Source organism: Haemaphysalis longicornis, unplaced genomic scaffold (assembly GCF_048455015.1).
Source record: "Haemaphysalis longicornis isolate Haplotype H1 unplaced genomic scaffold, Haemaphysalis longicornis Haplotype H1 scaffold_2, whole genome shotgun sequence".
Lineage (NCBI taxonomy): Eukaryota > Metazoa > Arthropoda > Arachnida > Ixodida > Ixodidae > Haemaphysalis > Haemaphysalis longicornis.
The window spans coordinates 74,587,792-74,659,880 of NW_027526295.1; the positions used below are offsets into that span (position 1 = coordinate 74,587,792).

Here is a 72,089-nt window from a genome sequence, read left to right on the forward strand (position 1 = left end):
TAAAAATACGTGCAATAGTTTGTTTGGTAGACGGTATGTTCTACATATTTGTCACAAAAAATCAGATTTGTAGAGTTTGTTTGAAGCGAGAAAAAACTTTTTGAATATTGGTTCTTCGCGTTTGTTGTACGTTGCCTCCGATGGCTCCTTCCCTACCAACTACACTGACACCACTGTTCACAATGGGCACGCCACGGGCCCTGCGGCTCTAAGAGGAATACTGCCCTATGCCAAGCGCTTTTGTAGCCATGTCGAGGAATGAATGGTGTCACTTTTATTCCCGCATCAAAGCAGAAGATCACTGCGGACGGAACGCTTAGGGTGAACGGCCAGAACTGTTCTTTAACTACACAACTAAGACAAATAAATACATATGTTGTCATTTTTAGGCTCGTTCTGTTACCTCCAGTACGGGGGCATCTTCTCATGAGCAGAAGGCATCTAATTCCACTTCTGTCCTTAGTGATCCCGTACGTGCAATGTTTCTATCAGTAGTCCTTGTGTAATTCATAAAATTGGCGCGCTGTAGCAGTTTAAAGTCCTAAAATTGTGTAGGGCTGTGACGACACTTCTCAGTTCCTGAATAAACGGGAACTAAAAAGAAAGCGAAGCTAAAGTTGTCATTTAGGAATCCTTCTTTCATAGCAGACGATAACGAATTATTGTTGTCTTCTGACACAGCAGACGATCGCGAATTTTTATCGTGCGTGGACTTAGCGGCCTACGAAAGTAATGTTACTTTTCTGGCGTCTCTGAAAAGAGGAAATGACAGAACACTGCAAAAAAGTTTGCTTGTTATTTAGTACGGCACTTTTTAGTGCCTGTTTTCTAAAGGTGACGCGAAAAGTATCGTGTGCTTGGGTAGAAACGTATTTAGAAGTTCCTGCTATATAGAGCCAAGCGCAGCCTAGACTACAAATACCTACCGCGGAAATAGTAAAGGCGTACGAGTGCGAGACATTGCTATCGCTGCATATGCCCCGGCAACACACTTCGTGAGTTCCTGAAATCTAGATGTCCGTTGCGGATAAGCCTATAGTTGAAATTGGCGCAGAGTGAAATGGTGTTTTAGCCGCCGCTGCAAGTCGCGGAAGCCTTTACACTGATAGTAGAGTGAACTAGAAGTATACAGTGGTTCAAACGTGCCCCAAAATGTCAGGCAAAAAAAGGGTCGAATCGATTATGCGCGCTGCGAACGTTACCCCTCCGTCGTAGCGCAGCGGGTACAGTACTGGGCTCCTACGCAAAAGACCGGGGTGCAAATTCCTACCTGTGTATTTTCTTCTGTGTGCAATACGTTTCTATCGCACTGTATTGTCGCTGTGCCCTAAATCATTGGGCTGATTTATGTTGCACGAGTGTTAGTGAAAGATATTCTGTTACTATGAATTCGCGATGAGTCGCAGAAAAATTAAGGGAACAATCTGAACTTCTCGAGAATCTTTGAACAAATGTTTCAATAAATGTTATTTTAACAAATATTGCCAGCTGTTCACGAATTCCTTATTGAACGATGTAAACAAATCTCGCGAGAGATTTGTTTACATTAAGCGTTTACATTTGTTCACATTAAGCGCTTACAAATTTAGGCACTGCGGATAGTATCACAGCATTTACACAGAAACTTGTCACCGACGGGGGGAAGTAGGGATGGGGGAGACTGATAAAACTTCATTGCCACCTCCTCGTATAAGACCGGACTTCTTGTGCATGCTGCCTGTGCTTCCTGCATTTTTACCTTTATAGCAATAACTAAGCAGTAATGGCTATGCCTGCGCCGAGGCTTCCCTAAAATATATGTGTTGGTCCATGTCTGTAGTTGAAAGAGGAGCCAATTCACGGCCTATGTGTTGAGTGTTTTTATAAGGACCCGAATAAAAGGCTTAAATTGCCAGAGATCCAAACAGTATCGCACGCTTCTGCAGCTTACGCGAGAAAAGCTGCAACTAAGAAATGAACAACAAATTCTGGTATTTATTCATCATTGCTTTAAACAACTTTGGGTAGAATGTTTTTGAATGTCGTCATTAAATTAAATGGAACAGGTCTTCTTACGTCGTAACGTTAGTATGTGTTGTGCTTCAGCGCGATACAGCCACGAACTTGTCCTCTGCTAGGGACGACCGCTTCCTTGCCAACACAGACGACACATTCCCAGTGTAGAATCTTCTGAAGCGTTGATACACAGCCCCATCGCCATCGACAGCCATTGGCCTTCGGCTGCGAACCATCTTGACAAACTGAGGCCAGTCTCCCTTGACTGGCATCATCATCATCATGAATCGCACTTCACGAGCGCACGCATTGCTTCTTTTTCTGCTCCTTACCGCTCGACGTTCCATTAAAAGACAGACCTCCATGGTCGCTTCTCTCCCCCCTTGACGGTCGATTCTCGTTCTTGGGGGTCGACGGATCCCACAACTTGGTGCCGAAACCCGGGAACTCGTGTCTGCCAGGCCGCCACCGACAAGCAGGACCGACAGCCTTTCTTCGACGGCTTTGTCTTGAGAGACCGGCGGACCTACCTCCAAGGATGACTTCGATCGAGAGGAAGCTGCGGCGACGAACGGCCCTTCGAGACAAGCTTCCAGCCGCCTTGATCGAGATAAACGACGGCCTCCGAAGTGGCACTCTGACCACGGCGATGGACGCAGCGGTATCCTTGGAGAGGATCCAGGCGATGTATCGACCCATCCTGAAGCTGGACGTGGACATTTTGGGGGACATCACGGACGAAATGGTCACCGAAGAGACTTCAAACACGACATCGTTTAGTGACAAGGTGGTGAAGATAATGGCGGAGCTTCGCTACAGATCCCGAGACCAGCAGGCTGGTGAGTCTCTTGTTTTGCCTCCTGGAACGATATCATCCCATAGCGAGCCCGCAACCCCTAGACCAAAGCTACCAACAATAGAACTCACGAAGTTTGACGGAGACCGACATAATTGGACCAGATTCTGGAGTCAGTTTGAGCACGCCGTGCACAACAATCCGGAACTGCGAGCAACGGAAAAATTCCATTATTTGACCAACCTAGTCACCGGTTCGGCCGCTTCAGCAATAACTGGGCTTCCCATGACAGAGCAGTCCTACAACGACGCAATAGAAATACTCCTGAAGCGGTTCGGCGATCAGTCCCGGATTGCGCAAGACCACCTGCAAGCGCTGATTGATGTTTCACCTGTTTCGTTCTCAGCTGACGTAACTCAACTACGGAAGCTGTACGACGACGTGCAGATTCACTGCAGAAGCTTGAAAGCCTTAGGAACGAACCCAGAGACATATTGCTCCATGCTACGTCAGATACTTCTAAGGACGCTCCCTCCAGACATGGCCCTGAGGTACCATCAGCATTACAAGAAGTCCTCTGCTGCCTTGACATTTGAGACGCAGCATGAACAACAATCGACAGACCATAAGAAAAGCTTTGACGCCCTGATGAACTTTCTTGAACACGAACTGGAGTGCCTCGAGGCAATCATTCCGAACCCGTCTCAGAAAACAAATTTGAAGGCGACTGGCAAGCAAGAACAGCAATCCGCAACAGGACGTTTTGAGCACCGACCTTCTGCAGCGGCACTGTATGGGGTAGCTAATGAGACGGAGAAGTGCCTCTTTTGCTCCGGACCGCACGATACAGGATCTTGTTCGGATAAGAGTATCCCAATGGAGCAAAAGAAATCACTCCTCACAAAATACGGACGTTGCTTCCGTTGTTCGAGTCCAGGACACATTGCTCGATACTGCCGGAAGCAAATTGCTTGCCCGCGTTGCAAACGACGCCACGTTCTCTCCATGTGCTACGCAGACACGGATAATTCTGAAAAGGGAAAAGTTACTTCAGCCGCCATACAACTCTTCTCTGTACAAGCAGGCAGCGTGGTACTACTTCAAACGCTGATCATCCAGGCTTCTGGCTCCTGTAGTACCGAAAGGTGCAGAGTTGTCCTAGATGGGGGAAGCCAGCGTAGCTTCATCACTACAGAACTCTCTAGGAAGTTGGGGTGCGAATTCATCGAAGAAGTATTGACTGTAGGGGTCTTCGGAGGAAAAGAAACTAGCGAAACTCTCAGGAGAGTTCGAGTCCGCTTACATGACCCTACCGGAAAAACAACACTCAGCGTGGAAGCACTGGAGGTGAAGTCCATTTGTAACCAGATGATTCCTGTTCCCGACGAACGAATCATAAACGCTTTACAGTCACACTCCATCGACACGACAGCCGTGCTGTGCGGCTCAGAAAGTGACAAGGGCATAGCGATTCTGATCGGTTCTGACTTCTATTGGGACATCGTGACAGGGAACATCAAAACAGTTGGACCTTGCATGAAAGCCGTTGAGACACGACTGGGCTGGACCGTTCAAGGGCCTGTTCCGACTCCAACAAAAATAGTACACTGCAAGAACGTCGTGGTTTTGCACGCAAGCCCGTCTGATGTCACGTCCGCTCTCAAACAATTCTGGGAACTAGAGACCATTGGCATAAAAGATCCGACAAACACTTCAACTCAAGATCAGGTCTTAGAAGACTTCGAGAAAAACATACGACTCGTAGACGGCAGATACGAAGTTGCTCTTCCTTGGAAACAGGAAGTCGATCTACCGGACAACTTCGACGTAGCGGAACGAAGGCTCAGTCATTTGATGAGGAAGCTATCATTGAGCCCAGCAAGCGTAGAGGCATATGATAAAGCCATTCGACAATACATCGTGGATGGAACCGGAGAAAAAGCTCCTACGACAACTCCCAACGATGGCCGCTACGTTTATTATCTACCACATCGAGCCGTCATACGCGAGGACCGCCTTACGACGAAGATTCGCATCGTTTTTGATGCATCTTCACACGCCAGAGGAGTGAGGTCGTTGAATGAAAACTTGGAAGTCGGACCAAATCTAAACTCGGACATTGTCGCTCTCCTTTTGAGGTTCCGGCAGTTCAAGATTGGCATGACTGCTGACGTTGAAAAGGCCTTCCTCCAGATCACCTTGAAAGAACAAGACCGCGACTCCCTACGCTTTCTTTGGTTTGAAAGCTGCCCACAGCTCGGTCAACCGCTTCCACGTCGAGAGGTTTGGAGGATGTCGAGAGTGCCGTTTGGTGCAACTTCAAGTCCATTTTTGTTGATGGCAACGTTACGACACCATTTTGGGTTGCATCAAAGTCGCTACCCCCGCACAACGGGGCTTCTCATGAGATCTATGTACATGGACGACTTGGTTTTTGGAGCTCATTCGGAAGTGGAAGCAAAACTCCTATATCAAGAGACCTTGGAGATCTTCAAGGCTGCTTCCATGAACATCAGAAAGTGGATTACGAATAACCCTACCGTAGCTGCAGTATTTCAAGATGGCTCTTCCCAGGAACAAACAGCGTATCCCCTGCCATCTCCTAAAGAATCGAAGGTGCTCGGTCTACGATGGGATACAGTGAAAGACTGTTTTGGATTCAACCTTCAGGCGACCTTGAAACCACACGACAGCCCAACGACAAAACGGCTTACTCTTCGAGCCATTGCCCAAATTTTCGACCCTCTCGGATTTCTAAGCCCGTTCGTTGTCACAGCCAAGATCCTACTTCAAGACCTGTGGAAGCGAAACCTTGGTTGGGACGATGAGCTTCCGCAAGATCTACTTCGAGTTTGGGAGCAATGGTGCGAAGATTTGTGCGCCTTCAGTGGACTTGCAGTTCCACGCTTCCTTGGTCATGGCATGTGTGGATGCATTACGAAAGCGAACTTGCACATATTCTCGGATGCAAGTCCTCGGGCCTACGGGGTAGCAGCTTACTTATGCCTGGAATTTGACGACGACTTGAAGTGTACGCGATTGCTCTTGGCGAAAAACCGAGTCGCGGCGATAAAGGAAGTGACGCTAGCTCAGCTAGAACTGACAGCTGCATCCCTGGCTGCACGGATGAGCCGCTACAGCATGGAAAACATGGACCTGAACATCGCTGAGACACACCTTTGGACGGACTCGTTGATCACCCTATGTTGGGTTCGCAAGGAAGCTGCTACGTGGAAGACGTTCGTAAGGAATCGGGTACAAGAAATCAGAAGACTCTCCACAGCAAATCAGTGGCATTACTGCCCAGGAACCGAGAACCCGGCCGACCTCCTAACAAGAGGAATAGGAGCGCGGCCGCTGATACAATCCAGGTCATGGTGGGAAGGACCTGCATGGATTTCCTTTTCTCATCACTGGCCCTTACAACCGGCTAGTTTTGACGCGCAACCAGAAGCAGCAACGGAAGAGGCAAAGCCACAAACCCTCACACTGCAGATATCCAGCTCAAATCCGATAGACATCGCCAGATTCAGCTCGCTGTTACGACTACATCGAGTAGTCGCCTGGGTGTATCGATACATTCACAACCTGAGGAATGAAGATGGTATCGTTGGGCACTTAACTAGCGATGAAATTCAGAAGGCAGAGGATAACTGCATCCGGACTGTACAGGGTTCCGCATTTCGTAACGAAATAAGTTGCATTCGGAAGGGACAGCCTCTGTCGAACACATTGCTCAAGGCCTTCCGTTTGTTTCTTGACCAGCGCGCTATTTTACGCGTTCAAAGTAAGATAGCCGCTAGTGAGGAAGGCTATGATGTCAAGAACCCTGTCCTTATCCCTTACGACGCTCATTATGCGAAGCTGCTGGTCCGACACGCACATTTAAGACTTGGACACGCTGGTTTACGCGACACACTAGTTCAGCTTCGAGAGAAGTACTGGATCCTCCGAGGTCGGCAACTTGTGAAAAAAATGCTCAACAAGTGTACTACCTGCAAGCGGTTTCAAGCAAGACCGTCCAAGCAAGAGGAGGCACCACTTCCTCGAGACCGCGTTGCCACCACGGACCCGTTTCTCACGTGCGGGATAGATTTCGCAGGACCACTTTTTCTCAAGACTGACTCCTCAGCGAGCCGTGCCTATATTGTCATTTTCTCGTGCGCCACCACAAGAGCTGTTCATCTCGAATTGGTCTCTGACATGAGTGCTGACAGCTTTGTTAGAGCCCTCCGTCGTTTTGTATCGCGTCATGGGTTATGCAAGACGGTATACACAGACAACGCACGAACTTTCAAGAGGACATCGAGAGAACTTGGCACCTTATGGAGAACAATAAGGGACGCCGACGTACAAGCGTACTTAGCAGCGTCATCCATTGCCTGGAAATTCATGGTGGAGGGAGCTCCATGGTGGGGTGGGTTTTATGAACGGCTGGTGCGCTCCATCAAGTCGACGTTGAAGAAAATACTGGGACGACGACTAGTTGACACCGAAGAACTCTCCACGATCATTACTGAGGTTGAGGCGATCGTCAACTCCCGCCTTCTGACTTTCGTGTTGAGCGGTATATCAGAGCCTACCCCTCTATCACCAGCGTGCTTTCTCGTCGGAAGAAGGCTCACTGCGCTACCTCCGTCGGATGACCTAATTAGCGAGTCGACTTCGACGAGCCTGAAGACAATGTGGGAGAAAAGAGAGCGGATGCTGGATGAATTCTGGATGCGCTGGAAAAAAGAATACCTGAATGAACTGCGTTTACAAAGCAAGACATGTAATGGGTCAGCAGATCGCATAAAGCCCGGGACAGTTGTTCTGCTCGAAGACCCCAACAAGCCCAGACTTCTTTGGAGCCTCGCTCGCATCGAACAGATTCAGCCAGGTCGCGATCAAAAAGTGCGCTCGTGCACCATTCGCCTTCCAAGTGGACTCGTGACAAGGCGGCCCGTCCAGAGTCTTTACCCTTTGGAAGCAGACTGACCTCCCAATTTTGGTGGCCGGGAAGATGTAGAATCTTCTGAAGCGTTGATACACAGCCCCATCGCCATCGACAGCCATTGGCCTTCGGCTGCGAACCATCTTCACAAACTGAGGCCAGTCTCCCTTGACTGGCATCATCATCATCATGAATCGCACTTCACGAGCGCACGCATTGCTTCTTTTTCTGCTCCTTACCGCTCGACGTTCCATTAAAAGACAGACCTCCATGGTCGCTTCTCTCCCCCCTTGACGGTCGATTCTCGTCCTTGGGGGTCGACGGATCCCACACCCAGCAATGACAAAAAAAACGTACACAATATTTGTTCGTATGGCTAAATTATTTGATGTAACAAGCAGGAGATTTCTCTAAATGAATAACAAAGGTTACCCCAGCTTCCCCAGCTGTACTCGCTGATGATCGTCTGGTTCCACACGAAATTTGCGGCTACTGAAGCAGTGATCATGGCCGTGTGTTCGTTTTGTTGTAGTTCGCTGTAGTGCAGGATTCATTTACCGCGTTTCCAACTGACCCACTACCATCTAGCAAGACAAGCTTCTTATTTCCCCCTAGATTAAAAGAAAGGCTGTTTTTGAGGGCTCTTACCGTGTACGTTGAATGCCTATGGCTACCTCAGACAAGCGGACTGATATACGTAGCTCGAGATCACACCTGGGTCGCTAGTTCATACGATAGACGCATATCATTAACTCCTTAAAACGTTTATGGGTCATTCCACGCTAAATATCCCAGGTGTGGCGCTCGACCCTCTCAGTTCTTTTTGATAAAGTTGTACTTGATTACCTCGTTCCCTAAAAGCACTGGTTGTAATTTGGGTCACGAAAAAAAATTTTCTTCCTGGCAATAAGCTTTTAAAGATGCGGTACCAGAGAAAACTGCACGAAATTTGTAAATTTATTTAAAACATTATAGATAAAATGGAAAGGTGAAATCTGGTTATGGCACGTGTGTTTTCTGGTCTCAGTGGTAATTTCAAATTAAATGCCATTAAAACGTATTTACCCTCGTTTTTGTGCTGGTGGAATAACGCCAAAATGGTGCTTTTTGAACTATTTTTAAAGGTATCTTCCGCAACATGGCGAAAGCTGAAAATTTTTATCCAGCGATACTTTTCGGTGTACTTTGGTCTAACATTTTTGTAGAGCAGTCAAGTAAAGCAGGTTATGAAAAATAAATTCTAAATTTTGCAAAAACGCACTCTTTCCGCACATTCGGACGCAAATTTCGTGCTGTAGCAATCCTGGCAAAAATAGGCGCAATAGTTCGCATGGTAGACGGTACGTTCTACTTTATCTTCGCAAAAAATCAGAATTGTAAATTTTGTTTGAAGGGAGAAAAATTTTTTGAAGATTGGTTCACACGGGTTTGTTGTACGTTGCCTCCTATGGCTGCTTCCCTACCGACTACACCGACACCGCTGTTCACATTTGGCACGCCGTGGGCTCTCCGGCTGTAAACGGAATACTGATCTTTATCAAGCGCTGTTGCAGCCGTGTCGAGGAAAGAATGGTGTCACTTTTATTCCCGCATCAAAGCAGAAGATCACCGTGTGCGGAACAATTAGTGTGAACGGCCACAACTGTTTATTAACCATAAAACGAAGAGAAAGAAATAGATAAGTTGCCATTCTTAGGCGCGTTCTTCTAGCTTCAGTACGGCGGCATCTTCTCATGAGCAGAAGGCACCTAATTACACTTTTGTCCTTAGTGAATCCGTACGTGCAATGTTTCTATCAGTAGTTGTAGTGTAATTCATAAAATTGGCGCACTGCAGCAGTTTAAAGTACTATAATTATGTACGGCTGTAACGACACTTTTCAGTTCCTGAGGAAACCGGAGCAACAATGAAAAAGAAAGCGAAGCGCAAGTTGTCGTTCAGGAACCCTTGATTCATATCAGACAAGAATGAATTTTTATCGTCTTCTGACACAGCAGACCATCACGAATTTGTCGTGCTGACATAGCGGACATAATAAAGTAATGCTACTTTATTGGCGTCTCTGAAAAGAGAAATTACAAAATATTGGAAGAAAGTTTGTTTTTTATTTAGTACGGCACTCTATAGTGACGTTTTCTGACGGTGATGCCATTCTGCTCGGGTAGGCCCTTATTTCAAAAGTTTCTGCAGTATAGCGCGAAGCGCAGCCTAGACTACAAATACCTACCGCGCCAATACCAAAGGCGTGTGAGTGCACAAGATTTCTATCGCTGCATATGACCGGGAAACACACTTCGTGAGTTTTGAAATATAAATGCACATTGGCGATAAGCCTGTAGTTGAAATTGACGCAAAGTGAAATGGAGTTTTAGCCACCACTACAGGTCGCGGAAGCCTATACACCGGTAGTGTGAACAGGCTTGATAAAATGGATGGCTCTGCATCTTCTCAGACTCAAGATGAAGGTACAGTTATGCGTTTTGACGACCTCGTCATTTTTGCAAACAGTGAACGAAAGCATGGGTGGTGCGGGAAGAAACTAAAACGTTCGAAATAGCAGCCTATGACACGCGTTCTAGGTTAGCTTCGTATACCACCGCTGCTGCGCTCACTGCGGGTGCATGGTCGTGGTAATAACGCTTTTTATCGCGCTTCAACCTGGAAAACAAACCTGATTTGACAGTTAAGTATGATAACAGCCTAAACGACGAAATACGAGAACATGAAGCTACGCGGTGACCTAAAAAACGTAGAAAAATTTAAATGTCCAAACAATGAAAGGCACACAGTTACCAAGTGGTAAATGGGCAGTGGACGTCAGACGATTATTTCATTCTTTCTGCCGTAGGGTTGGCCTTGGGTGGAGATATCTAGGCAGGGCGGCTGTTCCACCGTTGTGTTCTACCAGTCTTTGAAAACACTGATCGCGATGAAACAGAGATACGGCCTATTTATTTTCAGAAAAGCCCCCTTCTTGTTTTCTCGGTCGAAGCGGCTGCCACCGGACCTGGTACTGCAAGCGCCAGCGTGTTACTGATGTACTGGACTTAAGTGACACAGGGCGGCGCCTCCTCGCTTTACCTTCGAAGCGTGAACTACATGGGGACGCCAAAGTGTGCGAACATCATCTGCACCTCTACCTTAAAAAGTACACATCAAATATTGCTTCCAAACTGTGTTCAAATGCACTGCATCAGCATGTCAAAAAACCGCCGAGGAACAACAATTTTTACGTTGGCCGTAGTGAATGCATGTTCGTCTTTGGGCCTCGTTCCAGGAGAGGGAATATGTGAAGACTGCAGGAGGCCTCTCTACCTGTCGTCAGGAAACGCCTATGCACCGCCATCTGAGGAGAGTAATGCCCTTTCTGAAGAGCAGCTTGCGTTTCAAGCCACGAGCCTCCAAGCAATTAATAGTGCCCTTGTCGATCTCGGAGAAAGCCCCATGCGGGCAAAAAAAAAAGCGAAAAAACGACAGATACCTTACGCTCAAACCAGACTTCAGAGACTTCAAAAGAAAGAAGGGAAAGACATAAGCGTATCACTAGGCCTGGATGAGCCGTCAACATATGGGCGGCAAACGAATGAACACTTTGAACTTTGTGATTATGTTGTTCTGATGAATGAGGTAAAACGCAAGTTCAACGATGAAAACAACCGAGATAAGAGAATTTAGTTCCTAACCTTGGCTCCGCATTCTTGGTCCCACGAGAAAATCATGACGTTTTTTGGCGCGTCGGAGCGGGAGGTGCGTGAAGCAGTGAAGGTAAAAGCGGCTGAAGGCATTTTAGGAACGCGACCAAAAAGAGGAGTCCGCGTGATCAGTGAAGCCATCAAGTCATCGATAATTCAGTTTTTCGAGGATGACTCGGTCTCCTACTGCCTGCCTGGAAGGAACGGCGTTCTGAACGGTCGCCAAAAACGCCTTCTGCTGATGAACCTGAAAGAAATGCACCACGAGTGGAAACGAACATAGAACCTTAAATGCGGTTTTTTGACATTTGCCAGTTTGCGCCCTGCCCACTGTGTTGTGGCTGGCGCCAGTGGGACACACACCGTGTGTGTATGTGCGTGGAACAGAACTTTAAGCTAATGCTGCATGCTAGTGTCCTTAGCCGCACGCCGGAAGAGCTATTGAGAACAAGGGTGTGTGATCTTGATAGGGAGAAATGCATCTTTGGGAGGTGTGGCGATTCCCCTGGGAACACGTACGCCGAGACACTTCTCCGAAGCCTCGATGTTTTTCGCAGTGAGCACAGTGAAGTCCGAGTCCAACAGTGGATTGCTGGTATTCACTGCAATTTGCAATGTTTTGTTAAAACAACACAGGAATTTTGTGAAAAATTTTCGTCCATGCTCAGTGAACTGAAGGTAAACCATTTTATTAGTAAGCAGCAAGCTCAACACTTGCGAGCGCTGAAGGCAAACCTGAGCAAAATAGAGGCAGTCGCAGTCATGGACTTTGCGGAGAATTACAGCTTTGTAATCAACATGGACCTTAGTCTTATCACTGGGTGAACACGCAAGCTAGCATACATCCAATAGTCGTGTACTACCCCTCAGAAAATACCGAAGGTCCGTCTGTGATGTCTTTCGCTGTCATTTCTGACTGCTTGGAGCACGATAGCGCAGCAGTGTGAGTGTTGGAACTTTCATGGAAAACGAAGAAGCTCACACCCAGCTCAGCAGGCACTCATACGTAGAGGACGAAGACGACCAAGCGAGGCGACGAGATGGCTGCTTTGAGAACGGTTCCCTGTGCATAATGTAAATATATTGCCCTTTCCCAGACGACGGCCTCCTCCCTTGCATTCCTGGACGTTTTCCACATGGTGCCGAAACCCGTGACGTCAAGCGACACGACGAGGTGAGCCATGCAGCCCTGCTCGACGCCTCCTGTCTCGACGCCTCCTCCTCGCTTCGGAGGAAGCGAGGCGGAGGCGTCGAGACAGCGGAACTGGCTCCCGATTGCCCAGAACAGCCTTCTAGAATTTAATAGGAAGCTTATTGCCGAAGTAACGCCTTCTCTAGAGCACAACAAAGACGTGGAGGCCGCAGTTTCGATAGCAAGGCTCCAGCACAGGGCGGACCGGCTTGCTGCAATCAGCGAGAAGCTGGATGCCCTTGCATGCGGAACCAGTGTCAATGGCCAACACGACCACGCTCTAGATTCCGTCAGAGAAGCATACAAAAATATTTGTTACCTGGAAAAAAGACTTTACCGACGAGAAGCCCTCGCCCCTCTGGAGCGACATCTCGCAAAAGAGGACAGAAGGCAACACCTGCCGCATTATGAATCCAGTCCTACAAGCGAGAGTAACGAGCCTGAGGAGGAAACCGAAACCTGCAGGAAGCCAACGGCTTCGACGACATCGATGGGCAACCCGCCGCGGTGGCTCAGTGGCTAAGGCGTTGCGCTGCTGAGCACGAGGTCGCGGGTTCGATTCCCGGCCGCGGCGGCCGCTTTTCTGATGGAGGCGAAAAGCAAAAATGCCCGTGTGTACGAGATTTCGGCGCACGTTAAAGATCCCCAGGTGGTCAAAATTAATCCGGAGCCCTCCACTACGGCGCGCCTCATCGCCTGCGTTGCGTCGGCGCGTTTAACCCTACCATCAATCTACATCGATGGGCATTTCGGTAATCGCTCATGAACCACAAGAACCATCAAGCATACTTGCATCCCCAGCCCCAACCATAACATGTGCCTCTATTAATGACGACTCGGCCGAGACGACACCACAAACAACGGTGCATCCCTCGCTCAGAAATGAAGACGCCGTAATACTGGATACACCAGACCAGCCACCGAAGGATAGCCAGAATCAATTCAAATCATCGCAATCCACGTCCACCACATCCGTGCCCGAAGAGAAAACTGTGGACGACGAACCGGCTGACGAAGGCATTACCGGTGAAGCCTACGCGCCTGAAGTGCTTGAGACCTGCCTTGCGGATACAAAAAATGTACGTGCAGACTGTATCCAGGAGTATTTGCTGAAGACGGAAGAAGTGAATCCAGATACTGGTGGGCTACCGCCAAAAGTGCAAGGAACTACACAGGACAATAAGGAGTCATCACTGAGACAGAAGCGCGACTATGTTCCGAATTTGTGTCTGCGACAAGAGTGCGTTAACGGAGTGGGACTTACGACGAAAATATTAGTGCAGCGGCTACAACCACATGATATCCGTGCTGCAAGGAACGAACTGTTTCAACGTGCTGCCCGCAAAGACTCTGATTCCGTGATGACCGTGCACCTGTATGTCGACTTCGCCACTGCTGCAGACTACGCATCCCCTTTTCAAGGAAATAGGCCAGATGACAACTCTGTCGTCGGCATGATCACATGTACGACTAAGCAGGCCACCAGACGTGTTCTAAGAGTGAAGAAACCTGGACAGCGTGGTCTTGAGAAGGTTCACACAGAACAACAAATCTACGTTCACGGTTTCAACCGGAGCATCGGGTGCAAAGGCAAGATGTCATGGAAACTACATCCCCAGTCTTTGCCCATTCTAAACTGCAAAGGAAGATGCGACTGCGACCAGTCGCCTGACACAGATATCAAAAGAAAACATAGGACAAAAGTGAGAAAAAAGGCAAAGTCACAAAGAGAAGGCCGAAGATAAGAAAAAAATGAACCTGAGGCACCGGCTGGACATGAATGGACGAAACACCACTGCAAGGACTCGGACAGTACCTTCATCGATTTGTCTTATCCCGCATACACGTACGCTTGGGGGGCGGGAAGATGTTGGAACTTTCATGGAAGACGAAGAAGCTCGCACCCAGCTCAGCAGGCACTCAGACGTGGAGGACGAAGACGACCAAGCGAGGCGACGAGATGGCTCCTTTGAGAACGGTTACATTGCCTTTTCCCAGACGACGTCTCCACCCTTACGTTCCTGGACGTTTTCCACAGTCAGCATTTCAGCATGAACTCATGAACTGATGAAGAACGAAATGCCTGAACTAAAAGAGATCCACTACTTCTCAGTCGGGGCCTCTTCCCAATACAAAAACAAAAAAAAGTTTTGAACTTGTGCCATCACGAAAGTGACTACCAGATTCAAGCCAACTGGAATTTTTTTGCGACATCCCACGGCAAGAGCGCGTGCTACGGAATAGGCGGGACAGTTAAGCGCCTCGCACGAAAACTAAGCCTTCAAATGCCTTTTCAGGACCAATTTCAGACCCTGGAAGATCTGTTTAGTTGGGCAAGAGAGAACATCAAGGGTGGGCGCATAATATGGGTGCCAAAAGCAGTGGTCAGTGAAAAAAGAGCCCATTTGGCATCTAGGTTTTGAACGGCCAAGGCTATCAAGGGGACGAGAAGCCTGCACTGCTGCAAGCCCATTTCGCTTTTCACGATGCTCTTTCGGTCACATCGTCCTCAGAAAGGAAGGAGTTGAACGTTACGAAGCGCAACTAAGATATGAAGCCCGTCTCTACCAAGCTCCCACGCACTGCTGTCTTTTAAACTTGTAACGTTGGTCACTTGACGTATTTGACGAGGGAAGACGCCGAGGGCTTGCCAATTAGCTCGATGTGATAAGCCACCCCTACGCATTGTTGCACGGGCCAAATTCTTGTTTTGATTAGGAGAAGACAGCGCGGTTTACACAGGGAAGAGTACTTGACACACACGAGCGCTGAACCAACAGTTTTAATGAAAAAAAAGGCACACCTATATATACGCACAGTAGTCACGCTTATCTGGGTTTTTATACACGGCGCATGCGCAGAAAGTCCAATTCTTTTGTAGTAAGGGCTAGTGACGGTGAAATAACGCATGCTCGCCCAAGCCTGTGGAATAATTCAGCTTCAATAATCTCCCGTGTGATACGGTCTGAGCGTTTCTTTACGACAGCAGTTCTATCAAGGAATGGCACACATCCGCACGTGTGGCAGTGCTGCGCTAAATATCCATCGAACACGTTTTTTTCTTTTCGAGTGCGTTGTTTACCTTAGTTGCATGTTCCCTTAACCTGTCGTTCAGACATCTTCCGGTTTGCCCTAAGTAAAATCTGTTGCAGCGGAGTGGAATTTTGTAAACGACCCCTTCCACGCATTCAACATATGCCTTCCTGTGCTTCGCTTTGCAGTGCCTTCCCCGCACGGCCTCTGGGTCGCTCAATCTGCACAGCTTCAACAGCTTGTTTGGGGCGGAGAAAACGACCTTCACATTTGAGCGCTGGGCCATTTTCCTCAAGTTATGGGAAAGTTGGTGCATGTAGGGGATCACCGCAACCTTCTGCCTGCCCTCCATTGGATCAGCACGAGGCTGAGTTTTCCCACGCAGTCCTCCGAGTAACCCCTCTGCAACGGAGGTGAGCACCGGCGCCGGGTAGCCAGCGCCCTCCAGGCGTTCCACCTGGCCGTAGAAGCTGGCGGCAGTAAGGTGCGGACATGACTTTTCAAGGGCATTCTTGAAGCACAGAGTGACTATTCCCCTTTTTACAATCTTAGAATGGGCGGAGTTGTATAGTAGAAGGGGTTTCTTGGCGCGCGGTTCATAGCACCAGCACTTGTTTTGAATTACGCATAAATTCTTCCCACAGGCGACAATATTATCTATGCTACTCGTTGCTATCTGGATCAGTATTCCACATCGAAACGTATCCAGGCCGTCCGGAACCAAACCGGCCTGATCTTTTACTCGTACGGAAGAAAATGAACGGTGCAAAAAGCGCAATTGGGAATTCGCTCGTTTTGTCTGGACCAAGTAACCCTACGGTACATTGTCGGAAGAACTTCTGCAATGAGGCCTTTGCGTCAAGTCCAAGCGGTAGACACAAGAGGTTCTTTTAAACTCCCAAGGGGACGAGAAATTCCTCCGGTTCTCCGGGAAGGACAATCTACGCCTTCAAACCAAGACTGTGCCTTCGCATATACCCATTACGAATGTGGAATCACCATGGATACAGTAGCTTCACCGGAACATTCACTCACTATTTCGACACGCCGTTTATCTAGTGCTGATTAGCAAATCTATCGTATGAGGAAATGGACGCATCTGTTTGCGAGGATACGCGATAAAGAAAGTGTACGTGAGAGTGAGATGACTATCTGGCACCAGAGCTGGGCGTTGAACGAAAAACGTCGGGAACGATCTGCCTTCCTTAGCCGTAACCCAGTATTGGCGGTGAGCTCGACCACGGGCGGCGCTGCGAAGCGCGCCTCCGTGACGTCAGCTTAGGGATCCTCGCATATGTCGTCTGCTTCATTCGGGCTCGCTCTCCCCGCTATTTCTTTGCGCTCAGTTGACGTCTGATGCCTGTGCGCACCAGATTTTGCGAGTGCGCAACTTTTTATCATAACAACAGACTTAAAATCACATAAACTAGCTCAGGGCGTGAGTTTAAGTATACTTTTGGATACCGCTACGGAAGAAACATTGCCGGCGTCACCCCATTCCTTGCGAAGCCGGTCCTATGCGGAGCGGGAAGAGTCGGAGCTAGGCGTCAGCTTCTGTATTGAGCAATCTTTCTAACAAAGAAAACAGCCAGGTGCTAGTAACCGACAGCAACGAAAATACAAGACCAAAACAAATTCCAGGCCTTTGGGGCTGTCGGCTTTGGCAGAAGGCATTGCGATTCCCGGTAATCATATGTAAGGTAGAACAGTTTTTGCAACCTTGCCGAACGCTCGAAAATGTTGCATCACATCACTTTACGTTGTCATGGCATTAAAGTATGCCGACATGCCCGATGGCACGCAAAAAATGTAAATTGAGTTCCAAATAACCTTCTGTAAGTACAGGAGTGTGCTGGCTTTATACCAGGTTTCCAACCAATATGGAGGTTCATTGATCAAAACAAGTCACGTCTACGGTAAAGATGCAGTGACACTATGCTTGTTCAGACCTGGGGGGCTATTTTTTGCATTTCCTGCAGCCATATCTTCCCAATATTCAGATATGCGTTATAGGAAAACTGCACTCAAGAGAATATGGAAGATGAGGAGGGGGAGGAGGGGGAAACATTAACTTTAAAATCTAGCTGATTAGTGGGCTGGGTCATCAGTCCAGGACAAGAGAGTAAGAGTAATCCTCTTCAATCCATCGGACGTCATCCCGAGTAGACCATGATTTATTTTTTACACCTGGAAGCGTTGGAAAACGATAAAGAGCAGCTAGGAAATATTTATCGGTTTCGATTACAGTAATATATGCACGTATGCTATTTATTGTGTTTGTTAGCGTGTATATCAACCCTTCAACACCGTAATCATGTCATAATTGGTCGGGTTGAGAGTCAGTTCGTTGTGATAACGATGGTTACGAGAGAAATTCAGAGCACAAAAGCTGCCTTCGAGTACTCTGGACAACATTGCCTGGGGCGCGATCGCAGTGGCGTAGCACAAACCTTCTCTTTGTATTTGCATGTGAATACGCAACGCACGCTGCGGATATGCATCTTCTTGCACGCATTCATAACGAAATCCAATTTGTGAAAAAGGGAATGTATGCCATACAGCCTTAAGAAAATATACACACAATATTCGTGAGCCTACCACACATTCCCAAACGTGCTAATAAGACATTTGTGATGGTGCAGAAAAACTAGTGCGTTGGGAACAGAAGAAAAAAAAACATTTATCTGATACTAGTCAACAACAATGAAAGAAATAGAAGACGGCCGTTTTATTTCCTGCTGTGCGATGCACGTGTATACGGAGGGACCCGCCGCTGGGCGCATAGCATTAGACTCTTGAGTTTTCATAAGAGCATCTCAAAAACAATTCAGGGAAGCCTATGCATTTCGAACACTTATCGAGGAGCTCTGAGCGCTGAACCCCGCGAATAAGCAAGGAAGGACGAGTTATAAACGATCTTCTGACCGAGGCTCTCAAGAAGGTTGTTCTCTCTCTCTTCAAGTGTTGCAAACTTGTGGGGGATACAGACTGGAGTTATTCATATGTGTCAGAAGCTGGCAAAAGTAACTGGATTACTAGAAACACGCTTTTTGATGCCCGAAAGCATCAAAGCGGGCGATTTATAGCGCAGGCACTGCTGCCCCTCACAAGCGGAGTGTAGCAGACGACAGCGGCCCGAGTCCCTAAGCTGACGTCAGAGCCAGGGGGCGCCATTCAAACATCTCATCGCCAATACCTTGTATCTTGCAGCGGCTTCGGCCATCTTGACTGCTGTGGGTCTGAGCACAAGTGCCTAACACGTTTTGTGCTTTATAATTGCATTTTTTCAGTATATTGACATCTGCATTGCAATTATTGTCGGTTGTATTTTTTGTGGTGACCATGGCAGTACCCAATCGCGTTATCTAGGTCTCCTCTGGCAGAGTGGAAGGACAAATAAATATCTGGAGAGTACCAGTTCAAAAAATTTTTCCTAGCTTCAAACAAAAGTTACAATCCTCATTTTTTTGCGAAAATAAAGTAGAACATACCTTATACCGAGCGAACTATTGCGCGTATTTTTACTAGGATTGCTACAGCACGAAAGTCGCGTCCGAATGTGCAAAAACAGTGCGTTTTTGCAGAATTTAGAAACCTGCTTTACTTGACTGCTCTACAAAAAAGGTTAGACCAGAGTACATCGAAAAGTCTCGCTGGATAAAAAAGTTTAGTTTTCTCCTTGTTGCAAAAGATATTATTAAAACTTGTTATAAAAGCACCATTTTAACTTTATTGCGCCAGCAAAAACGAGGGTAAATTATGTTTTGATTGCATTCAATTTGAAATGACCATTGAGACCAGAAAACGCACGTACCATAACCAGATTTTCAGCTGTTCATTTTATCTAGAATGATTTAAATAAATTTACAAATTTGGCACAGTTTTCTCGGGAACCGCATCTTTAAAGGGTATTTGCCTGGAAGAAAAATTGTTTGCGCGCACCAAATTACAACCAGAGCTTTTAGGGAACGAGGTAATCAAGTACAATTTTTTTTCAAAGAGATCTGAGAAGTTCGAGCAACACACCTGGGACGTTTGGCGTGGAATGACCCTTATACGAAACTACTATTAAAACCTTTTTCTACATATCGCTTCCCTCAGTCGGGTTCGGTTGCGCTCACAGTCACAGTAACTCGGCGCCGCTAAGTAAAGTAAGTTTTCGGTAAGCCTGCACGAATCGAGAACTTTTTCTTTGTAGCTCCCAGTGGCTACAGTTGCCTTTTTTCAAGAGCTACTTTTATTAGAATTCACAAAATGTTTCTAGTGTTATTGTGCTGTGTCCGGGGGTCACCTTTGTACTATTCTAGATGTTTACATAGGCTAGTTTGGTGACGTTAGAGGCTCACCCTAATGAAGCACATACAGAAAGCAATGGCAGATGCTTGTTTGCCAGAAATGCCGCCATCGTTAAAGTATTTGTTGTTCTATTTAAATGTATATCATGACCTTTGTTCGTGCTTGACATGCGGGAATTCAGCTTTGTTACGCCTTTAAAAACATTATTTTAACGGTTGTGCAACTCTTGAAAACGCTGGTTACATGGGCATCTTAATCACGATTAGTGCGATCGCCCCTGATAATGAAATATATCGCTTACCCCCGAAAACCTAAGCGAGACGGGACGCCTGACGAGTTATTTATTTATTTACTTGTTTGTTTGTTTGTTTGTTGCAGTCATCCAGGTACGACGAATTTAAATAGAGGGGTCGTAAGCAAAGTGCAGGTACGCAAAGTACAGGCACTTACGATTTATGCAATGATCTCGCGTTTTGTTGAGGAATGTTTAGTTTGCTAATTGTAGGAAATGAAGCCATGTGCGTGAGAGCACGGCTAAACCACCGTAAAGTAGTATCGGGCTCTAAGAAAAAGCGAGATTTGCTTTCTCTGCTAGGGTTCACCTTAGGACAGCCTGCAGTAATGGATTGTAAAACCGAATCCCCGCAAGGCAAATATTTTTGTGAATAATCAATACTTTTTGAACACAAAAAACAGAAAAAATTCTTATGATTGATTACTACAAAACCCGATCAGAGGCGTGGAAACCTACTGACACACTTTTATTTGTATAGTTTAACTACTTGCAGGCCGGATTTTGTTGCGTCTCTGTGGGCATTACTTAGGCAAACGGAAGCATATTACTGTACCTTCATAGTGCCTTTTTTGGCCAGTTGATTGCACTTTCTATCACGCACTCCGTGATATCTCAGACCGGAAGAGATATAGTGCAAAAATATTGTTAAATGCCATAAATAAGGGCGCGTTACAAAGGTCACCGCGGAATTCAGTAAGAGTGATAAACGTAATTTTTATCGGTCGTTTCTAGAAAGCCAGGAAGCACGCATAAACTTCGCCAACATGCATCCTGTCTACTAATAATCGCACCTATTCGCAGACTGTTTTTCGTGCAATTTTTTGTTAACTGCAAAGAGGTTTTTAACAGGTTGTTTAGAAGTGTAATATTTCATACGCATGAGTAATTTTTATTATAATTTTCAGGCTATGAAGAGAAAGAAGACACAGACAACGTGCAGTGTTCCCGACTGCAGCACAAATTACAAGAGGCAGCAAGATGGGTTCAAGTACTCTCTGTTTCAAGTGCCTAGGAGATCTTTGCTTCGACAGCAGTGGCAAGAGCGTCTTCCTATGAAAGGCGGAGCACTGCTCGAAACAAGTTCAGTTTGTGAGCTACATTTTGCCCGTAAGGATGTGATGCGGGATTGTGTTCATACTGTTTGTGGAGGAGAAGTTGGAATTCCACGTGATCGACAACCACTTGCTGAAGGTGCCCTGCCTCTGGCCAGCTCACAAGACCAACAGCGGTCCTCATGCATTCAGCGTGGGCGACAAGGCGCAGTTCAAGTTCCAGCGCTCGGTGCCCCTTGTTGAGAGAGCGACGGCAGCCCGCAAATGAATTGCTATTCTATGAAAATAAAAACTAGCGAAGAAAGCACTTATGATGCACATAACCCACCAAAAACATTAAGAACAAACGCCGAAGGCTTCGCAATGTGTCCTAATTTTCATCAAGAACTACCAGAGGAAGATCGCGAGACATGCTCGCGGGGAAGTGCGGAACAACTGCAGAGCCTCAAGAAACCAGACAACAGGAACTGGGCGGTGTTGGTGGTCCCTAACGCTGACGGCGTAGTTTACGTTACATCAAGACTGCGAGTAGAGCCTTTTGATTTATATGACGATAAGGCTGTTTTCTTCCAAAGCACAAACCAAGGAATATCGTCACGCACATACGTAAACGGACAGCTACAAGCAGAAAAGACTGAATTGTCTTTTGCGGACGCGGAAGCTGAGCTTCAGCGAGCAGAGTCACCAGCGCTGTGTCGAGGAGCTATGCTCAAAAAAAGACATGCAGGCCACCTAGGCTAGGCTGCCTAAGAAGCTGGCTGCGTCACTGCGCTGCCACAAGCAAGTCTTCTACAGTAACAGCTGCACAAACTGCATTTCTGAAGAAGGTACGTACTTGATGCATTGCCTGAGCGCTGTGCTAAATCACATTGCGGAAATTTACAATAACACATAGAATATTGCTCTGAGCTGGTACCCTTGGTAATCCCGTACACACGGCCGGGACGTTCTCAAAAAAAGCTGCCCAGAAAACAAGGGCACAAAATAAGCAGACAGAGAGCTGGGACGACCTCCAATGAAACCCTTGTTACAATGAGCTTCCAGGCCCGGAGTGGTGAGTCCAAGCGGACTAAGCAGCGTCGGCTAAGGGTCCGCGAAAGTAACTGCGAGGAGAAGCTGTTCTGAACCAGGACGAGATTTTTTCAGCGGCGAAATTTTCGGGAAAATCTGCAGCTTTTCTTTGTAGCCATACGGTTGCATTTCAGGTGAATGACATTTTGTTTCGCTGACTCTGAGAATTGCGAACGCAGACTTTTTACAAATACGTTGAGGACCAAAGTGGAGGGCTTAGATTTCGCAACCACGCAGCAGGTTTCGTAAAATCATTTTCGGGTGAGGCAGGGTATGGCTAAATGTACGAAATGTGAAAGAGAGAAAGAGAAGTCTCTCTATCAAAAAACAAAAAGTTTTGCCGGCGTTTAACATCTTATTCATCCTGCTCTGCTGAAGTCTGGAGATGAAAAAAAAAGAGACCGAGAAGGAGCTAAGGAAAAAACTAGCGTGGGTGTAACGTACGATGGTGGAGTATTTTTTTTTGAACTAGCGTCACGAAATTCAAAATTTCAAAATGAGGCCCATGCCATCCTTTAGAACAAGCCTTGGCGCTGCCGCGATGTAAAGTCCATGGTCCTAGATAACTTTTAGTGGTACAAATTCGATGCGCTCACTTTCCGGAAACAAGTGCGATCTTAGTTTTATGTAGCCACGTATTATAACGTATGTTCAACTATTTCTACAGAAGAACAGTTGTCTGTTATAGACGAGTGTTTTTCCCTCTGTGGAAAATAACCAGGTGGTGGGAAGCAAATCCGAACATACTTTTCACCGCGCAGTGTGAAATGCTGATGTGAGTCACATCAGGGTGCCTCACGCCGGTACTATTACTACCAAGGGTACGTGACGGTGGAGGAAGAATGGCCACCCCGTTAGCATCTGCATGCCACGACACCGTTTTTTGGTTGTTTGTGTCGAAGGGCTACACTGTTTTGATTAAGGGAGTAGTGACACGAATTTTTTGTGATAAGTTTTTTTTCGCTTATGGGTGCCTACTAGCCCACTAATCATAAGATGGCCCATAAGACGGTCAATCGCAGCGTACATAATTATTTACAGCCTCGTTTATTTGTGTCGCTTTGAGTTTTGGCTGAACGAACACCAAGGCGGCCGCCACGACAGGAGCCGCTCGTGACGTCACCGTTCTCGTGGCAACACTGCCTCTGTGGACGCGCGCGCTCACGCTCGCTCGCGCGCCCAGACTGGCCGTGGTCTCCACCGTTGGTCTCCACCATCTGAACGCGCCGGGCAGCATGACGTCAGTCCCAAACCTCTAACGGGATACACACGGCGGAGATGCGTGCATCAACCGCAGCCAGCGCGTTGGCCACGTCAGGGGAACCCTCACGGCGCCAGTTCGGGGCCAGGAGTAGTAGATGGCGTCAGGCTGATGCCGACTACGAAAGGGTGTTCTTTGCGCGCTTTCTGATGCATGGAAAGATTCAAAACGGAGCTAAAATATGGTATACTGCATGATTACTGCTTAAACTTGCTGGAATGTATTTCTAGCCGTTTACACAGTTACCCCAGCTTTGATAGTCCGTGCCAGTACTCCTTTGAAAAGAACAAACATCCCTATCATATAATTTTGTAGAAGCTCTGGTGATACCGTTTCCTGTCTTTTTTGTGTAGGGGCAACTTGCTCATCATGCTTGAAGGCAAGAACTCAGCTCATCCGGCGAAAATACAAACTGAAGCTTGGAGACGCTGCTAAGCGGCGAAAAGCGAGCCTGCACAAAAAGAACCTCCGGCAGAGCAACCAGCGTCTCAAGACACAATTATGGGTCACCAAACACCAACTGATGGAGATGAAAAAAGCCAACCGGAATATTAAGGAACAGGCGTTTGAAAAACGCATCGAGGCGCTCCAGCCGAAGCAGCAGAAAGCCGCATTGTATTTTTTTCGCGCATCAAAGAGGAAAGGAATGAGGGGGATGGACTTCACGCGGGATGTGATTCTGGAGTGCCTATTTATGAACATGAAAACTCCGGAGCTCTACAACTACATCAGAAAAAACAAGATCCTTGTGCTGCCTTGCAAAAACACGCTAAGAAAATATTTGAGCGCATACAAAACTGGATTCAGCTTTTGCACAAAAGTTCTCGCAGGATTGAAACAGCGCACAAGGAACATGGATATTTTAAAGCGCCATGGTGATATACTCGTGGACGAAACCAAGCTATCGGAACACCTTTCAGTGACCACGTCAGCCCGCATAGATGGTCTTGTTGATTTAAGCCCATTTACGACCGAAAAAGAACGAACACTACCCTGCGATCACGGAATGCTCATAATGTTCTCGCCATTCGTCGGAAAATGGACAGAAATCCTGGAAGTCATTGCGACACACAGAAATGTTAAAGGAGACCTTCTTGCGAAAATCCTAATTGAAGCAGTCATTCTCGCCGAAGATGCCGGTCTTTTCGTACGCTTCATCACCTGCGATGGAGCCATGTGCAATCGCAATATGTGGCAGGAGCTAGGAATCGAGGCAACCGCCCAGCACATCAAATCCCGCATTCACCACTCAAAAGATCGCACGCGCTCCCTGCACTTCATCTCGGACTTTCCTCACCTTATCATATGTGTGCGGAACAACCTTCTCTTCCACAATTTCGAGATACCAGATGGAGAGGTGAGTTTTTTTTATGATCCACAGTGCATGCATAAGCATTCAATCAATCATAAAGAGGTACCGTCTGCTGCCTTCCTCGGTCTAAATTTTTGAGTTCACCTGGAGAGGTGGAGCTACACATAGACAGAGGTAAAAATTACTACGTTTCCTGTTCGAGACACAAAATATTAAGAAGGCATCAATGAGGAGTGCACATTACCAACTGAAATAAGCTTTTAGACAAGGTTCAGGTACGGCGAAGCACACAGAGGTTTATACTGCAAAACACTGCCGTGCACCCCAAGTGCTTCCGCGTGGTGCTTTCTTGCGGTGCAGTAGAAGTAACAGCTACCTCTTCCGCAAGTCACGCCCTGGGGGTTAAAAAGAAGGTCCCCTTCACCCCGAGTAGTCCGAGTGGCGCTGGCTACCACCCCCAAGCACAGGAAACAAAAAAAACTTAACATAAATACCCCAGAAAGTGGAGGGGAAAATTGCCCCGCCGGTAGCGTAGCGGTTATCGCACCAGACCGGTATTCTGGAGGTGGTGGGTTCGGATCCCACCTGGCGGGCATTTTTTCTCGCAATGCATGTAGCGAATCAGAAAAATAGGAAATGAGGGGCTCGGTGAAATATGACAGTAAATAAGGGTTGGCAGTCAAGAAAACATCGGAAAGCAAAGGGGAGGTTGTGGTGGGTCATAGAAACAGGTGAATTGTTTGAGTCAGAAACAAAAGTGGTGAAAAAATGCCCGCCGGGTTGAACTTGGGTAGAAATATTTAGGCAGGGCGGCCTAAATCACTGTGTTCTACTAGTATTTGAAAGCAGCGCTCATGATTAAACAGATATACTACCTTTTTATTTGCAGGAAAGCCTCATGTTTATTTCCTCGGTCCAAGTGGCTGCCATCAGACCTGGTACTGCAGACACCAGCGTCCTACTGATGTACAGGACTAAAGTGGCACAGATCGTCGCCTCGTCGCTTTGAATTCGAAGCGTGAACTATATGGGGACGCTAAAGTATACGAACATCATCTACACCTCTGCCTTAAAAAGTGCACGTCAAATGCTGTTTCGAAATGGTGTTGAAATCTTCTTCCCATGTCAAAAACCACAATGGAACAACAATAGTTACATTGGTCTTAGTGGACGCCTGTTCTTCTGTGGACCTCGTGAACACTTCAGGAGACTTCTCTACTATTCGTCGCGAAACGCCCATGCATCGCCATTTGAGGAGGGTAATGCCCGTTATGATGAGCAGCTTGCGTTTCAAGCAACGAGCTTCGAAGCAATGAATGGTGCCCTTCTCGCTTTCTGAGAAAGGCCCATGTAGGCAAAGCAAGTGAAAAAACGACGGATAGCTTACGCTCAAACCAAACTTCGGAGTCTTCAAAGGAAAGCAGCAAAAGCAATGGGTGTATCTCTAGGCCTGGATTAGCCGTGAACATATAGCCAGCAAACGAATGAAGCCTTTGAACTCTCCGATTATGTCGTTCTGGTGAATGAGGTAAAACGCAAGTTGAACGCCTAAAACAATTGAGAGGAGAGAATTCAGTTCCCAACCTTGGCGCCGCATTCTTGGTCCGGCGAGAAAATCATGACGTTTTTTTGCGCGTCGGAGCGGAAGGGGCGTGAAGCAGTGAAAGTGAAATCGGGTGAAGGCACTTTAAGAACGCGGCCAAAAGAAGGCCGCGTGATCAACGAAGCATCAAGTCATCAATAATTCTATTTCTGAGGATGAGTCAGTCTTCTACTGCCTGCCTGGAAGGAAGGACGTTCTGAACGGCCGCCAAAAACGCCTTTTGCTGATGAACCTCAAAGAAATGCACCACGAGTGGAAACGAATATGCAATCTAAGGTGCGGCTTTTCGACATTTGCCAGTTTGCGTTCCCCCCACTGGGTTCTGGCTGGCGCCAGTGGCACACACACCGTTTGTGTGTGCATGGAGCACCAGAAATTTTAGCTGATGCTGCATGCTAGTGGCCTTAGTCACAAGCGAGAAGAGCTGTTGGGAACAACGGTGTGTGATCTCGATAGTGCGAAGTGCATCTTTGGGAAGTGTGGCGATTTCCCGGGGACTATGTACGCCGAGACACTTCACCGAAGCCTCGATGTTTTTGCGCAGTGAGCAAAGCGAACTCCGAGTGCAACAGTAGATTGCTGGTATTCGCTGCACACTGCAATGTCCACCATTTGATTAATAAGCAGCAAGCTCAACACTTGCGAGCGCTGAAGGCAAACCTCAGCAAAGAAGGAGGCAATAGCAGTGATTGACTTTGTGGAGAATTATAGCTTTCTATTTGAAGATGCACCTAAATGAACTGAAGGTCCACCATTTTATTAATAAGCAGCAAGCTGAACACTTGCGAGCGCTGAAGGCAAACCTCAGCAAAAAAGGAGGTCAATAGCAGTGGTTGACTTTGTGGAGAATTATAGCTGTCTATTTGAAGGTGCACCCCAGTCTTATCAGTGGGAGAACACGCAAGCCACCATACATCCAGTAGTCGTGTACTACGCTCAGAATACACCGAAGGTCTGTCTGTAATGTCTTTGCTATCATTACTGACTGCTTGGAGCACGATACCGCATCAGTGTCAGCATTTCTGCTCGAGCTGATTGAATGTTTGTAGAAAGAATCGCCTGAACTAAGAGCGATTCGCAACGTTAGACAGAGCCTCTTCACAGTACAAAAACAACAAAAAAAATCAACTCGTGCCACCACGAAAGTGACTAACAGATGCAGGCCTACTGGAACTTTTTTGCGACATCCCACGGCAAGAGTGCGCGCGACGGGATTGACGGGACACTTAACCACCTCGCAGGAAGAGCAAGCCTTCAAAGGCCTTTTGAGGACAAAATACAGACCCCGGAAAACCTCTAGTTGGGCAAAAGTTCATTGCTATCAACCAGGGATTGTCTCTCGCCAAAATATTCCAGTTACACCCTAGGAAACACACATCTCGCCATATTCAGTATGTCGGAAAGGCAGTCCGCTGTCCTCAACGCTCTAGTACAACAGCAAACCACATAATGTCCTTATGTCGCACCTCTTAGACAATTCCCCAGCATTGTAGTTCTGCCAGAGCAATTAAATGTAGGTTGCAGCAATCTTTTTACATTATGTTTGTGAGGCCTATGGCTTGCCTAGTTGAGAATTCGAGTCTTTGTGAGGCAAAGTTCTGTAGCTAATATTTAGTTGACGGTGAAGTACGCATGCCCAAACATATTTTCAACTGTACCTTGCACAAGAAAATGTTGCAAACAAGAAACAGTATTGACTGCGACCGTTGAAAATCAGATCTGGTATTCCTTTCCTCCTGTAACATGGAATCAATCACCAAGTCATGGTGGATAACATATTGCAGAAATCATAAAGGGCATAAAAATGAACAGTTCTTTAAAACATAATTAAAAGAGATTCTGTAGACACAGGTTTTAGGCACGCGTAAGAGTCTGAGCATTAGGAATCGTCACATATCCACTGTTACTCATTTGTAATCGACCTATATATGCTGTGCATTATTTGCAGTCATGCTTTATACACTTTTCAAGAGAATTTCTGCTGTTTGTGAACAACAATGGGGAGTGCGGAGTCCTTTTTGTGGCGGAGGCTCCGAACAGACAAGGTTAGAACAACAATATAATCTTAATTCAAACGTCCGCATAGTTCTCGAAGGGTCATTTCAGTTTCCACAGCAGAAAACCAGTTTTGGTATTTTATCGTGGCGTCATTTAATTGTAATACGCTGTGGCTCACAAAAAGTGTTTTTTAGGAGAAAAACCAACCCCCCTATTCTGAATCCCTCCTTCACTCAAAGTGCTTCCTCCACTCCGTCGAGTGGAGGATGCGGCAACACCTCCACTCGAGGTCTCCAAGCATTTCAAAAACGGGGTGATGCCGTCCCCACCGTCCCTCCGAGGAAATCCTACGTTTGGAGGGACCCTCGAGATAACAGTTTCGGAGGAGCAGCGAAAGGCATCAGGGGGCGAGGTTATTGAAAATTTTCATTCAAAAATAAAAGTACGCCTAAAAGGTATAGCGAAATAGCGTTTTTATTTTTTTTACGGAATTAAACAGGCACGTTAGGCGATATTACTTTCTGTGATTGAGCGGGGCACAAGAATGACACTAGAGAACTGTTTCTGGTCTGGCCACACTGCACAATTCTGTTTTGTTTTCGTGTCGGCTGCTCCGCCAATTTTGTTGCGTGCTTCTGTCTCTTGACAAGATTACCATGAGTGTCAACGCCCCCGCTCCGGATGCGAGCCAGGGGAGTGAAACTTCCTATACTGTGCATGGGACGCGATATTCGCTCGCAGCGCCGTACAAGCCCCTGGTTTTTGGAGGCGGTACTAAAAACTTGCGGCGCGTTGCAGGCATGCACTTGGATACGCCATCAGCTGAGCGATGGGGGGGGGGGGAGATTTAGCTACAAATTCAATTGGGACGCACATGCAAGGTAAATTGAGCGAGTGGAACATATTAAGATGGCCAGCACATGACCTTGTTCCTGTTGCGCAACCCGCCACATTATTAAAGGGGCAATTGTTTCGTTCTGATTGATGAAGTTTTGCGCGTCCATTTCTTTTTGCACCACTTGTTCTAAGTGCAACGTTGTTTTGTTTTTTTAGTATACACAATCGAGACAAGAATAGAGAGCAAAGTTTTTTAAATGTTTATTGGCAGTACCATTTATACAGTAAAAACACAACTTTATTATTTTACGCTTTTAGCCGAATATAAAAGTGTATGGCACATGATCGCATGCTAATAAGTAGGTATCCAGCCGGTGCATATCTATCCAGTGCCTTGTCTGTCGAAGGTCCGCGTAGTCTGTGCTGGTGAAATGGGCAGGACACAGCCGGTAGCTACTGTAGATCTGGCGAGGTGGTAAATGAGCCAGGTCCCGCCTAATCGCGCACTGCAGCCAAACGCGAGATCTGGAACATCAACAAGCACGGGTGTATGCTTGGGTTAGAATGAACACTATCTTTATTGCTGCTTTCAGGCGCATATATGATAGTTTTGAGTGAAAACTGGCATCTGTATTCGAAATAAACGTTATCTGATATATTGCGAATCTTTCTTTCTTAAAGTGATTTTGGTTAGAAAGACGACTTGTGACAACCCCAATGGTAAGGCAAATTTTTATTCAAAATCAGCCTTTATTATTAGGAGACGCGGATACGTTTTTCTAATTGTGCGATCATGATGTTCGGCGGCAACTTCCCACCTTTCCTCCTATTCCCAAATACATTTCAGCAGAAAAAAGCAGCCATCCCACACCAGGGTCTCTAAACAATTATTCATGCATATATACTTTTTCGCACTACGTATTCCTCAGGTATTTTTCGGGCCCTGCAGTAAACTGGTTATGAAAACCTTATTTAAAACCTTTAATAAATTACTAGCACAGGTTAAACCTGCATGTCTAATTATTTAACGGCTTATAGCCGTCTCTGCGTTCTCGTGAATATATCGTTCTTGTACTTAAAGCCGAAACTCGAAACACGGAACTGAAATGTAAATTATAAATTATAAGTGGCGGAATTTTAGTTAGGATTGTATTATAAACATATACAGTAATTGCTTTTTGTATATATATATTGCTACAAATTCATTCTGCTATATGCCGTGGATTCACGTGAAGATAAAATGCAGAACACACAATTGAAATGCACTAAAATAGTTTATGTAGTCACTACTCAGTCAACACAGTGCTAACTACACGATATGAACCTATGGGCCCTCCCTTTGAGCGAAAAGTGTGTGCGAGATGGTTTTCTCCAGCTGTGGACTTGCTAGGCTGATAATAAAAACCATAACAATAATACTGATAATAATTACAATAATCACAATGATAATAATAATAATAATAACAACAAAAACAACGCATTCTACGAAAACACACTAAACGCAGGTAATAAAAAGGTAATAAAAGCAGTGTGGACAAGCTCACACTGTTTTATTAATTATTGTATATGTTGCTACGAATACATTTTGCTGCATACCGTGCATTCACTTAAGCCTCAATGCGAAACACACGATCGAAACGCTATAAATAAATAACGCACGTATAAAAAAACCTGTGTAGCTACTGTATTCATTGGATTAATTGCCAGATGCTCTGCCGCGCATTTAATGCGTAATTCAAGAGGCAAAGAAGACAATCAATGTAAAAAATAAATGGTGCGCGTGTATGCTTTCTTATATTATAAAGCTACTGCTGTAACCGCATCCTGCTATTTCGTGCAAGCGTAGAAAAGCAAAACGAGCAGCATGTAGATTGTACCTTTCTTCCGCCGGGATCCAAAAGAATTTTATGCCGGCCTGGATTGAAGAATTGATGAACTCAGCACAGGACGATCTGTGATGACGGCGGGAATCCATTCAAGCGTCTGTTTCGATAAAACCAACTTTCCTGTAGTAAGAACGGCCTTCGGAACACCGTGGATCGTAGCATACGTTTGGGCGCGAGAAGAAACGCCCCTTTTCAGCGGTGCGAAGTAGAAAGGTGCGGTTCCCGTTTCTCACTCCGGGTGGCGCTCGTATTTTCGCAATCTCGAAGTGCAACTTTTAAGTTCACTTGCACATTCAAAACTCCGTAATTAATAAGTAACCTGCTAATAAATATAAAATGGAACAACAACGTTCAATTATTCACGTATATAGTACAGCCCCCAAACGTTAGGATCGCTGCAGTCATGGGACAGAAAAACGGCGGAGTTGCATCTCCCTGTGCGAGCCTCGATTTCGAAGGTAGCGATAGGGAAGGTGCTGTAAGGCGGTTCATTTTCACGCCTGACGAGCGCGAAATGGGCCGCACGCTGGTCATACGGTACCGCGACATTGTCGAGAGCAAAGAGTCTAGAAACTTCGCGAACAAACTGAAGGATCAAGCGTGGGAGAGAATAGCGCAGGAGTACAATGCACAAGAGGGATGCCAGTAACAGTCACCCAACTAAGAAAACTATGGGACAACGAAAAGACGACCTGGAAGAAGAGGCAGGCAGGAGAGAACCGAGAACGATTCGCCACTGGTAAGTAGCTCATCGTTTTCTCTATTTGCGAAGTTCGATTTACCACGGCGCGCTGCCCATGGACAGAGGAATGGGGAAGAAAATCTTAGCTTCGACAACAGCGTAATATGTGGCATTAGTGAGAGCGGCGAGGCTTGCATGCAGTTGGATACCCCGCTATCAATAATAATGTAATCGCTGGTGGCATATGATGCATTGTCTTTGCCAATAACATTTAGAAAAATATGTTCACGGCGCCGATTCTCTTCTCAGGGTTAACTTCGAGGAACTTCTTGCTTTTCTCTTGAATTCGGGATTTTTAAATCATGCCCGCTGTTTTTTTTCACTGCAGGACATTCTTTTCCGTACCGCCGCTTTCTGCACGATGCTCAAAGCACTGCGGCGCGCTTAGCGGACGCGTATGTTTCAAAACATTGCCACAGTTTATGTATACTTGTATGCGACACGGGTTACAGCTCACGAATGTGTTAAAATTGCAGGAGCGTCGACGAGCCGGTGGGATAGCGTAGAACGATCCCACAAGTGCAAGTCGTCTGCGAGGCTATTCCCGCAAGCGCGTCACAACCCCTTTTCGCTAATGATCAGCCCCGTAAATATTTATTGCAGGGACAGCCTAGCAGACGACTCGAGCGGGCGGGATCGTTCTACGCATCAGAACTACTCTTGCTCCTTCCGCCGCTTGCCGCAGTGATAAGGCACTGACTGTCCCACCAGCCGTTCGTACTCCGGCGATATAATTGAAACATCCGCCGGCTGTCAAAGATAGGGTGCAAATATGTCTGAAGCGTGGCAAACTATAACCATGCAATAATTGCAAAGATTTAGTTGCAGCAGCAGTGTCATGCTATCCGAGGTGTGTGCATGAATGCTGCTTACTCTACCGCGCATAATTTTAGGCTGTAAGGCAAGCCAACAAATCACGAATATTAATTGATTAGTTATGGGCCAAGTAGCTGAGATAAGTATGACAACCTAATTTAACAGATGTGACGAACGTCATTACCTGGTTATGTATTGAGTGTAAATTAGCACCGTATTGTCAGGTGCGACCACCAGGCACCATTGTATTTATTATCTATGCATTGCAGATTTTTGTGGCCAGCGTAGCCTCTATGCTCCATCCACAGCGGTGAAATGTGGCCCCTTAACTGCAAGGACTACACACACGCAGTCATAAAAACAAAAAAGCATACATTAGAATAAATAAAATGTTCGAACTAATCTTAAACAAACAAAAACCAGATTAAACTTGGAATAAATGAAACTAAAAGAACAAAATAGCGTAACAACTTTGCGGAAACACAGCATTGCTTCGCCAAATCACCGCAAAAGTGTATTTGAATTCACCTCCTACAAGCAGTTACTCCAAATTAAAAAAAAACACCCAAAGATAAAGGTGGTGTGGGTAGAAAACTACTTAGAGAGGTATGATGAAAACAGAAAACAAAAAAAACAGACCGTTTCTTTTTATGTCACAAGCAGCAGCATAAACAATGGGGGGAAAAGCAAAAGAAAGGTTGTGCCAACAACTACGTTCAATTGGTTGCACCTGGACATTAGGACAACTCCACTCAGCTTTTTTGGACAGAAAGCGGGATGTCGCTGAATCAAATGTGAATGGACGCACTATGTGACTCTTGTGTAATGAATACTTTCCGCACAATAAGTTTTTTTCGTTCATTTATTTATGGTGTGGGGTCTTGTGCGTTTCCCTGTCAACATAAATTGAATTGGTGTTACAGCTAGCTGCTACTACACCAGTGAACGAGCATTCCTTGATGCCCCCTTGAGGGCAGCAGGCAAAATTTCAAAGGCTTTTAAAAATGTGCATACATATGTGAATCGTGAACTTATTGCATGAACTCAGCAATCTAAAAGAATGCCATGTGTACAAGTGCAGAAAAAATACGTTTGTCTAGAACACTTGTTTTTGTGAGGAAATATCTATACATTAGTGATAATTCGCATGCACTCATTACATCTGCAGGCAATCTACCTCGGACCTGCCGTCCAGTTTGCCCAGGTTTGGCGCGAGTCGGGGCTGCTAGTGTGCACCTTGACACACGGGTGGAAAACCCAAATGACAGTGATGGTGGATTTTAGGGTGAGGCAGTGCTGTCACTGCCACCTGCTGCCATTTTTGAAGCCATGGTTAATCATGGGTATGCCAGTTCGGGTGAGTGCAGGGGTCAAAGGAAGTTTTACTAGCAGAAGTTGTAGGAAGTTGTGGACGCTGCTAATGGTGGCTGGATAATAAAGGTGCTGTTTTGCGGAGTTTTCTTCGCAAATGTGCATCATAAACTGTAGGGGGAACAATATGACTAACCAGCACGAAGGTCAAAGGGCAAGCACTCACTTTCAACACAAGTTTTGTTCATGGAAAGGCTACGTACTGATTGAACTTGAAAGTCTGCGTGCTACAAGGAACAGCACTGGGGCTAGCAGATCAAGAGCAGAGCTTGTTTTTTATGACAAACGAATTGTGTATGTGTACTGAAAAAAATCAAAATAAGGAATTCAATTCCTCCCACTGACCACGTGCATGTACAACTGTAAAGTGTGGAAATAAGCAATCTGTGCTCCCTAAAAAATTTGCTGCCTCGTATTCTAATACATGCCCAGAAACTTGGACATCTGAAGTTGCATTGTTACCCACTGACATTAGCTGAGGTGCTTCAGTGGCGCCTTACTTATTGTGCAAAAGGTGAACTTCAGTGCCTTAGGTTGCATGAAGAAGCACTACAGTGGTTGTGATCATGACGGAAAGCTACATTCATATCACTCACTTGGAAGCAGTATCTGTTAAAGATTGTAAGAAGAGATTAGTGAGAGGTACACGTCAACATATACTACGTAAGTGTCACAGGCTGTTTCGGCGATTCCTTTGAATGAAAACATAGCTAGATGCTACCTAAGTACTTAAACCTGGAGGAGAAAAGAACATAATCCATAACCAGTCAACGTCGTCGCTTTTTATCAGGGACACTCTGTGCCACTAACACCTAAGGTTTGCGAATTGGCCACTCTGAAAACCTAGGCCTTGCTGATGCTTTGTCCATTCCCCCTTTAAAATTATCTCTAAAAGGCATAAACAATTTTCACTTGGAGTGCAGTCGGTTTAAGAGCTGTGCATTTATTGCGTTCACGCTATGCAAGTGTGTCATTTGTGAGTGAGCGACTGCATAAAAGAGCCTTCTCTTTTTGCCATCATAATGAACTTCCCGAGATGTTGCGATGCAAAAGAGATGTACTTTTGATACATTCACATGTACACTGTTTCACATCACCTGAGAAAAAGTGCCCCTCCAGTGCTCTTCAGGGCAAATATATTAAATACATGTAAGGAAATTCCACTTCTGGTGCTAATGTGAGCAGAATTTGGGGAGGTGGGCATTTGTATGGGGAAGAGGTTCAGAGCACTTCCCTGTCTAGCATGGCCTTCACCCTACTTATGGCGAATAAGCTGGTGCTTGCGAGTCAGGACTGTAGTATTTTGAACAAAAGCAAAATATAAAATATTTTCTGCCAAGTTTTGCAGTTTGATGAACCACAACCATGCCTTGGCCACAAAATATGTTGTAATAAAGGGCTGCAAGGTAAGCTACACCAGCTCAGTATATCACTTTCGCGGAAATCTTATAGCACTGTCATAAAAGTTCCTCCCAGTTTTTAAAATGCATGAACTGTGAACGAAGTCAACTTTCGTGTTGCATTCACTAGCCATTTATATACCGTTACGAATGTAAGACTAATTCCTCTGTGTAGCGCCCTTGTGCAAGAACATTTCTTCGGAGTTGTAGCCTTGCTATTCTAAACCATGCCCCAACCGTATTTGCGAACACGCTCTTTGTGATAAAAACACACATGAAAGGTCGCTGTTGTAACGAAAGTATTTTAGCATAGCAGAATTGAGTATATATGGACCCCTTAAGCACAACTTGAGGCAGGTTAGAAGTATCTATAATTTTATATAACTTCATTTTCATAAGTGCTTCACGCACGAAGAGTTTTAATAATTAATGCTGTGCGATGTCCAGAACTGCGAACAATTTATGTGCACCTTTGCAATCACAATTGCCGCATGCTTGGACAAACAGAGGTATAGGTGTAATTCTGGGATACAGAAGCTTTGCAAGAAGTATTAGTTGAAGGTGGGGCTTCCGGGCGGTATGGGAAAAAGATTGTTTCTGCCTACACTGCTAGATGGCCTTCCAATTAGGTGTGTGCTACAGTTTAGCTTAATCAGTTTTGCAGCTTCACTGATATCAGCTTGTAATGGCTTTTCTATCTGCATGTTATTGCAAAAACATAAATGTACTTTGTTGCTAGAAAATCCTCCTTTGGTGCTCAAAATAGGTCTCAGTGGCGAAACGATAAAAAAGGGAATTAAGAAGTGCTCGACTTAAAACCACATTTCTCAGGAACCATAACTAAAGTAATTATTTTAAATCAAAATAAAACTAAAATTTGAACTGGTTCGTAAGTTGAACCAGGGTCTTCTGGAATACGAGATCGACACCGCAGTTGTGAACCACCATATCTCGATAATTTTAACGAATTAACCTATATGTACCAAAGGGGTCCAGACCTTCCACTAAGGAACATTTTTTTCACATACACGCAGTAATACTGGAGGAACGTCATAGCACAGAAATTCCACAAGCAGGAATTACATCAGTAGCAAAGCACACTCCCACTAATTGAGAATGTGTAAAAACAAGATTGATAGTCCAAGCAACCCAAAGAGAGAAAAATTCTCACAGAGGGAAGATGGGGAAGATGGCAATGAAACGACACAAGCGCACCATTGGACATGTGTCAGCGTAGTAGGCTTTATGTTATTACTTCGCACCAAAATGCATCCTGCCTTCTATGCGACACTTGTTTTACAAATCAATCAGTATGGTGTATACAAAGATACACTCTGCATCATCTACAGCAATCACAGCTGCGAAAGAATGGAAGCACACACAGCAGTGCAGATCAGTTTCATAATTAGGCCGTAATGCTTTCGCCATCGCTATGCCACATGGGGAGGTAGGTCTCCCAGAATTTTTTGTTTCAACCAAATGACTGAAAATTTTTGCGTCAGCTGTTTAAAATACCTGCGTTTTGCTTATGCAATGAGACTTTCCATTTGCATTGTTGTGTAACCTAACATAGGCTGAGCTTTTGCTTTACGCAGAAAGCTGGTACCTTGTGCAGTGTTACCTGGATGTGCCGTTCGCCTGCCACTACAGAGGACATGGTTTTTGTGTTTTGACTTTGCAGATGTCCCAGTTCTACAAGCTTCAACTGAGGCAACAGCGCCTTTGCCTGGACCGAGCTCAAGGCGTGATCTCTTCGCAGTGCCTGTGTCCCAGGCAACTTCTTCAACCGCAGTGGCTCCTCCTCCCCTGGTTGAACCATCTGTTCACCGAGGCGAAGCAGAGTGATGGACATTGCTGAGCCGTTTTCTGCTCGAGCTGCTCGGCCGAGTGCGGCTGAAAATCGCATTGCAGCCATGGAGCGGGTGCTTCAGGCAGAGGCGCAGACCCGGGCTCGGGGAATCGAGAAGGAGCAGGAGCGACGGCAGGAGCTGCATGACCTGGAGGTGACAAGACTCAAGCGAAAATGTGTCACGAACAGTGGAAGCAGACGACTGAGCGCAAGACAGCCCGCCTTCAACTGGAAATCAAGCAGACGCAGCTGGCAGCACTAAACAGTCAGTTGGATCTCTAATTGAACCCTGTCTTGTTTCAGTTGATCCCTCGTTTAGCCTTTTGTATTCACTTCTCACAGCACTGTACACTCGCCACAAGGATGTCCTGCGCTAGCATTCCATGGACAGAGGCCTGGCTGGCTCTTACATTCGTTTCAGTGAACCCCGTGTGGCGTAATTTGTTCTTGTTATGCAGTACAGTGTGTTTTTTGTTACGTTTTAGTGTCAAACTTTGCTTAGTGTCTTGTCAACGTTACCTGTTCCACATAGGTTGCTTCATATAGTTGTACTGCCGTAGTGCTGTCGCATGGTTCATTACACTGACTAGGGCCTGGGCGCCTGTTACAATTTTCAGCGCAAGTGCAAGTTTCACTCTATGTTAAGTTGTGAATTGCAGACTTTTTGCCTTATATTGAGTTGCGAGTTGCACTTCTTTTGCCGTTATATCAAACAATGCTCTTCTTTGTCACTTTTTTCTGCTACGCTTCGCTTTTTTTGCTTGTAGAAAGAGTTCTCCACTTGATCAGTGTTTGCTAAATTTGACACTGCATTTTCTATGCAGTTGTAAACTGAGAATTTTGTGTTCACTTCTGATGGTCAATGGGAGAGGCCCTCGTTCTGCAGTGGACCTTAGCAGGCTGATGATGGTGATAGTGATGTGACGAATTACGTTAAGTTTGACAAAACACGTGCCTCAATTTCTAACATGCACTAATTTTTTGCCTGGTGGCTGCTTGGCTGTGCTGCTCATTTTACTTTTCAGGCATGGCATTTTGCCTCTGCATATGTAAACCAGCATTCAGGCATAAAATGTTTGTTTAGGAGTGAGGATACCACATAGTATTTGTGGCAGTTGGATATGCTGCCCATGTGGCTTGTTTAGAGGAGACACCGTATGAATCGTATTCATTAGCAGGTTGAATGAGGGCAAGGAAAACGTGTAAACGCATGTGTTACCCCACTGAACCAGTTTATGTGCCATTTATGTCTGCAGTGAAAGCAAGATTCCAGCATTGTCTGAGTGAAAGCGTGATTCCGGTGTTAGTGCAAATGTTGACTAATACGAGAGATTACCCTGAGCAGCATCTTTTATACAACAAAGTACTGCTGATTTTTTTCCAAACATTTTTCGGTAAACGTCCGACCGGGTGCAGGCACATTGTTTTGAACGATGAAAAGATGTGCTCATTCATGTTTTTAAATAGTAACCGTTTCTGGTGTACACAAGTCATAGTGAAGCTATAATTATAACAACATGTTATGCCGAAGTTTTTGTCAGCTCTTGTGCACAGCGGTGAATGAATACTGAGCGATTTGTTAATGCAAGTGAATATAGGCACACGTTTTGGGACTGTCTCGAACTTTTCACCTCGTCTTGTCGCAAAACAATTCTGGGTTGGAAACACTGTTTTGTGTCACACGTGAAAACATAAAACACAGCAAAAATGTCTATAATAAAATATGGAAGATGTGTGAACATGCGTTTGTCAATGAAAATTCTTGCAGCATGTCGCACTCCTGCAGTATGAAAGTTAAGATGCTCAGCGGAAGGCCCTGTCTATGAGCGTCGCCCTGGCACGTGCTCCATTCAGAGTGTCCTCTTGAGGCGTAGTTGCTGGCTGCTGGCACCTTTGGTGCTGCTGCGCAGGCATAGTAGGTGGCTTAGGCTCCTTCCGCAGAATGGCAAGGTCGTACAGAGCTTCGCAAGCGGTCATCAGTGTCACGGAGGTTTCTTTCTTGAGTTTTAGTCCCATGTTTAGGTACAGAAATCAGCGCTTTCACACTGCAAAGCCCTCTCGATGCTGTTGCGGGTCCGGATGTTGGAGGCCTGGTACCTGTGACAAACACATCTCTGGTAAGCTTGTATTTTGCAAAATTTAACCGACAGTAGGGGAAGTCGTGTTCGTCTAAATTCTGTCTTGATATGTTAAGGCATGCTATATTTCGGTACGCTATGTACCGGGCTAGGGTGCATGTGCCCACGAAAGACGAAAACGAAGTCCCACGCGCCAGAGCGTGCAGCTGACTGACGCCATGGTTTAGGCGCAGCCAGCGGCAGGATTCGTTTCTAGTTCGTGCAATAAACGGCCTCTAGACTTGACCCTGGCGACGAGGATGACAAGTTTTTAGAACTGACGCATGGTACTACAGCGACATGGCTACGCACGGCTCCATCGAAGAGTTTTCGGGTACGGTCTGGGCTTCGTGGTCGGAGCGGTTTCAATTCTACTTCGAAGCCAACTGCATCTCGGAGGACGCTCGGAAACGTGCCGTTTGCTGACGCATTGCGGACCGTCTAGGTACGAGACAGTAAAAGCACCGGTGGCGTCTCAGAGACCGAGTGAAGTTCCATTCGAGGAGATCGTCTCCCGCCTGCGAGACCACTTCGACCCCAGGCCTTCTGCTCGTTTCCAACAACGCGACCAGCTACCAGGCGAGTCGATCAGGGCTTGCGTCGCCGCCCTAAAGACTTTAGCGGCGCAGTGCAATTTTGGCACACCGGTGTTGGCGGACGCAGCGCAAGGAGAGGGATCGGGGCCGCAGGCAACAATGCTCCCCCTCGATGTCATGTTACGCGACAGATTTGTTTGCAGTTCCCAAGATGCCTATTTGCAACAACGTCTCTTCGCCGAGAAAGATTTGACGTTGCAAAAGGCGCTCGACACATCGCTGCGCGCGGAAAGTTCCAAGTTGCAACAGCAGCGCATCAAAGGCAGCGTCTCAGAGGTGAACAAAGCCGGCGGGAAGGTGCCTGGGAAAAATTCAGCGGCGCACCAGACATCGGACAAATGCTGCTACCGCTGCGACGAGCAGCACAGCCCAGATTCCTGCGCTCATCGATCATCACGTTGTCGTTTTTGCAGGAAGGTTGGTCACATTGAGAAGGCGGGCATAAAGAAAAAGGCAAGAGACCACAAGGCTAGACCTCACATTGGTAAGGTACACGCCGTCCATCCACCTTGTACTTGCGATACCGAGCCTTGTCATCAAGCCCAATGCTACGACCTCAGTCATGTGTTCGCTGGGTCTGTGCCTCAAAAGCACGTGGTCGAAATTCAAGTTCACGGTGTGAACCTAGTTTTCGAAGTGGATTCGGGAGCATCGCACTCCATCATCAGCGAAGACACATTCCGCCGTGCTTGGCCAAACAAGCCACCCTTTCTTCTGTACACGCCTGTGGCTCTGCGCACGTGGTCGGGGGAAGGCCTCCAAGTACTGGGAACGGCTGTTGTCGAGGTGCAGTATAAGGATACGACCCAAGAATACGGTGATTATGAATACTCCTGGATGCAACCTTTTAGGCCGCAACTGCTTCGAGCCGCTAGGCATCAGCATCCGTGGCATTAACCTCCTAGCCTGTGACAGCAGCATCAAGGCTATTCTGGAGGGGTTTGGTTCAGTTTTCGACGACAACCTGAATGACTACAAGGGGCCATTGGTTAAGCTGGAGCTCAAGGACTCGGTATCACCGTAGTTCCTCCGTGCTCATCCTGTGCCGTTTGCACTCAAAGAGGAAGGAATCGAGGAAGAGATCGATCGGCTAACCAGGCAAGGCATCATCGAAACGATACAACACTGCGAATGCGACACTCCCGTTGTCATCATTCTGAAGAAGGACGGGAGCATTCGTCTTTGTGGAGACAATCGAAGCACTGTCAACGAGGCATCGACAAAAGCTTCGTATCCGCTAACCAGTGTAAGTGAGGTGCTGGCAAAGCTCGAAGGCGGGAACATTTCCTCGACATTGGACCTGACCCAAGCTTACCAGCAGCTCAAGGTCACGGATCAAAGCCGCCGCTATTTTGACGATTAATAAGTCCAAGGGCCTCTACCATGTCAAGAGGTTGCCGTTTGGCATCTCGGCAGCTCCTGCCATTTTCCAGCGATGCGTTTCAAAGGCGTTTGCGCGTACCTGGATGACATCATAGTTACCGGTTCGACGCAGGAGGAGCACAATGAGCGCCTGGGTTTAGTCCTTGCAAGATTACAGGGTCAGGGTCTACGAGCCAAAATGTCGAAGTGCCGTTTCGGGCTGCCGGAAGTTGTTTACCTCGGACATAGGATTGACGCTAACGGAATTTCAGCGACGGACGAGAAGATTAAGGATATTAAGGAGTTGCCGGAATCTACAACAAAGGCTACACTGCAATCGTTTCTTGGCATGATTTCCTCTTATGACCGGTTCCTGGAGCATAGCGTCACGATTGCCAGCGAGCTCTACCAGTTACTCGCCAAGAATGTTCCTTGGAGATGGGAAGCCAAGCATGCCGCAGCTTTGAAACCGCTCAAACAGCTTCTGCTGCAGAAAACTGTGCTGGCTCATTACAATTCATCGAAACCGTTGATCTTCTCCTGCGACGCTTCTCCGTATGGCATTGGCGCAGTTCGTGCCCAGAAAGACAGTCAAGGCCGGGATGCCCCCATTGCTTTTGCGTCCAGAACTCTAGGGCCAGCCGAAAGGAACTATTCGCAACTGGACAGAGAAGGTCTTGCTGTGGTTTTGGGGGCCATTAACTTCCAGCAGTACCTGGCAGGCCGGCACGTGATTATCTACACGGACCACCAGCCTCTACTTGGGCTTCTGAGTCCCGGGAGACCGGTACCAGTGGTTGTGTCCCCGTGCATGAATCGCTGGTGCATGAAGCTGGCTGCGTACGAATATGAGCTCGCGTACCGCCGCGCCAAGTTCTATCAAAATGCAGATGTCCTTAGTCGGCTTCCTCTGTCATCCACCGATGATGAACCATGGCCTCCCGCTGACGTGCTCTTGACAGAAGCACTTCCCAAGAATTCCCCACTATCTGCTCAAAAGATAGCCTCATTGACGCAGGAAGACCCGACGCCTCGTCAAGTCTACAATGCGGTCCAAAAGGGCAGGATTTGTGACCTAACTGCGGACACCTTCAAACCTTTTCGTAAAAAGGACGCCGAGTTGTCGATACTGCGTGGTTGCCTGCTTTGGGGCTCACGGGTTGCGATACCAACGGTGGTTCGACTTGAAGTTTTGAAGCTTATTCATGCCGGTCACAGAGGTGTGGTAGCGATCAAGAGGGTCGCACGCAGGGGGTCGCACGCTGTATCGGTGCGATAAGATAGACGCGAATGCGCGCCTTATGTTTGCTAGGCACGAGGCGTGCCCTTTCTGCTTTTCCCCTTTCCCCCAACCTACGCTATATAAGCATATATTCTACGGCTGAATAAACGGATTTGCATTGCGTTCCAGAAGGCTGCCGTGTCTCGTTCGTCGTTCGTCGTTCATCGTCGCGAGACGATACATGGTGTCAGAAGCGGCTACCAGACGAAATGGAACTTCTGAAGCCACCAGACCGACTGCGCACGACCGGCGATACAAGCAAGAACTGGCAGCTTTTCAAGCAGAAACTGGAACTATACCTCACAGTGGTGCAGCCGCATGACAAGCCCTTATCGGATGCTGCGAAAACGGCGATGCTGCTGAGCCTTGCTAGGGAGGAGGCCATCGAAATCTACAACAACTTCGCATTCCAAGAAGGTGAGAACAACCAGAACTACGCGGCCGTTGTGAAGAAGTTTGACGACTACTGGGATGCTCAGAGAAATGAAGTGTACGAGCGCTACATCTTCAGGAAAAGAACACAGTCGGAGGGAGAAACCTTCGAGCACTTCTTGCGAGATGTGAAGAAGCAAGCGCGGTTCTGCAACTTTGGGACTTTGACCGACTCCATGATTCGCGACCAAATCGTCATTGGCATAAACAGCGACAGCCTCCGTGCGAAACTGCTACGTGACAACCAACTTACGTTGGCGAACGCGGTACAACTCTGCAAGGCATCCGAGGCAGCAGCCATCTAGAACGAAGCATGGGTGACCAAAGAAAAGTCAAGTGCTCCAGATGTGGCCGGCTTCACAAGCCGCGACGCTACCCCGCATATGGCAAAACTTGTAGGGCATGTCAGGGGAAAAACCACTTCGCGGCCTGTTGCCGCAGGACTGAACAAGTCGGTGAGCTAAAAAGCGACGACGAAGACTTTGACGTCCTTGATATCGGCGTCAACAGCGTGGGAAGGCAGCGAGACTGGATCGTGAAGACGGGCATCAGCGGCGTACAAGTAGCCCTCAAAGTGGACACTGGATCCCAGGCGAATCTTCTTCCTTTGTCCGTCTACAAGAAGATGCAACCGAAGCCGCCCCTCAAGCACAGTCGTTCAATTCTGCGGTCGTACAGCGGGTGCGAAATCAAACACGTTGGTGTTATCAGCGTTGAAGTGACCATTGGTGAGCAGTGCAGCGTTAAAGATTTTTTCATCGTCAAAAAGGGCCGACAGGCATTGCTGGGCCTGCAAGGAAGCGAGCGGCTGGGTTTGCTGGCTCGTAACGTGGACTTGGTGGCGGCAAACAGCTCTGAAGAACTGGTGCAAGAGTTCAACGACATTTTCAAAGGCACCGGTTGCGTGCAACGTCAGTACAAAATGAAGCTTCGGGACGACGCCATTCCCGTGGTGCAGGCAGCTCGAAGGGTTCCGTTGGCGTTGAAAGAGCCTCTGCGCAAAGAATTGGGACGCATGGAACAAGCCGGCATCATAGTCAAAGAAAACGAACCAACAGACTGGGTGAGTCCCTTGGTTATCGTTAAAAAGAAAGACGGGACCCTTAGAGTATGCATGGACCCGAGAAGAATCAATGCATGCCTAAAAAGAGAACATTACGAAATGCCGAGCCGCGACCACATAGAAGCAGAGCTGTCCGGCGCAAATGTATTCACTCGCCTTGACGCTAAGGCCGGGTTTCACCAAATCCCTCTCGACGATGAAACTTCAAAGATTTGCTGCTTTGCCACCCCTTTTGGCAGATACAGGTTCTTGAGGCTGCCGTTCGGCATCTCGTCCGCATCGGAAGTTTTTCAAAAGATCTTGTGCGAAATTTTCGACTCTCTGCCCGGCGTTCACGTCTATGTCGATGATATTTTGGTCTGTGGGGAGTCACGCGAGCAGCATGATGAGCGCTTAAGGGCAGTGCTCGAAACAGCGAAACGGGCGGGCCTAACCTTCAACGCCGACAAATGCACAGTAGGCGTCCAGGAAATTGAATTTCTGGGTGATGTCATATCTGGTGACGCTATCCACAAAGGCACGGTTGGGTTTGATTCCGTAAGACAGATGTCTGTTCCCTCGGACAAGCTCGGGGTGCAGCGTTTGCTCGGTGTCGCAAACTATTTTTCAAAATACATTCCTTTTCTGGCCGACAAAACGTCAGCATTGCGCAGCTTAACGCAATATTTGAGTGGACACCTAACCACGCAAAAGAATGGCAAGAAATTTGCGAAGCTCTTTGCAAAGGCCACTGCTGGCGATATTCGACCCAACCAAGGAAACCAAAGTGACGTCAGATGCGTCAATGAGCGGAGTAGGTTCGGCACTACTGCAGCGTCATGACGATAACTGGCGTCCGGTGGCATACGCATCGCGTACGCTCACATCAGCTGAACAGCGCTATTCTCAGATAGAGAAAGAGGCACTGGCTACAACCTTCGGGTGTGAAAAGTTTCATGACTTTATCTACGGCCGCAAGACGACCTTAGAAACGGACCATAGACCGCTAATCGCAATGGCCCAGAAAGCGATAGGTGAAATGCCACCCAGACTACAACGGTTTTTTCTGAGATTGCTAACATATGACTTCGTGATGCAATACGTTCAAGGCAAGCAACTCGTTCTTGCCGATATGCTGTCGCGGGCGCCAGCTGACCTCCCTGATGACACGCCGGAAGGAAACGACGTCGAGGTCCATGCAGTGAGTACTGTAGCTGCTTTCGTCAGTGACAGCACGATGAAACGGCTTGCCGAAGAAACGGAAAAAGACTCCTACTTGCATGCGGTGATGGAGCGCCTCCGTCGCGGTATGCCTATCAATGGAGAGCTCAAACCATTTGAGTATGAACTTTCTGTCGTTCAAGGAATTCTACTGAAAGGGAGCAAGGTAGTAATTCCGGAAGCCATGAGGAAAGACACGCTGCGACGCATTCATCAAGGCCACATGGGCCTCGCCAAATGCAAGGCAAGGGCGCGAAGATTTGTATTTTGGCCGCAGATCAATGCCGAAATAGCCAATCTGGTTCGACCATGCAGTGTGTGTAGGCGATATGCATACAGTCAACCAAGCGAGCCTCTCATTATGAGACAAACACCAGCCTTTCCATGGCACAGAGTAGGCGTTGACTTGTTCCAGTACGGCGGCAAGTCGTATCTTGCTGTTTATGATGCCCTTTCAAATTTTACAGAGGTGGAAGAGCTGCTCGACACTTCATCGGAGACGGTCGTCGCCAAGATGAAGGCCATATTTGCGAGATATGGAATCCCCGCCCAAGTCTGCAGCGATAACGGACCTCAGTTTGCCAGCCGCGAGTTCGCCCGGTTTGCAGCGCAGTACGACTTTGAACACGTGACCTCGAGCCCAGGCTTCCCGCGCTCGAATGGACTGGCCGAAAAAGGGGTTCAGGTGATAAAACGAATAATGAAAAAAACTCAAGAAGCGCAAGACGACTCTTGGCTCGGTCTCCTAAGCTACAGGTCGACACCTTTGGAAGACGGGCGTTCCCGCGGAGAACTGCTGCAGGGAAGTCTGCTGAGGTCAACTCTACCAGTCTTCAGCAGCCAGCCATCGCTTCCACTGCTAGAACATGTACAGAACGACCGGTCAAGAGGCCCCCTTCCACCACTCGAAAGGGGACAGGTGGTGCGAATCAAAAAAGGATCGTGGGGTGCAAAAGCGAAGGTCATTAGAGAGGTTCATCTGATGTCCTACCAGGTTGTTACGGAAGACAACCGATTCCTCCGCAGGAACAGGCAGCATCGCTACCGACGAATGAACCTTTCAACCAAGGCAGTTTATCAGACGACGAAGACGACGGCAGAATACATGAAGACACTCTATCAGGTTTGCCTCTACTCTATCAGGTTTGCCTCTAGCGTCGTGCCAAACTTCACAGCAGAGCGCAGGCCTGACTACTACGCAAAATTGCACACTTCCGCTACGAAGATCGGCTCGACAGAGGCAGCCCCCACAGCGTCTTCGATATGATTCGCAGTTCAATCAAATGCCCTACACCATCGGTGTCCCGCTTGTTTTCCTTTAAGGAGAAGGATGTGTCGGTGCGATAAGATAGACGCGAATGCGCGCCTTATGTTTGCTAGGCACGAGGCGTGCCCTTTCTGCTTTTCCCCTTTCCCCCAACCTACGCTATATAAGCATATATTCTACGGCTGAATAAACGGATTTGCATTGCGTTCCAGAAGGCTGCCGTGTCTGGTTCGTCGTTCGTCGTTCATCGTCCCGAGACGATACACACGCTATGCCGCTGGAGGAAAGTCAATAGCACCGCAGAGGACCCCCCCCCCCCCCCGCCCGCCGACGACGCCAGTAACGTGGGCCCGAGGCTGACATTGCTTTCCCATTTCTCTGAGTTAATTTTTCATGTGTTAGGGTTAATTTAACTTTAGCTGCCGTTTACTTTGCTTAAATTCCTTCCCGTTAGTTCTTTTTTCGTTTACGCTTTTTCCTTCGCTGCCGCCGTGCGTTTTCCGCCCAGTTTTTGCGTGTTTTGGCCGTTTTAAACGGTTCTTCCCACGTGGCGCTATCTCTGCGCCGGTTGTACAGGCGCGCTGCGGTGGCGGGATTTTCAAACCACTGCTTGTTAATTTCACAAATTGGCTGTTTTTTATCACTCCCCGTTTATTTCCGTACACTTTTGGCCCGTTCCCTGCACTTTCACGGCGGTCCAATCGGCTTTTATTTTGTTTCTATTTTTTGCCACTTTTATTTTTAACCTGTTTTCTTAGGTTTTGAGGTGATGGGAGGGTGGTGTCGGCCTCGGGACCACTGGGCGTGCGGGGTTTAGGTGCAGGGGCCAGGTCCGCACGCGCACAGGCACGGGGTCATCCGGTGAAATTCTAATTTTGGCTTTTAAAGGGACAGACCACCGATTTTTGTCGCGTGTATGTTCTCTAGCTCATATGAAAGCCAGCGTTTTATATAGCCCGGTAACCACAAGCAATTTTTAAACAAACTGGCGGAAATAATTTTAATTTGGCAACAAACTTCCTGAAATCGGAAGGGTGGCGGTTCGTAGTGTCGAAACTTGACACTACAATATGTGTCCCTGTCACGTGACCTGCAAACCTAGCAGCTACTGTAACTGCTGAAACCTTTATTTACGTACTAAAAACCTTTTAACACAAGTATTTGTACAAGCTTAAATACTATATGTATTTCTAAACATTACTTTGAAAATTCTAAAGACACGCCACCCGCCGCCGCTGGGTTGCTCTCAGTGTGGCTAACTGAGCCACCATACCCAGAATCAACGGCAGCGTTCAGTAAACAGACCCAGCGAAGGAGCTTTGATGATTCTGTCTGAGTCAGGGGCGTTTTTTCTGCCAAAATATTTGATTTCAGTCTCCAAATACGCCAACGGCAGCTTAAAAAAAAAAAGTCGCGCTCGGGGAGAATCGAACTTCCCGCCTCCACAACATGAAGCCAGATTCTACCTATCGTCTATCCCAACAGATGGCGCATTCGTGCAAAATAGACCTTTGCATTAAAAAAACACATAAAGGAACAGGAAAGCCTGCGATTCAAAGTTTTTTAGCTGGGAACAAGTTTTTCAATATCGTTTTTTATTTCGCATACAGACAAAAGTATGTTGCCGAGCTACTCTATGTCATGGTTGCCAGCATTAGTTTTGGGAGGGACACATACGGCTCGTAGATAAAAAAAATTCTATTTAAAAAGTTCTAGAGCGTTATCAGCAAAACCGTTTCTCGTCAAGGTGCTTTAAGTGATGCCCTTTCATTTGGGATAGAGAATATATACTCGACAAAAATCGGTTGTCTGTCCCTTTAAGGCCTCGGGCTGGGCCTCGGCCGGGGCCTGGGAGGCTCCCTCGTCCTGGGTCTGGGGGGTCTTGCCGCCGCCCTCTCGAGGTTTTTGGACCTCGGGCGGGTGGCGGCGGGGCCCCCCGGGTGCGCGGGGTGCCCTCCTGGACGCGGACGAGGCTCAGTTCGAGGCGCGGGTTCATCTTCATTCACTGCTCCAAATTTAGGGTTCCGTGTGGGCCAAGTGGTGCAGCCTTCCTTTCAAAGGGCACAACTTCCTTTTTCTGGGCCACTTCCCGGTTGCAGCTCTTTTCCGCCTGGTCAATATTTCTTAATTTACCCCCAAAGGCTGTCAATAGGCAGCAGCCGAGACCCCTACTCCACTACGTTGCGCAGGGTCGGCGGTTCAAAATCCCTGTGGCACCCCTTTTTTTGGCTAATGGTGGGGTGGGGGGATCCCCTCTCCTGCATTTTGCTGAGCGAATCTCCAGGTCGTGTGCCAAACTTGGTTTTCTCCCTGTCTTCCGCGCTACTTCTGTGTTGTGGTTCCCTGTCTCGTGCTTACCTTGTTTTCCGTTGGAGTGGTGGTTTTGTTGGTCACTATGGCGGACCCAATCTTTTACCTGCGTACTCTCCGAACGATTTGGCCTGCGACCTTTGCCAGATGGTTGCCCGCCCCAGGTCGGCCTTGCTATAGCATACACAGGGGGCTCACGAACGCGATGTCAAATAGAAATGTCGTCGTTGCGGGCAGTCCGACGAGCGAGTACGGGTGATGACTGGCCATTACGCGAGGTGCCGTGATGACAAAAATGAATCCCAGCGGGACGCCAGTTTTCAAGGGAAACCTTAGACAGGCGGCAGTGGGAGGGCCAGAACAATCAGGCTAAAGTACCGCCCAAACCTGAAGTGCTCTCGCTGTGACGCCAGAGTTTCCTCTCGCGTGAACCTGGCCGAGCATTACGAAGAAGAGCACGGCCTGATCGTGGAATGGAGTTGTGCTCAATGCAACCAATTTGAGTATACGTCTTTGTCCGCAATATCTTCACATGTGACGAAATGTGCTCGACGGGTAGGGAGCCGATCCTTTGGAGGGGATGAGGGTAAGACGGCTTCCAGTTCCTCTGCTACCGGAAACGAAGAGCCATGCCCTAGTGGGGAACACTCAGTTGAAGAGTCGGCCTCCTCTGCCCACTATGCCGTGCCGTCCTTGCCTCCGACAAAAATTCAGACGGGGGAATGGACCAGGAGCGAGTTGGTGGCCCTGGCCAGGCTTCGAATTAAATTGGGCCCGCAGGTGCCGGCCAGAGAGCTACGCATACATATGAAGTCCCGTCAGACCACGTCAATCTCCAAAGCCATGCAGAGCTCTCGGTGCAGACAGGTACTTAAGGAAGTTCGTGAAGGAACGACAACCGCGTACACTTCTGCTGATGTCGATAACCATAACAGCGAGGGGTGCCCAGGCACAGTTGGAGGGGCCGCAGCTGACGCTTTGCCCGGCACTGCAGACGCTCCTGTCCCCGTTCACCATCGGCCTTGTCCTCCACCCAGCACCCACCCATCCCCTCCCTCCAGACTACCGGATCTCCATTATGCTGCCACGGACGAGGGGTGCCACCTTGCACGCGACGGCTCGAGCTGTAGAAAAGCGCTGCATCCTGCCCCTGGCCCTGTAACGGGGCGTAACCGATCCCAGATTGGAAGATGCACCTCCTCTACGGGCCCTGCAGATAGGCCCCACACGCTACTTGGTGGCACCTGCACCTCCTCCGCAGGCCCAGCAGACAGCCCCCACGGGCTCCCCAGTAGCAGCAGCTCGCCAGGGTACATTGTATATGAGCCAGAGGTCCGGAGCAGTCTAGCTGCAAAGAGACTACAAAAGGGCCGGTTGATTTTCGACCTGGCCAGCTCAGAGGATTACGGTCAGAAGGAGGATGGTGTGGCGGAGGGGGCACGAGCTGTCTCATCCGAGGTGGCTGCGACCTCTTGCGAGGACGGCTTGGGGGCTGGATCCCTTGCAGCTCGACTGGACCACCTGGCGGTCAGGGTCGCGTCTGGAGCGGTCCCTTCGCCCTGGGCCCAACCTCTGGTCGATGCGGCCACCCCCCACGCCGACAGGTCCTTCGATCCTGGGGAGGGTGCAGCCGCTGCCTCCTTGGCTGCGGGGGCGCAGCCCAGTGGCGCTGCAGTGCCGGGGGAGCTGGTTCGAAACATTGGCGTCCACTCGTGTGTGCTGGGCTCCCTCGACAGTCCTCTCGGCGACTCCTCCTCGGGTACAAATCCTGCAAATACCCATGAGCAACCAGTCACGAATGAAAATGACGCAACTCAAGGTCTGGTTCGGGCGTTGCCGTACTGGTACAGCAGCACCATTGCTCCTGGACGTCCCCGCGGACCAGCAATTGAAGCGAGCTCCTCTTATGTCCGTTGGACCAACGCGCAACTCCGTCTCCTGGCTAGCGCTGAGGTCTAACTACCCCCGACTATTCGAAACATCAATCAGGCGTTGGTACCTCTGTACCCCACGCGCACTTTTGAGGCCATTAAGAGTTGTAGGAGGCAGGAAAGGTATCGACAGATACTCGCTCTGGAGAGACAACGCGGCGCCATCCGGGACCCTTCCCCTCCAGTTACCCCGGATCCCAGCGAGCACTCAGACTCGACTAGTGACAGTGATGGTTGTACTGATCCGGTTCCTATACTAGCTGATATCGAAAGATCTCTCGACAAATTCAAGGTCGTTGCTCCTGGGTTGGGCCGAAACCTAGCCGAGGTCCCCATCAACATGTCCGATATTATTGCCTTTTATGACCACTTTAACGTGAGGCTAAAAAGACGAAGTAAGGGCAGAAAGAAAGTTGAGAGGGTGCGGCGACGGCAGGGTGAGAGTTCTCGTGCCTTCAAGCGCCGTCTGTTCATGGAGCACCAGAGGCTTTATTCAATGGGGTCGAAGGTGCTCCTGGAGGATCTCAATGCGGGATCCGGGGGACTGGGGCCGGTGTCTGTGGAGGACATCCACCAGACATTCGACCCTGTTTCCGCGGATCCCTCCCCCGCAGTGCGGCGCGTGGGGGTGCGAGCGGGTTCCTTGAGGGCCGATGCTCCCTTGTTCATGGAGGCGGAGGTGGCTGGTGCGCTCCGTTGTTTACAAACGTCCAGCGCACCAGGACCCGATGGGCTCTCAGTCCCGGAGCTCAAGAAAATCCCGGCAGAAGTCTTGGCCCACATTTTCAATAATTGGCTGGCCTTTGGGCATCTGCCGGGGGAGCTCCGGGGCTCCAGAACTGTGTTTATTCCCAAGAGATCAGACGCTTCCACGGCGGGCGAGTTACGCCCAATCACCATCTCGTCTCTGCTCGTGCGCACCTTTTCCCGGCTGCTTTTAATGAGGCCCCAGGAGGACCATTCTTTTCATTCCCTTGAAAGTGGCTTTTCAAACGATCGGGCAGCACAGTCTAACCTACTCATTCTACAGGGCCTCATGAAGGACGCCAAAAAAAAACCATAGGCCATTCTTTGCAGCGTCCCTTGACCTCAGAAAAGCGTTCGACTCGTTCAGCCATTGCGCTCTCCTGGCCTCTCTGGAGGAGGGGGGGGCGCATGGGAACTACGGGGCCGCAGTCCGAGACTTGTACTCCATCCAAACAACTATTTTTTCCTATAGAGGGGAGACGGACGGCCGGCGAGGTTACGTGCAGAGAGGAATAAAGCAAGGGGATCCGCTATCACCCTTCTTGTTTAATCTGTGTCTGGATCCTCTTATGCACGAGCTGAACTCGTCCGGTTTCGGGTACAACTGCAATGGTGCGACTGTGTCTGCCCTAGCTTATGCGGACGACATTGTCATTGTCGCCTCCACACATGAGGAACTGCAGGAGACCCTAAGTATAGCACAAGTGCACTTCAAAAGACTCGGTCTATCCTTGAATAAGAAGAAAACCGTGTACTTCGGGTGGAAATACGACTCTCACAGGGCAAAATGGTTCGACTTCGGCATCCCGGGGCTTCGTCTCGATGGTGCCGTGGTCGCTCCGGTTGCCCGGAATGTATCTACCAGGTATTTGGGAGTCGACTTTTTCGTCAAGAAGGCACCCCGGTTCAGTTGATCTAATTCGGCCTGAATTAGACCTTATCAGATCTTCCCGACTGAAACCCTTCCAAAAACTGCACTGTTTCAAAACATTATTGATACCAAAATTGCTACACGCGTCCTCAGGCTCTCTTGCAGTTAAACAAGTAGGAAAAAAGATCGACCTCGAGATGAGGCAGGTTATTAAGAAGTTACATCTGCCCGCCAGCTTTCCAGACATCACGGTTCACCTCCCTCATAGAGCAGGTGGCCTGGGGGCGCTGGAGCTGGCACGTGTTGCTGCGGAATGCCAACTGAAGGCTTTCGCCAGGCTTCAGCGCCTAAAGTCTTCCACCGTCGGCGTCGTACTCGCGGGGCCTCTGATGGGCTGCCGTGGGGCCCTAAGCGACAGCTTGAGGGTACCCCACGGTATCTCTGTTGCGGAGGAGCTTATTGCGGCTGTCGAGGGCGTTCGGAACGAACATTGCAGATAGTGGAAGGCCAGGTATTCAAACTCCAGTCTCTTTACCTTCGAGGGGGACCGTCTGGGTAACAGGTGGCTTCGGCCAGGTGCGGGCCACATGGGTGATGGTGACAAGATTAAGTCACTCAGGCTGCGCACCAACCTGTTCCCTACGAGAACCCTCTCCAACAAGCATGCGGCCGACCCCAGAGTTCGTCTCTGCAGGCGCTGCGGCCAGAAGGAAGAGACGGCCTTCCACATACACCAGGAGTGTACTTTTGTCCAGGCCCCGCGTTGCTTGCGTCACAATTACATTGAAGCTCAGATCATCCAAAGCTTCGGAAACGTCACCCCAGCGCGATCGCCTCTAGTGAACGGCTAATCACAGACAGGGATGGGGTCAGGCTTCGGCCTGACATTGTTCTTGACCTCCCTGAAAGGGTGTACGTTTTGGATGTAGCCGTCGCCTGGGACGCGAACACTGGTTCCCGCGAGCACGTGAATGCTGGTAAGCGAACCAAATACGCCTCACTAATTCCTGTCCTTGGTCCCAAGCCCGTCACGGTTTAGGGGTTGACTTTCGGCGCTCGCGGACTCGTGTGTGCTGGAACTAGGAGGGCTTCCAAGGAAATTGGTTTAACAGATGGGGACATTGGCTGGCTTGCAGCCCGTACTATGGGGGGCAGTCTCATCTGCCTCAACCGTTTTGCAAAATTGATTACCGTTTAGGTGGGGGGTTGATTCCTTGGCAGACACCTCCCGAAGGCACAGTTGCTCGTACATCTAGCTGTCATTTTCGTGTTTGAATGTGCTGTGTGGTTGACTTCTCTTTTAGTGTGACCACTTTTGTGGCCTTGCCCCTTTTGGCCTTTTTTATTTTTTTAATGATTGTATGAATGTTCTGTATGGTGGACCTCCCTTTTAGCCCCTTTTGGCCCTTTTTTGTGTGAATGTGTTGTATGGTTGACCTCTATTTTAGCATGACCACTTTTGTGGCCTGGCCCCTTTTGGCCTTTTTAATTGACTGTCTGAATGTGCTGTGTAGTTGATCGTTGAATGTGCGCATAAGTAAGGTGTACGAATGAATCACTACACATGAATATGTGTACTGGGTGTTTGGATAACGCGTGTATGAGTATATCACACTAACTCCATCTCGTGAATCACGTCATTATTTATTGTCTGTGGGGGGAATGGCTTTTTCTTGTGCCTACAATTTCCTGACTAGACTTTACTCCGTGGTTGCTCCACAACTCCTTCCGGCCATGAGAGGCCAGGTTTGGGGAAGCAAGGGTGCTTGATTTGCCTAGGTCGCTTGCCATGTGCGTTGCTGACCAACCCCAAGCCACCACTCCGCCTTTTTTTGTCCTGTCTTGTGTTCTACTGTTTTTGCATGTACTGCTGCTTGGTTGTGTGTTTTTTTCTATTTTGTGTTTCTAGTTCTTCCACAGGCGGAGTACCACCATGGTGGGTGGGGCAAGTCCTGGAGAAAAACAAGATCTTCGTTCATCTGTGGGGGTGCCCAACCTGGGTACCCTCAACCGCCTCGGCGCCTCGTGCGTGGGGCATCAACCGGAGCCCTCGCCCACCACCACCTTCGGTCGACACCTACGATCTGTCAAACCGGAAAATAAATTGTGAATGGCCTGCTATAGACCGAGAAATCGAGCGAACGGCCGCAGAATGTATTCAGTGCCAACAGTCCCGGAGAGACGATGCTAGGACTCATTTGCCTACTTGGGAACACCCATTGTGCCCTTACCAGACGCTACATTTCGACTTTGCTGGACCGCTCGAAGGTCGAATGTTCTTGGTCATCGTAGACACCTACGCCAAATAGTTCGAAGCGCGGCGCGTCACAAACGCTACTTCGGCAACGGTCATTCTGGAGCTTCGTCGACTGTTTGCTACTCTCGGAATTCTGGAGCAGCTCGTTACTAGCAATGGGACTGCGTTCGTTTCAGCCGAGATGACCACCGTTTGTCAGAGGAACGGAATTCGGGAAATCACTAGTGCTCCATAATATCTGGCAGCTAACGGCCAAGCGGAACGCATGCTGTACGAACTAGAACTGGCGCTGGCGCGAGAGAAGAGTACGGACATCAACCTTCGCTTGGCCAGGTTTCTTTTTAAACAACACTCCACTGTCAGTTCGTCAAAAGGGAAAAGCCGAGCACAAGTGACGCTTGGTCGGGAGTTTCAGACAAATGTACAGCTTCTAGTGCCTACCAGGCCCAACCTCCACCCAGAACACTCCGAAACTTTGAAAAAGGATTGGCAGCCACAACAGCAATATTTAATAAGGAACTTCGGCAATGGGCCTCCGTGGATTCCTGGCGTGCTCCTCGAGAGGACAGGCCTTCGCTCGTGGTTAGTCCAGACGTGTACTGGACCGGTTCGCAGACACCTGAACCATTTACGCGTAAGGGGGTGGAGTACCCAGGTCAGCCGTCTTATTTACCGATGCCGTTATACCTGGACACATCCAATCCAGAGCTAACCCGGAACGAGAGGCTTGATGCTGAAGATAGCACAACCGCTGGGAGCACTACTGGAGAATAGCTATCGCCCAGCAAAGCAGCATGTCCTCAGACAGCATTTCAACGGCGCACAAATCCACCGAGGAATAGACGTCGTCCTGCAAGATACAGGGACTCCAACTAGCAGGGGGGAGGAGTACTATATATCGGTACGCTATGTACCGGGCTACGGTGCACGTGCCCACAAAAGTCGAACACGAAGTCCCGGCGCGCCAGAGCGTGCAGCTGACTGACGCCATGTTTTAGCCGCAGCCAGCGGCTGGATTGTTTTCTGGTTCCTGCAATAAACTGCCTCGATAATTGGCACCCCGGAAACTTCGAGATGCGGTAAAATTCTCTGCAGACATCTCGCAGCTCATCGGCTGTCGCAGGAAACTTTACGGTGCTCCAAAATACGTGCGCCGCTATGAGCTCTGACACACCCTTGACTACACGGCTGACTGTTGGCTGTGACACGTTCACGAGATCCCCCGACACCACTTGTAAGTCCCAGCACCATTAAACCGTAGCGCAACCAGTAGCTGCAGTGCAGGGGGTAGTGGGTGGCCGTGGTTGTTGGTGTTTTCTTCGAAGGGGAGGCATCTCAGCAGTTCCACCACGGTCTCTTTCGTAAAGCGATACCGCTACATAAATTCACCCTTGGTAAAGTGCTCCAGGGGATTCAACCAGTCTCGCATGCACTGACAGGGCACATTCACGGAGCGGAAAACCTCCAAACCTTCGTGAAATTCCTCGTCAACGCGGAGTACCCGCTCCGCGAACTCCGCCAAAGAGGCGAGCGAGCACAGCCGGCTCGAACCTGGAGGGTCGACGAGAGCTTCGCCGCTGCGACATTCCAAAGAAAACACAATAACAACAACGTGAGTCTACTCTCGCTACGAGACCACTGCTCGGTGGTGAAGCCTGCGCCCTCATGAGTACTTTTTTTTCTCTTTTTTGTCTTGCCCTTAGGCGGCCCTTAGGCGATCTTCTTTTTCTTCCCTTTTTTTTGTCGAGCCCTTGGTGGCGGCTTCGCTGTAGCGTATGTGCGGTCGTCGTTTTCAGCAGCGGCGGGTTAACCAACGGATTGCCAGCGATGCGACATGGTGAGTGTGGTGAGTACATACGACCAGTTTGTTACGATTCAATGGTTTTAATACCTCTACGCTTCCTTCTTTGCTGTCCCACCCGGAGACTCTTGTCGCGACGTTTCACAGTCGGTCCGCGAGGACAAATCAAACGGACGATCATTGTAAATTTACCGCAGGACCCCGCACGGAGCACCTTGAGTAATCTTGGTGACGGTACTGGCGATACCGCGGACCCCGAGCCCCCCAACATAAGCTGTGTCCTATCGTGGTGATGTGTTTTTAAGGTGAAGGGTAGAAACCTCTAACGGTGGCCGTCGGAGCCTTGGTCAAGCTCCGGCCGATGGGCTCCCTGCCTGTCTGCCAGGCAGGGAGCTCCGGGACCTCTTTGACTACCAGGGTAAGGTCAAAGAAGAAAGTACCCCAGTCTCCCTGCTTTCCAATGTATCATATGGCATTTTCAAAACCCCCCTCCAAACGTGATCGGTCCCTGAAAAGGGGCCGCACCGAAGTATCTTTTCCTCCTTTGTCTTCGATCTCCATTCCAAAGCCCGATAATTTCTCGCGCTTCCTGGTAATGGAATCCCTAGATAAATCAAAACCCGTCACTTCCCAGTCTGTCTTTCTCATTTCCAAGTTTCTTGAAAGCCTTGTAGGCAAATCGTACAAGGCTAAAAAGCTCACAACCGGAGAAGTCCTAATTGAAGTCCAAAACAAACAACAGTCCTGTAACCTCTTGAAGGAAACGCGCATGGTCGATGTCGACATCAAGATCACGCCCCATCGCAGTCTGAATAGCTGCCAGGGCGTCATCTCTGATAGAGATCTAATAAATGAGACTGAAGCAGATCTGCTTGACGGCCTTCGCGATCAGGGCGTGACAGCAGTGCGGCGAATCACGATACGCCGAAACGACCAAATAATAGCTACTAAACACATAATCTTGACATTTGACCGCTCAACACTTCCTGAGTCGGTCAGCGCAGGTTTCCTGAGATGTCCGGTCCGACCCTACGTGCCGAACCCACGCCGCTGCTACAAGTGTCAGCGGTTTGGACATGGCACTAATGCTTGTCGTGGTCAACTAATATGCGCCAAGTGTGCACAACATGATCATGCATCTGACAACTGCCCATCGCAAACCCTCATCTGTGCTAACTGCAAGGGACCCCACGGGGCCTACTCTAGAAAATGCGAGAAATTCAAACAGGAGAAGGAGATCATCAAGGTTAAAGTGACTGAGAATCTTACCTTCCCAGAGGCGCGAAAGAGGTTCGCCTCTTTCCCCCTGGGCAGGTATGCCGACGCAGCTCGCCGGGGGGCGGAGCGGCGTCTAGTTTCGGCGGAGACCCAGTACCGCGAGTCGGACGTGGTCCCGTCCCCGCCCCCCCCCCCCCCTGGGTTGCCTCTGGCCGCCCAACCCGCCACCACGCCGCTTGCTGAGGCAGCAGCGGTTGTGGTGGCAACCTCTTCCGTCGGGACCGGTGCCGCTCCCGTCCGTGCCTCCCCATCGTCCAGTGCGTTGGAGTGTGCCATGGACACCACGAGCCCCGCACCGGCTCCCACCGCCACCGCACCGCCCGTGCCACTTCTGGTGCCTCCGACACCACCGGCGGTGGCGGCTCAAACGAAGGTCCCCCGAAGGGGGGCCAAGTCCGGGGGGCCCGGTTCGACGGGCACACCCAGGACATCGGGCGACTAGATGGACGTCGTGCCGTTCTTGCCTGTAACGCAGCGCAAGGAGCGGCCTCCGACGTCCAAGCCTTCAGATAGGCCGCCCAAAAAGCCCAATCCAAGAGTCACAGCCCCGAAAGACGACACATAAACAAACACACTCCAGTAGCTCTCACACTAAATAATGGGAAGAGAAAATATTGTTCAATGGAACTGCAGAGGCCTTCTGAATAATCTTGACGACGTGTATGAGATTCTGCATACCAATCAGCCAAGTGTAATGTGTGTTCAGGAAACACATTTGAATTCTAAACACACAAATTTCTTGAATAGTTGCCTGGTATACAGGAAAGACAGGGATGGCTGCACACACTCTTCTGCCGGTGTGGCCATAATCGTCCGGAAATCCTTAGCATGCCACCCTCTAAACTTGAACACTATGCTTGAGGCTGTAGCAATATGCTTAATAATATTTAATAGGTTGATAACGGTATGCTCCATATACATTCCTCCTGATGTTTCACTTACGAGCTCCGACTTCGAAACGCTGGTTGACCAGCTGCCCGAACCATACATCCTTATAGGCGACCTTAATGCTCACAACTCTCTTTTGGGCTCTTCCAGAACGGATGCCCGAGGTCGCCTAATAGAAAAATTCCTTACATCTTCTGGAGCATGCCTTTCAACAATAAACAGCCTACATACCATAACATAGGCCACAACACATTCTCTTTCCTCTTGTCGAGTGGGGAGTGGGAACTGACCCATATGGCGCAGTGACCACTTCCCCACCTCACTCACATACATAGGTAAAGGCCCAAGCAGTCCATCTTCCCATAATAGGTTCAATGAAGCACGAGCTAACTGGAATACATTTACAGAGACATCCAAACTACACCACACATCCATAGGACACCTACACGTTGAAGAAGATACCCAACTCCTCACGGCGCACATCCTCGATCGACGCCGCCGAAAAGTCCATTCCCCACGCCTCTGGAGCCCCGCGCAACCAGCGGAGGCCGTGGTGGAATGAGGACTGTAGGCGGGCGCGAGAGGCCCAGAACAAGGCGCGGGGTATCCTTCGTCGGTACCCCACGTCGGGTAACCTGATTTTGTTCAAACGGGCCAAGGCGTTCGGAAAACGTGTTCGCCGTGAGGCAAAACGAGAGAGTTGGCGCACCTTCCTTACATCCATTAACTCATACACAGATGCACATAAGGTATGGACAAGAATACGCAAACTTAAAGGACAACATACACATAGCCTGCCCCTGGTCAGTACAACAGGGGACACACTCGAAGACCAGGCTAACACTCTTGCACAACACTTCCAACACGTTTCCAGCTCTGCACACTACACAAACACTTTCCTGAAACATAAAAATACTTGTGAAAAGAAGTCGCTACATGACAATAACAGGTCAAAATGTGGTTACAATTCTGAATTTATACTCTATGAGTTGAGGGCTGCACTGAGCACGTGTAAACCTTCAGCTCCCGGCGCAGATAAGATTACATACACCATGATACAACACCTACACCCGGACACTCTTGAAACACTCCTACACCTATGCAACAACATATGGCTTTCGGGGCACATCCCAAAATCTTGGAGGGAGGCTATTGTAGTGGCGTTCCTGAAGGAGGGTAAGGACATTTCTTCTCCCGCCAGTTATCGACCCATCGCCCTCACAAGCTGCCTGGGCAAGCTTCTCGAGAAGATGATCAACAGGAAACTTGTGTACTTCTTAGAGTTCAATGGTCTTTTCGAGAGCTGCCAGGCCGGCTTCAGGGTGGGGCGATCCACAAACGACCAACTCGTCGCCCTTGAGTCGTATATCGAGGATGCGTTTGTCCATAAACAGTTTTGTGCTACGGTGTTTTTTGATCTCGAGAAAGCCTACGATACCGCTTGGCGATACGGGATACTTTGCGACCTAAAAGCCTTCGGTGTCTCGGGAAATATGTTTAATACACTTCATAGCTACCTGGAGGAGCGAACCTTTCGTGTGAGAGGTGGCACTGCCCTTTCAAATGTTTTCCTGTAGGAAAACGGCGTGCCTCAAGGCGGCGTTTTGAGCTGCACATTGTTCATTGTCAAGATGAACTCACTTCGAAAGGCGTTGCCACGAACCATTTCCTGTACAATATATGTAGATGATGTGCAAATATCTTTTAAATCATGCAATATGTCAGTCGGCGAACGCCAAGTCGAGCTTGGTGTCAACAAACTAGCAGGCTGGGCAGATCAGAACGGTTTTAAGCTGAACCCAGTCAAGAGCACTTGTGTTGTGTTTTCCAAAAGGCGTGGGATCAGGCCAGATCCAGACATCAAACTGAATGGTGTCTCGATTCCGGTCAAAAAAGAACACAAGTTCCTTGGTATAATTCTTGATGAAAAACTTTCCTTTATCCCTCATATGAAACAACTAAAACAAAAATGTCTTAAAATAATGAATATCCTTAAGGTTCTCTCACACCAATCCTATGGTTCCGATAAAGAACTCCTGCTGCGCTTGTATACCGCTTTGGTTGGGTCTCGTTTGGACTATGGCAGTGTGGTGTATGGGTCAGCGAGCAAAACGGCGTTACGAATGCTTGACCCAGTGCTGCACTTGGGGCTTCGTCTCGCCTCGGTGGCTTTTCGCACTAGCCCTGTGGAGAGTCTATATGTCGAGTGTGATAAGTGGAGCCTTGAGAACCAACGAACGTATATGGACTTGCTTTATGCTTTTAAAATTTCATCACTCAATAATCATCCTTTTTATCCTGTCTTTAACGACACATCCACATCTGTGCTTTTTGTAAATCGCCCATCCGTTCCTCTGCCGTTTTCATTTAGAGTGAGAGAGCGAGCCTCGGATCTGAGCGCTTCGTTTTTAGATGTGTACAGGTCATCCTTTGCTAACAGTTTACCGCCTTGGCAAGTTCGCCCTGTGTCGTGCGACCTTTCTTTTATGAGACTTGACAAAAATCGTGTACCACGAGCTGCAATACTGCAGCACTTTCTGTCTTTGCAGTTTAAATACACATGTGCAGAATTTTATAGTGACGCTTCTAAAACCTCCACTATGGTGTCGTGCGCTGCTCATGGTCCAAAGTTCAATGCAGCCAGAACCATGAGCGTGCACACAACAATTTTTTCAGCAGAAGCGTATGGAATTTTACTGATTGTACGACACATTCTTGAAACTCAAATTCCCAATTCCATCATTTATACAGATTCTTTGAGTGTTGTTCGCGCACTGTCATCGCACAAGCCCCCCAAAACCACATAGTTAATCTTGAATTCAACGCTATCATGTCCGTGTATGCACAAAAGCATGTGTTGGTCCTCTACTGGGTCCCGGGACACTCAGGGATCGCTGGGAATGAGTTGGCAGACGAGAGGGCCACTGCTGCTGCACTCAGGAACACTGTAGACATTACAACGATACCCTACACAGACCTCAAGCCACACATAAGACAACACCTGCGCAGAACATGGCAAACACACTGGGACGAACAGACAGACAACAAACTACATGTAATAAAGCCACACTTGGGACGGTACACATCTGACTCACACAACAGACACACGGAAGTCGCTTTGGGTAGGCTACGGATAGGGCACACGCATGCAACTCACTCGTATCTGCTGACGGGATCTCCTAGGCCCCAGTGCAGCAGGTGCGGAGAGGCCGTATCCGTAGTACACACACTAATAACATGCAAGGCACTTCACACAACACGACACAAACACTTCAGAGAACTCTACAGACAACATATCCCCCTACATCCATCTCTGTTTCTGGGTGACGATGCCATGTTTTCCGTGAAACGTGTGTTTGAGTACTTGTCAGATGTGAATTTTTTAAACCTCATTTCCTATCACGCATAATCAAATCTGGCCCTATACACCAGCCATCACCATTGCCGTTAATTGATTTTATTGTTGTTTTGGCTTTAGTAGCCACTATTTTATTTTAGATACTTTTGTTTGGCGCTCTTTGCCCCAGCTGGCCTTGCGCCAAAAAACTCTAACCGTCATCATCATCAAATTTACCGCAGGATTTAATGACTGTTGCAATCCATTGACACTAGCTGTTATTAGTGCCAATTTTTGATGTCCAGCAGACAAACTAGTTGCTCAACCTGAATGCAAACGAAGGAAAACGCCGCAAAACATTAGGTACGCAAGAAGGCAGCGACGCGAATGAAACAACTGGCTGCCTTGGCGTTTAATTACAGCAAAATGATGCACCAAGAAAATCGATGAGCTGTAGCGATCGCCATTCATCACGTTAAAACCACATTATCGCTATCTGTGTTCCTTAACTGAAAGGTACAAACGTTGCTTTGTACCTTGTTCGCGACGCTCTCTCCCCTGACTTTCTCTCGCAGCTTTTTTCAGCTATCGCAGGGCATATTGTCGCGGCATTAGTTTAGTATGCACTCGTACGGATAAAATCAACTCTAGGGATTGTCCAGCGATGAAAGACTTCGCAACCCCTATGGCTCTTACTCGGACATAATGTTGGGGCGTTGCTATACCCAGCAGAAAACAAAAGAGAGTACAGTGCACGTGCCACACACTTGTTTATAACAGCTAGTTCATCTTCAATGAACCACCTCTGAAAATGGCGGAAACAAGCTTTTACAAAAACTGTGAGGCCAAAAATGGTGGGTAAGAATAAAGAAAGCCATGCCATAGTAGTTTTCTTTATATCCTTTTCGGGCGAGGAAAGATGAGGCTAGAACTATGACAGTTGTGTTATAGATACGTGTGTTGCTTTCTGTACATACTAGATCATCGGTGGTTAAGGAGCTAGAGGGTATACAGACAAAACAAAGGAGTGACAAAGAGGGACAGGAAAACTGTTTAAGTTGGCTATCATATTTGACAAGTGACTATAAGGTACCCGCAACATTTTTAAAACTCTGGCCCTGGTATTTGTTTTTCTTGGAGAGCCTTTCAGTTTGATCATATGCAAATGTCGTTTCAAATCGCGCGCCATCAGCCGCAAAGGGTTCGCACAACATCCGACAGATGGCGACGAGTGTACTGGCCAGTAGGAAAGACGCATTGAAACATCCCCCTCGCGAGGGGCACGATCAAATGCAGAGCATTTCCGGGGGGGCACGACGTTAAGTAGTTTGCGTTACGTTAATGTTGTTGCACTTGTGGCAACTGCTGACGAGAGAGCGCTCGTCAGCAAGAATTTGAATGAGTCAACGATATAAGGCGCGTTCATAGCGTCGCATTCTGTGTCGGCTTTGTGGCGCAGTGGTTAGAGTACCTTGTACATTGCGTTCCGCCCGCAGGGTCGAGGGATCGAAACCTGACGCCGGATAGTATTTCTTTTTTTTATATAGTAGGGAGGGGTGCGGTGCGGACTACGGACGTCAACGCGGGTGACATCGGAGTTACTGAAATGCTTTGCATTTAAAAGTACAAGGGCAGTCTCACCAAATCTGAGAACCCTGCATGATATAGTAACGTGACGGGTTAGCCTAGTTGATATTCCATGGCTCGAACAGTTGAGGGCAAAAAAATGAACAGGGACTGTGCAAGGACACAACACAAGTGCGCTACTACAACTGAAGATAATTACACAGACAGATACTCTTTTTAAAAACAAGCTAAGAGCAAATAAAACTCTACATAAAGAAAAAGAACAAACAAATTACGTGTGAATTATTCTGCACGCTCAGACACCCGTGAACCCGTGCGCCATCTACAAAATTGAATTTCAATTCAACTTCTCTGGCTGATAGTGCAAGGGATACACGCTGATACACCTGTGTTGCGCACTCTTGAGTATTTGATGCTTCTACATTTTTATTTTTTCATTGTTGAAGTTTGCTAATCGGATTAAAAAAACTATAAAATCTACCTCCCTACTGTGCCGATCGATCGGTCGACTGCGGCTGGTGGAGCTGAGATTGGGTAAACCATCCAGGTATCATTGCAATGTACCTGGGACCCACTTCAGTGGCTCAGTGGCTGTGGTGTTGTGCTGGTGAGCCCAAGGACGCGGGTTCGAGTCCCGGCTTGGGCGGCTGCTTTTTTGATGGAGGCGAAAAGCGAAAACGCCAGTGTGGTCGAGATTCGGTGCACGCTAAAGATCCCCGGGTGGTTAAATTTAATCCCGACCCCTCCACTACAGTGCGCCTTTAGCGAAGGTGTAGCTTTGGCACGTTAAACCCCACAAACAATTATTCATGCATTGTACCACGTCGAGAAAGAAAATAACGTAAAAAGTAAAGAAGTTAGCATTGTTTTTCTTTTATGCAAATAAATTAAACATGCTACTGGTCATAACAGAAATTTCAGGGTTCATTTTTTTAGTACGAAGAACTTTGGTACTAGTGCTACGTTAGTACGCGTGATAAAACGCTGCCTGCTGGCAACCAGACCCACCCGCAGCTTTGAGAACATCTTGTACAGCCTTCTGCTGAGTTCTTGTTGGCTTGGCCATTTTTCCGGGTGCAGCATCATTAGGCTTCCATTCACTAGAAACAAATCAGAACTGCTTCTGAGCTGCTTTTCGTTGCTTGGAGTATTTGCCACCGAATGCTGTTATGCACTTGCAGCTACGCTGAGCTTATCAAGAATTTGTCCCAAATCTGGCTCAAGCCATGGTGCAACTTTGCCTTCAAGGTCTGGGCTCCGGAGGTACTGAGAAATTGCCTGCATCATTGATGTGCACCTTCCTTGGTTGTTCTTTGTTCCCTTCTCTGATGGAGTTCAAGGTCACCAACGAGGCCACGGCATCTTCCATTTCCCTTTCGCTGTTGCAGTCCTGCAGAGTAATGAGGGGAAAAAGCAATATAGCAGTGAATTGCTGGTCACTGCATCAGTAATGTATACCTGTCAAGCATGCAACCAGCCTGTCTTAAACGTAAAGGACTTTGGCAAAATGACTCAAGCCTTTATGTGGAAAGGCATTTTATCAACTTTGCTTCCCTGAACAAAGTTTGGAATGCTGACAGTTGAAGCGAGTTTGGTTATTGATGTGGAAGAGAAGGTATGATGTAGGTGAATTGCAGAAATATTTGGTGGGACAGCACTGAAAAACCAAAGACTAGAGGAAACCTAAATAGGAATCCTATATGAGATATATGAAGGGTGTACCAGCAGGATAATCCTTCACAATCAAAGCGACAAATTCCCAATCTGTAAGGGAGTGCGACAAGGTGATACCATCTCGACAAAACTGTTCATAGCATGCGTGTCTGGAGAGGGTATTCAGGAAGCTTGCCTGGGAAAACACAGGATTAAGGGTCAAACATAAAAGAGTGGACTCTGGCAAAGAGTGGGAGCAGAGTGGACTCTGGCAGTGCAAGACAGGAGCAGGTGGCGGTCAGCGGGAGAGCCCTTCATTTTGCAGCAGCATTGTTCTTAGATGTGCAGAATTTCTAAATTTTTTACCTTTTTCCCTTGTCGCTTGACATCGCATTTAGGTTGCTTGTACTGCATATGCATGTAGCCTGGAAGAAGCCCCCATCAATATCATTGCTGTACTCAGAAACAAGTTAGGAACGGCAATAGCTCACGTACGATATCACTCCACCAAGGCTGCGGGTCCAGATGTCAACGGGCATGGGCATTTTTAAGGAGATTGCTGTGAATGCGTGATATTGCTATGAATGCGTGATATTGTCTGCCTTTGGGACGTAGTTTGTTGTCACTGCAGTAGTTTATCAGCATATTAACTCCAAAAAATCACACGAACGGTTTGTGCCGCGCGGAGTAGCATCCGGCTGCGGTGAAAAGGCACCGTTGCGACTTCGGTTTCTGTTCATAACTTGCACCCGAGTATAGTCTCTTTTCCAGAGATGTCTACTGTGAGCTGTGTTGTTATTTCTGACTTCGCACAGTTGAAAGAGATGCTTTTAAAACAGGCGCATTAGTCAGAATTCTGGCTGAGGCCCCTTTTACCAGCAGTCAGTTTGAAGCGGGTAGGTTGGGGGTTGCTCCATCCTTATTTATACCTAGTTTGGGACGTTACCATAGGTAGTGGAGGTGCAGCTGTTGGAGTGGTTTGAGAAGTCGGTAGGTCGGGTTGGCATCCCTGCATGTCTTCCTCAACAGGTTGCTTGCCCTCATCTGTCTTGTTCAATTTGTTTATGAAGACCGCATGAATGTGTTTAAAGAGGTTGCGCCTTAGCTCATTATCTGGGCACGAGCACGGTGTGTTGTGCGCACAAACTATGCATCTGCGGCAGGCAAAGGAACAGGACTCTTGGCACATGCCGCCACTTTGGCTAGTCACAACGTACATTGTCGCAGGCTGTGATTGCGACTGAACAGTCCACTGACCAATCCCAGCACTGCTCACTCTGCTGGCTGCAATATTCGCACTTTCCAGCGAATATAGGTGGCGCGACGGGGCCAAAATGGAGGACGGGACGATGATCGGGACCTCGCGTAACCGCGCGCGTCTGGAGGAAAAAGCCGATCCGGGCCCATTAGTGTCTTTTCAGACCATCTTTTCCCTTGCCCATGAGACACGAAGGTGCTTTGTCGAAGGCGCAGCAGTTTATAACTCCAGTCACACAGTGTTTTGCGGCATCAGGGAGGCCACCGATGACATGCTGAGCATCGATGGGTTGTGCCTGCAACCGAATGGCGTCACCAGCCAACCGCACTGCGTGAACGCTTGTTGGCACTGCAGGTTCGGTAAAGGATGCTACACTTCCATCCATGCTCGTAAAATTATTCAAGCACATTTTACGAATATTTATTAAGCGCCAAGCAGAGCTCGGTAGATGCAACGGCGCGCAGCGTTTTGTTATTGCCACGTGCGCAATTGTGTCGGGTTAAGTGCGAATAATTCGAGTAAATTATAATTTTGTGGGCTGTTTTTACAAGGAAAGATCCAACGGTGTTTATGCAGGTTACAGGTAATAATAAAAATACCGAAATTAAATATCAAACGCTGACGCCTCTATGGTAGGGCCTGTTACATCAGCCGTGCTGTGCTTTCAGCGCGCTGTCGGAAACCACGATGCCGCAGTAACATATTTATTTATTACAAATACCTACATCGCCCATTCCTGTGGGGGGTTTGAGAAAGAAAAAAAAAGCAGCAAGTTCAAAACAGTAATCACACGAATGCTAAAAAGAGAAAGAAGCCCAAAAATCCAACAAAGCACAAAATGCAACTGGAATGCAGCATTTATTAAAAGAAACAAGCGCGTTAATAAAAGAACAATGACGTTTTCCTGTTGGCTCTTGGCTTTACTTTCTTCTCGTGCCTGCACATATACAATGTTGTGTGGTGGTACGGCGCCTTTCTTCAACCGCGGTTTCAGTGGCTGCAGGCCATCTATTAATAAATGACACACTCAACTTTTACGAAAAACACAACTAGAGAGCGAACTAAACTTACGGATATAGCTCCCGAAGAAGTCAGCTTTCGTGAAGTGACTACTGCAAACCTCATTGTGTTGCTGATACCTTTTCCAATGCGGAGCATAGTTGTCCAAACCTTTCGAGATTTTTTATCTCTAGGAAAGGTATGAACGCTGGCTTTTCTCGGCACTGAGTGATTTTTATACTGCGGTACACAGCACATCTCACTGCTTTTTGGTTTTGCGTTCTCAATCCCCACGTTTCCGAACGCTCCGGCTGCCTTCGCCCTGGACGCCGATCATCTACAAACAGCTTCGGAAAAAACGCGCGGCGGCGCCACCGTTGCTGGAAAGTGCGAATTTAGGCCACCATTGTGCCTCTCTGTGACTTTTTGCTGGCTTTTAGTTTATGCGTTTTTGATCAGTTTGAACAACCAATCAAATATCTTATTTCTTGTGAGCTTCAAGAGTACAGAAATTAATTTGTCTACTGTCTTGTTCTGCTGGCCATACAGATACAGTACTTAAGGAGTTTGTGGAGTGCCTCAAGTCGCATGTTTGTGTTTATACAAGCGTTTCTCCTGAAGTAGGCTGCCCATGTCTCAGCTCTGTTCGGATAGTGCTGCCTGAAGTATTCCTTAAATTTAATCAATCCCTCTTCATTCTGTTCTTCAAGGTCGGAAAAATGAAGCCAGTCTGTTCTTGAAAGTGTCGTCGTTCGGGGAATCCATGGCTGTCCTCAGGGCCTGTGGAAAAAAATACGAGACAGTGTAAGCAAATTCAATGCACTATTTCAGAAACATTGACATTCTGATGGTGTGTATATGCATATAATTTAAAGTATGTCTGGCTACAAGCAATGCTTTAATAACTACTACAAGCAATACATGTCACTACCTCTCCTTCAGCAATACGGTAATGATGACGAGTCGGGGGAATTTTCAAATTAAATCACAAGTTCATTTTTCTCGACACCACAAATCTAAGTAAGATCTTCAAAAATGGAAGTGCTTTTTTTTAATCATGTAGGAAGAGTCAGCATAATCGCTTCCATCTCTTAGAGGATTGCAGGGAGCAGCTAAAACATGCATACTGGTTTCAGCGTTACCATGGGGAAAGGCAGTGTTATAGAAGTACAGAAAAAAATTTCAGTTTCCAAGAACTGGGGTGGTTTGCTTCTGGGAGGTGCCTTCGCGCGATTATGTCAAGTATTGCTTTGAAGCAATTATAAATCTGTAATATCTGCACTTTTTGGAGGTCGAGAAGCGTGGATGAGTATCAACTCTGCAACTTCACCCTAGCTTGGGAAGTGTGTGACATCAAAGTTTCCATCCTGTCGAACTTTTAGTGGCCTGTCCCCATTCCCTGTCAGCAACATGCGTATTAGTTGGGAAAGAAACCTAAAAGGCAAAACTAACGCTCCTAAGGTTCCTAACTGAGAGATGGTTAAAGCAATAAGCTTCATCCAATACACCATGAGTCACTGAAAGTCAAAAATCCAAACTGCTTGGACAGTGTTTGATTGGTGCAATCAGATAGACAATGGCTTTCTAATGCGGGGGACCCAGGTGCGATTTTAGCCACGCGAAGCTTTTTTCGTTAGGCACTTGACGTGCTTCCATCATCAAGGAAGAATAAATGTCTGTGCTAGAGGGCGCTCCCTGGGTTTTAGAAATCGAAATTGCAAACCATTTTACTGAGAGTGCAAAGCTGCCACTGTTTGGTGTTGTGGTCCTAGTGAGCAAGGCACCGGGATCATCATATGCTTTCTTTAATTGTTGCGGTCAAACATTATGGGGCAGAGACCCTGCCAAGCTGTATACGAATGGTTTTTTGTCTGTGCTGCTAGAATTTGTCCTATGAGTGTCAAATGTCAAACAAAGCTTGATTGATAAAAATACAAGCTGCCACCACCCCCCGCCGCCCCCCATTTTTTATGATTACATTCATACTTTTACCTGGTGCTGCCCACTATTTTACAGTAATTACTAGATATGTTCTTCCACAGCTGTGTTGTTCCTGTTTCACCCTTAGTTGTAATTTTCCGAAATATTTTCTAGAAGTTCTTGTACGTTTTTAATTCTACAATCACCTCCCCTGCTGTCCAAGGGCCTGAGATACTAAACAGACCTACATACCTTGTATGTGAAGGCCTGGATGTTTGCATCTCAGATGTGCCTGTTGATGTTCTCCCTCCAGTTCTTGTCAACATGCCATGCACACGGGAGACGATGCTTCGGCTCACCCATAACGTCTTTCTAGGTGTTGAAAAACGCTGGTGCGTCGTCGCTCATGAAGGCATTGGCTGCAACGTGCCCGGTTCTGACGTTTATGGCCTTCATGAACGTCAGCATAGTCGTGCGATGAACTCTGTGATGCAATATGCTACTGGGAACTGAGCTCCAAATGCATCCACACAGAGCAGCGTCACGAGTTGAAAATCGTATCCTGCAATTTTACAGAAAAGCAGGTACAAATGTAGTTACAAAAATAGTTGTCTTGCGCAAGGCCGACATTTCTTTTGTTGGTTGGTACAAGTCTTGTCTTGTTCTCGAATAGCATGCTAAGATATTTATAGAGGAGGCTCAGCAACGTGCATGGGACAATTATGGTGGCTGAAATAATTACAAATTTGAACTACGCTTGTGCTTGAGATGCAGACTGCTGTAGCAATTGAATTGAACTAAACTTTGTCAGAATTCAAATTTTGTTTTGTGTAGTCATTTAGCTAAGGCAGGTGTTCATGATTGCACTAGTGGAGGTATACTGGTGAGCTTAAAGGAGCCATGAAGACAAAATACAAGTTGGGTTTATTAGAAAGACTGCTTAGTCCCGATAACAATGATACCAATATTATCGCAATCTTCGAACAAATAATGGAGATATGAAAGAAAACGTGTGAAGCAGTCGCGACCCCCTAGCCAATTTCCCGCAACTTTTCTATGACGTCACGGAACCTTGTTTGTGCGATTGGCGGCCGCCTAACTGACCTGTCGCGACGACACATGACTGGACGTCTGTAATGGGGCCTCTAGTTCCATTTGACCGTATCACTTGAATGCTAACGTGCAGCTAACGCACTGAAAATTACGTTTCATTGTTGGCCCGTGTGACGTCATTCTTGCTCATAACACGTCACTGTGGCGCAAAATTCGAAAGTTTTTAAATACTTCTTGCTTTTTTCCGTTAAAAAAGCATCTTTTGTGGCTGTAATGGAGCTGAGTGAGATACTGATTCCTAGTTCTTTCAAATTAAACAAAGTTGTATTTTCTCTTCATGGCCCCTTTAAGTACACTGCTACTTATTTTTAATGTGTTCACTATTGACATGTAGCTTTGCATAAAGGAAAACAGTAGAAAAAGCTGTTTGCATCAAGCTGAACTACAAAAACACTGCTAATCCCAGTGCGTCTCCGAAATAATTAGCCGAATGTTAGGGTTTAGAGATTATTTAAGTTAAAGCACAATTTTACAAGGTGTAAAAATATAGTGCATCAATTCACAGATTTTTACTCTGTCTACAAGACTTTCCTTCTCTTGATCTAAAATTCTCTACCCGTAAGTCAATATTTCCCTGTGAATCTTCTGCAAAGCTGCTCTGTCTCAGACACTTCTTTTAAATGTCAGTGAATTCTCATTAAGATGAACTCGAAGGGACCGTGCAAACTTGTTCATTTGATCAGAAGTTCGTCTTAACAGAAGTGCCTCCTCAAAAAAGGGTTTGCTGATATGCCCAGGTGCAACCAAATACCCCCTCCCCCACACTCCCCAATACAGTATTAGCACAAATGACAAGGTACCATCTGCCCTTCCGGCAAAAAATGAAACCACTGCTCATCAACCAAACAACTTCAACTTCACTGGAGATAGCTCCAATGGCGTGAAAAATAAGTGACAGCGTCCTTTTTGTTGGAATTTTAAACCAGTTGTATGAGGCCTAAGTGCTCTAGGTGAAAGTGCACTGTAGAAAAAAAAAATAATGGCTGCAGACATTTTATCAGGACTTAACATCTTGCCTCTGCCAGAAAAACCAGCCCCATCATGGCTGGGCTCACAAGTGCATACCAGCCAACTCTTCCGAATTTTCCATAAAATGTAGTAATTTTGGCCCATCTTGCGACATTGCCTTTTAAATTTAAAAAAAAAGTTGGGTGTGGTGGCCACCTTTCCTCCTTCTCATCCCCCCCCCCATTTAGTTCGCGGGTTTTATTAATTTCCAAGTCACCACTTTGGCAGGTATGCAAATGCTCCCTTGTCCTCAAATGCACACCTTGGCTGCTGTAGCAAGTGAAAGGGTGCTGACTCAGCAGCTACTTCCCTCACTCATCTGGTAGGCCCTGCTAGGTTTTACTAAGTTGATAGCATTTCTAAACTTTTGGTCTCTCTG

General features: G+C 47.7%; 1 protein-coding gene across 1 annotated transcript; it reads left to right on the top strand.

Moving 5' to 3' along the window:
* Positions 1 to 2,680: 2,680 nt before the first annotated feature.
* LOC144168075 (uncharacterized) lies at positions 2,681 to 37,442 on the top strand. Its single transcript, XM_077697157.1, has 3 exons — positions 2,681 to 2,834; positions 23,973 to 24,976; positions 37,266 to 37,442. The coding sequence occupies exons 1-3, from the start codon at positions 2,681 to 2,683 to the stop codon at positions 37,440 to 37,442; spliced, it is 1,335 nt and encodes a 444-aa protein (XP_077553283.1).
* Positions 37,443 to 72,089: the final 34,647 nt, after the last annotated feature.

Excerpts from the sequence above, each read along its gene's own strand:
- LOC144168075 (XM_077697157.1), top strand. The coding sequence starts at position 2,681 with ATGTATCGACCCATCCTGAAGCTGGACGTGGACATTTTGGGGGACATC. Across the intron at positions 2,835-23,972 it reads ATCCCGAGACCAGCAGGCTG|GGGCAACTTGCTCATCATGC; the intron begins GTGAGTCTCTTG and ends TTTTTTGTGTAG. Across the intron at positions 24,977-37,265 it reads TCGAGATACCAGATGGAGAG|ATGTCCCAGTTCTACAAGCT; the intron begins GTGAGTTTTTTT and ends TTGACTTTGCAG.